Source organism: Malaclemys terrapin, chromosome 25 (genome assembly GCF_027887155.1).
Source record: "Malaclemys terrapin pileata isolate rMalTer1 chromosome 25, rMalTer1.hap1, whole genome shotgun sequence".
NCBI lineage: Eukaryota > Metazoa > Chordata > Testudines > Emydidae > Malaclemys > Malaclemys terrapin.
In genome coordinates, this window is record NC_071529.1 from 7,144,642 (window position 1) to 7,211,794 (window position 67,153).

Below are 67,153 nucleotides of genomic sequence, written 5' to 3' on the forward strand. Positions count from 1 at the left end.
GGCTGGGACCCCCTGTCCACACGGTCCCCAGGCCACCCCACACCCTTATTTCAGATGATTGAAGGATCTGCATGTTCGTGGGCTGGCTTCCCTGTCATCCCACTTCTCCCATCTCTAGCTTTTCTAATTTCCAAATGAAAAGAAACCAGTGACAGCTTCGTTAAATGGAGACCGGAGGATTTTATTAATCAGACGTCTCAATTTGTTAGGGGGTTTTATGGCTTGTTCAGGGTCTGAGTGTGTGCATGTACATGCCCCCCAATGGATTCGCTCAGCACCTTGGAACTTAGATTTGCAGCATTTAGAGGAAATGAGATGTATGGGGACAAAATGGACAGTAAATAGAAGGAACAATTGTACGGTGGCTTTTCTAGAGGGCACTTGCTGCCCTTCAAGAACTTTCCATGAAGCATATGATCTTTATACAGCAAATCTGTATTCTCTCATTTTTTTCTGTCTTTAGCTCATGTGGAGAAATGAAACTGGAACAGATATTTCTGGAACTTACCAACTTGCTCAAAATGCAGTTGGCAAGATGTGAATCACAGTTCTAATAAATTCTGCAATTCCTCCTTTTTTTTTTTTCAATTAACTCTCAAATTGTACGTTTCAGGAATTATCCCAAGTTACCCAAGGATGCGTTTTTTTAAACCTTTCATATAATGGCACCAATTTTAATCGATCACCTGGAAGTACCTAGAAGCATCCAGCTATATGGGAGGAACTTGCATGCTAGAAATATCTGGTACATTGCCCAATAAAGGGCGATGTTTAAAAAAGTGTCAATCTTTCCCTCCCATCCCTTTCCTGGAAGAACCCAGGTTTTGTGTCTGAGGTGGTTGTCACAAAAGCAAAAAGGTAGTTGTGTGGCGTTTGGGATTATCTAGTGCTTCAGGGAGTGGCAGAAATAGAGAATTGTGGGGGTTGAAGGGTGTTTTAGCCCTACAATAGTCAGAAAACTCTAAAGACTTCAGCCATTAATCCCCCTCCCCCTCCTCTGTTTCTTCTGCAACAAATTTAACAAAATACCTAATGGCAGAGGGTGGAATCATTAGCAAGAGAACTGGGGTTATTCAAATTAAGAAATTTTCAATAGCTGGTAATAGTGTCAAAAGATGGAACTCTCCAGAATAGGCCCTTATTAAAATAATAACAACTTAGCGGCAAGTCGCATTTTACTGCATGACCATTTTGAATCTATATTGCATGACAGAAATTATTTGTATACAGTCACTTGGTACTACAACTATTTTTGAGCATCATCAGTGCCACAGGAAATACGTTCTTTCCCTTTTCCTTGCATTGCGTAATATGGCATATTTTTCTCATATAGCAGCAGAAATGATGGAAGAGTTGCATAGCCTGGACCCACGACGGCAGGAACTGTTGGAGGCCAGGTTCACTGGAGTAGGTGTTGCCAAAGTGAGTAAAAGTACCTGTGATAGCAGGCACAAATCTTGACCTATCTTGCACACCACATTTAAAAAAAAAAAAAAAAAAAACATAAGTAGTGCTGTTTCACTAAGGGAAAGTTGTTCGATAGTTTTGTTTTGTCCACTAACTTATTTTAAAGCGTGTGTAAAGAGGAGTGTACGATACTGAAAATAGTATGAGGCATTTGCCTCTGTGTGCATAGACACCACAGTGTGTGTGAATTTGTTTTGTAATGAAGAGTTAGTTTTTAAGATTTGCTCAGTTTTTTTCAGTATAAAAAAGGCCATGCACCACACCATCACTTCTTTTGGCAGAGGTGGTGTAGCCCACCGCTTTCCTATCTCAAAAGGCTTGTGTGGGAACCAAATATGAGTAACTTAGGTGACCACAGTTATGATGAACTTGCATGTAACCAGGGTTAAGGCCATCAGGAACTTGTCCATTCAATTTTCCTCTGAGAACAACTGAACTTGTGTGAGCTCAGTTATATTCAACTAAAATTTGCTTATTCAGAGATAAGTTTGCATACTCTTAAGTTCACAACCTGCTAGCAAAATCCTCCCCTTCTCTTAATGTATGACTTTGTACCTGATCAGAAGTTGCATTTCTTGATTCAGGCATTCAGTAATAAGTTGTGTAACTCCCATCCTTTTGTTTGAAATACCACTATTGGGTTTGATCTCCATATGTTTGTGTGTGTGTAACGTTATAGCTCCTGTAGTAGCGTCTCTTCATTTCTTCCACCATTCTAGTTCTTAAGATGACAGTAGAACAATGATAACATTCCAGTTTGCACACTTTAAACACACTGAGTTTCAGACCATATCAAGCTAGAAAGGAAATCTAGCTAGATAACCTGTTGCTATAAAAGGTTCATCCACCTGTTGGAATCGTATTGGGAAGAGGGAACTTGGTAGCTGATTTACCTTTCTCTTATGAAGAGTACAAAATAAATACATCAAAGCTTGGAATGGTTCTGTTCCAGTTTGTTTTATTTCTGAACTAATTTGTGCAGCAGTTGTATTATGAAGCCCTGGAAGCAGATCAGTAAGTAAACAGTCTGCAACTTAAAAGAAGCTTACTAAGGCCTGGTCCAAACTTAAAAGTTTTACTGTTACAACTTTCAATTAGGTATTTGGTGTGTTTTTTTTGTTTGTTTGTTTTAACTGAAATAGTAATATAGGTAAAAACCCCAATGGGATGCAGTTTTTCTGGTATGAAGATGACTTGTGCAGGTATAATTATTCCCCTTCTTGCATGGAGCGAGCTATACTGATATAATTGTGCCCATGCTTGAACAGTGGTGGTGTTGAACCTCTTTAACTATACAAGTATAATTAAAGCTGTACAAATTTGTAGTGTAGACACCCTTAGATTGTAGGCTTCTTGAGGGCAGGACCCCAGTCTCTTTATATTATACAGTGCCTTAATACATTGAGGAGAGTTAACTTAGGAAGCCGCTTCTTATAAAGAAATAACTTTAAGCAGATCTAGGAAACTATACATACAAAACTGCATGAGGTTATACAATTGGGAGAAAAATGCCCTTCCACTGTTCAGGTTAAAATTGAAAGCTACCTTGCTAATTCTTATGCCGTTGACCATAACTTGATCTACCTAAAGAGAACAACAGTTTCTCATTATTTCTCCGGCCTTACAGCAGAGGCAGAACGTAAAGTAGTAAACGTTGTCTAGTATAAAATATGGTACAGTACCACAATCTGTGGGTGTAATGTTAATCCCAGATACTATATGCTCTACTGGGCCAATGCTTTTTCAGAATCTCGGCCCATCACACTCTGCACTGGCATCTATAGCTCAGTGTTTCAAAGTGAGCATGTTTGGAAACCCATGATATGGTTTTTAATAGACTGAAGGAAGATTTTAGCTCTCTCCAGTTGGGTGTGGAAGGAAAGCCACTTCAAATGAGTTAGTGCCATCTAGTGGGATTGGCACTGGCCTCTTGGGATGGAAGGTATTCTGTTGCTGTTTGTTGCATAAAAGGAAGAAAGTAAATATCGTCTCAGATGCTTTCCTATCGGGTAAGCAGGCCAGGCAGCTGTAACATTGAATTTCCTGCCTTTTATTTATTTGGCTTACTGCTTGGTATTTATTCATAAACAAAAAGCACAAATCAGGCCTGTGCAAAATAAACAAATGCTAGTTTGTATTCTTACTACTAATTACAGCATATATAGTTTTTTAACTTTTGTTCACTTGCAAACCTGGGAAAATAACACTGTTTTTAAGAGCGTTTCTACCTGAAAACCACTGTGGACTTGTCCTGAGTTTCCTCAGCCTCAGAAATTAAAGAACGTGCCCTTTTAGAAACTCTTGAAATAACCGAAATCACAGGTGCAAGAAAGCAGTGTTTCTAGGCAGTTGATGGAACTCCATCTACGTGAAACAACCATGTAGCTAGACATCTTCAAAGCAGTGGTGACTTGTTGGACACCTAGCATTGCCATACAGTTTAAGTGTATTCCTTTACCAAATTCATGCCTATGTTGATTCAGGAAGGTCTTGCTTTGTGAATTCCTGACATGAGCTGGTACTTGGTTACTTTTTTAATAGCTCAGGTTTCATTTAGCAAATGAACAGTAAAGTTCAATTGTGAGGCATACTTCTGTCTAAACCTCTGTTTCCCACTTTGGGTCAGTCAGTGTTGAAGACAAGCGGTAGTTTGAATTCCTGTGGATAACGTTTAGTTTTGTGTCTCTTCTCTTCTGCGTCACCTTCCTCTGTCTCACTTCTGGTAAAATAAAAAATGGGATAGTTCCAAAGGATTTGTACCATTTCAAGGTATTTGTACCAGATACGAAGAGGGCTAGCTAGTTGGGGGTGGGAAAGTGCACATACATTCCTGCCTCCATCATTCAGGCTACATCGGGATGGATCATTACGGTAAAATACCTGTCATCCCCTAGCCTGCTATTGGGAACCAATGTCCACAAGTTAAACTTGTCCTGGTTTGCTTTGCTGCAGCTGTGCTGATTCACTCAGAATATTTTTTTCTAAATTTAAAAATAAATCTGCAATACTTCAAGATGGCACTGACCTTCTTTATTTGTCTATAGTAATTATCTAGATCCAAATGTGTACACTAAAACTCAAGAAGCATTGGTCACTACTGTCTTTGAATTTGCATGTAGGATACAATAAAGAGGGACATGGAAACAAATACAGCCTGAATAGTGTTTGTGCTGCAGGATATCTAGATCCAAAAAAAAGTATATTTTTTCCATAAAAACAACAATATTTTGCAACCTGTTTTTGCTTTATGAACCCCGTGTCTATCCAGGATTGCGTATCCTTTATCACCAAAATAAGCTTAGCAATTAGACCTCTGTTTTAGCTGTAAATTTACCAAGTAGAGGACAAAGTTGAGTGACTGCATTTTTTCCTAGGGGGAAATAATGCTATCCCAAAAAGTTATCTACCATGTAATCAATGCAAACATTCATAGAGCAGTAGAGTAGGAGTTCTGAGTTATGTAAATAGATTCATCAGCTAGCAAAGGAAGTGCCCAGAGTACTTTTTTCTCCTTTTTATCCTGAAGATTTGATAATTATCTTGATGGATTTGAAATAAATAACCATATATAGCAACTAAAGCACAGAAATGGAAGTCAGATCTGGGTTCTACTTCAGCTTTGTCACTGACTCAGTGTGACCTTTAGGTAAGTCACTTGACCTCTTTCTGCCTCAATTTCCCCATGTATAAGGGAGGCAGTGATTAATTAATCAGTGCTTGTAAAGCACTCTGAAATTTGTGGATGGAAGCTGCCATAGAAGTATGCAAAGCATTAGCATATATCTGTGCTACGGAGACTATACTGAGGTTTTTCTGTCAGTGTAGGAACACCAGCTTCTCGAACAACATTAGCTCAGTTGATGGAAGCACTCTTCTGTTGACATAGCTGCATCTACATCAGTGGTTCTCAACCCGCAACCCAATCAGCACACACCTGCTGCCCATGTGACATCCTCAGAGCCATACAGGTCGTATACATATTGTTTGGATGTGGCCTGCATAACATACACAGAACTGCATATGCGGCCCACGGTGGTAAATAGGTTGAGAACCACTGGTCTAGGCTAAGGGTTATGTCAGCATAACTATGTTAGTCAGGGATGTGGTTTTATCACAGCCTCACCAATGTAGCTATGCTAATAGAACTTTCAAATGTAGACCAAACCTGAGAGATTGAAAACCAGGTAACTATTGAAAAGTGAGTCAAAGTTGTAAACTTACCTACCTCTCAAACGCAGCAGAGGTGACCTATGGAAACTTTGTTGGTAGCTTATTTGTCTGTTTAACTGGATGTTTGGAAAGGTCCAGTTTTAACCAGCATTGCAGAAGTTTCAAATATAACTTGTGTGTAAAGGATGTCTTTCTTTTGTACTTGGACTATATTATACCTCTTATATCAAGGTAAATAAAGCATGAAATAAGGAAGACTAATTGTGAAACATGTTTCATCTTAGGGCTGGCCTACTTACTAACTAGCACAAAAGTAATTCGATCGGCTGTAATTCACACCTTTTGGTTATCTTGGTTCAAATTTGTGTAAGTGACCCTAACTTGCAATGGAATTGGAAAGGATCAATTGTTTCCATTTAAAACTGTGATATCAATGTATATAGCCACTTCGCTTTCCTGTTGACTTGCAGATATGGAAGTTGCACAGGTTTGGTTCACCCGGGAAGGATCATCCTAGTTGGGTCTAATCGAGTGTCCTCCTGCAGTTGAATTGACAGGAGGGTTTAGCAGAGGTTGCTATTCAAAATTATCCTTTGTAACTCCCTGTAGAATTCATGTTACCTTTCACCATGAGGAATGCATCCACTACATTCAAGCAGATGGTAAATGTAGTACAAATAACTTTGGGCTAGTTCACTGTGGTCGAGATTGATGAGAACCGTCTAAACCAAGTTGTGAGAGGATCATGTACAGTGTGTTGCAAATTATTGTTTGATGTCCACTTGGGTTATTACACATTGGGGAATGGACAGACTTAAGCTGGAGCCAGACAAGGTGGATGCTGTTAAGCTAGTCCACTTCCACTAAACAATGTTAGATGCGGGCTTTCCTAAGGACTGCGGGTTACTTCCATCATAATGTAAGCCAATACTGCTTGACTGCAACCCTTCCCATGGTTCTTTCAAAGAAGAAAATGACTGACAAGCTTGTGTGAGTTGCCAAATGTGAGCAGGCTTTCAAAACCCCTACGGAAGATTCTTGTAGGTCAGTAGTGCTTTTGCAGCTAAATTACAATATGAAGATTGTGCTGTGCGCAGATACTTCAGACGTGGGCCTTGGAGCAGCACTCAGCCAGGTGAATCACAAGTGGGGAAGAACACCCTGCTTTATATCGGCAGGAAATTACTTCCTTGGGAAGCAATGAATGCCATTATGGAGAAATGCCTTGCTATTGGGTAGGCCCTCCAAAAACTCTTAATTTAAATGGCCTATACTTCAAGATCGTGACTGACCCCCATTTCCTTGCACTGGTTACACTAAATGAGTAGGCTTAAGGCAAAACTTCTCCAGTGGAGTATTATCTTGAAACAATACTCTTAAATTAGTCAGCTGTAACACAGCCAAAAATGCAGTGCCATTGGACTTCCTAGTAGCAAGGAAGATCTTTGGCAAACTTCTCCTGATCCAAAAGTGACAGTAAGGGAATTGGCAATACATTGTCGCCAGATTTTTATTTTGTTTTATATACTCTATGCCAAGCGTTGTCTCCCAGCTCTCTTTGATAAGATCTTCTATCTTCTTTGGATTAATTCTGTACCTAATTTTAGTATGGTTTTTAATTTTAAACAGTCCCAAGATGAGTGGAAATTAAGTATTGTACGTTTGTTCGTATGTCAGACACAGAGCTAAATAGGGAAAAAACAGGAATGAATATAGGAGTTGGAACTACATATAGTTAGAATGGGGGGGGGGGAATCTAAAATGTACAGACTCTTACTGACTGTTTATCTAAACCGTTGCCATAAGTAGTTTTGCTAAGCACTTGATTTCTCATGTCACCATGAAGATCAGTGAGTGTCTGGTTAGATGACTTGGGGAAACTCAAGTAGCATTGTGAGAAGAGATTTAGCTGAGAACTTCACTATGTTCCTTAGGCTTTCTGGGTCATCAGAAATCTTCACCACTCCTGTTTAGCATATATTCTGGTGGTCCGATAAGGCAATGTGCTGTAATAGTTAGAGGACTGGGAGTCAGGAAACCTATGTTCTATTCCAGAGTCCTTGCTGACTTGCCTTGTGATACATAAACCAGTTGTTTAACTTCAGTTCCTTGTCTATAAACTCTGGTTAAGGCTTTGCAAAGTACTTTGAGGACCTAAGATAAAAGGTGCTATATAAACCACTAGAGGAGGGGGAGCCCAGGTTTCACCGAGAAACGCTTTTGTAGAGACAGGCTTGTTCCCTGTTAATCATTGTTTATCTTCTAGGGCTGCATTTAAATGCAGTGAATCTTGCTATTCATGTAGAACTGGAGCCCGAATATACTTTGATTTCAGCCATCGTATAGGATAGAAGAATGGACTACTTGTCCATTCTCTCTTTCCCCGTATATTATTGGTGTTGGAGGCATGAGGATATTTGTCTCTTGTGCTTTTCAAGAGACGTATTGCTTTGGAGAGAAGCCTCATAAAGAAAGTAAGGTAAAACTAAACTCGGCATTGAATTCTGTCTTTCAAGAAACTGATTAGAATTGAATAATTATTTTGTTGATTTGTGAAACAGATTCAGTTCCAGCTTGCTCTTCCATAGCTGTACCTAGACCTTAATTAGGCCAGCCACGTTCAGATGCAGAATAGTTCTTTCTGGTGATGGTGTCAAAGGTCAGAAGAAGATTGCATGACTTTCAGATTCCACATTGAGCTTTCAGGGTGAGCAGTTAGGAAAACAACTTTTTAACTCAAACTGAATAGGGTTGGTCTGCGTACATCATTGAGGATACTTACACATCTGACATTTCTAGAGACTCTTTTCTGGCTTCCCATAGCCTACATCATGTTATCCCTCTGGGCTATTCTAGAATACAAGTCAGTGGGATGAAATATAGAACCTCCTTAAACAAATAGAATATCCTGAGCACAACCTGTTCTGAAAAGCTCAAATGTGGCCTTTTAGGAGCAGCTGTTTCTGTCGCTCACTCTCCATGAGTGAAATGGAGGCAGTGAGATTGTGGAAAGTGTGGGAAGAACATTGACTTTCATCTTCATCATAATATAGATCTTTAATATGTCTGAGGCAGGGCACAAATCTGAGACACTTCTGCACCTAATAAGCTTTATTAAGGTGTAGAAGCGAAGCTTTAACATTGTACCAAATGCTGACATCTCGAAGGTACTGTTGCGGTTCAGGTTCATAAAAGGAAGTGATGAATTTTAGAGGGCATCATTTGAAGTTTATAAACAAACTTTTTTACATGGGCAAAGAGATTAACCTTCTGTCACCACTTGCCATAAGTGCCATATTAAGTTTATTACAACCACATGAAGGCTGTGTCTGTATCAAAGGTTAGCATTGGCACTTCTGTTAAATCCTGTTGTCAGGGGTTTATCACTTGGTCATTTTAAAAAATGCACCCGGGTGGTAATTGGAGTACAAGATTCTGTCAAGAAACAACTCACTGTGAATAAATTTTTAAAACCAGCTAGATTTTAAATTGTCATGTGTTTTTTGGGGGGAAGGGAGGAATGCATTTTTTAGCTTTAAAACCATTTTTTGTGTTGATAAATGGTTTTGGGGAGGAAGTAAAGGGATTATAACTTGCAATATGGTCTAGAAAATAACTTTTCACAAATCTAAAGTTTATTTTTTAAATGTAGAGTCCTAAATATAGTCTTTCAAACTACTACAATTTAAAATCTAGCTGCTTTAAAAAAAAAAAAATTCCGGAACACCTTATTATGCCTCTTTACACACTCAGATAAACAAATCAGTGCTTAACATTAAAGTTGTAATCTAGATTTGCAACAGCTGAAATTAGGCCTTACTTTGAACTTTTTGGTTCTGACTGGGATGTATCACAACCTTAACTTTTATTTAAACATCGTTGTGCTAGTACTCCTGGAATGTTCTGTATATAAAGCTGAGGTGGGGAGGGAGGGGAGGGTTTCCTCACAAATCTGGCTTGGTCATGCTGTTATTTCAGCACAGTCTCCATTTCACTCATACGGAGAATTAACTTGGTATAATAATGAACTACTGTGGTGATGCCGCTTCTGTGATGGTGTATAAGAGCTCTTGTTTTTGGGTGCCTCACAAGTAGAGCAGATATAGCTCTTACACAAGGGAGGAGGTTTCTCTGGCCAGAAAGTGAGGGTTATTCTTTCAGTGAGCCATGAGGTGGTGGTAACGTTGAAATCTAGAATGCTGTCTTTACACTGTTCTGGTTGGAAAATGTGCTTCGTGTTCATTACCCTTTCTACTTGCTAATTAAAGTCATCTTGTAGCTTAAGCCTTTATATGTTGTTGCCACCCAACCCAACATCCGCCTTTGCAACGAGGAAAAATGTAAGGGGTGAAAAGGAGTAAAAACAAAATCCCCACTGGAGAGGTGGCTTTGTCCTGTCCCTCCTCAGTAAAGATTTTGGATGATTAAATATGACTTTTTAGGTCATTGGAAAGATAGCCTAACTAATTATTCTGTGTGAGGGCATTACACCTAACTGCAACAGTAAATTTGTGTGATTCACTCCAGTTTCCTTTTTGATTGGATTTACTGCAGTCTTTGGACCAGATTTACAAAGGTATTTAGATGCCTGATGATGCAGATAGACACTAATCGGCTTAGGCACTTTTGCAAATCCCACGAGGTGACCATCAGCATCTTTTGGTGCCCAAATACCTTTGTAAGTGGCTTTCGGACACTTAATTTTTGGTGTGATGGAAGCAAACATCTCTAGTTTTGGGTCAGTCAAGGATGACTGAAATTGTCTAGCAAGAGAAGTTCCCTGCAATCTCAACCAGGGCAACTAACACGTGGCAGCAGTAATAGCCGGCTTGCCAAATGGAAAATACCTTTAAATTCTTAGCCCTGGGTCAAGCAGGTGCTCGCTGGAAGAGCTGCTTTGCTTTGCTATTTAGCAATTCAAAATGTTTTCTTTCACGAGCTAATTGTTTTAGACCTTTACTAACATTACCACGGTTGTTAGAATGTGATATTTCAAATGAGCATGAGAATGTCATTGCAAAGCGTTTTAAAGGCTGAGCTGCAACTAAGATATGTCCACGGCTTTCTTGCCTTATATGAAAACTGTCTCTAAGTTGTTTTTGTTTTTCCACCTGTAGGGTCCATTAAATAGCGAGTCTTCCAATCAGAGCTTGTGCAGCGTGGGCTCTCTGAGCGATAAAGAATTGGAGGTAAGCAGCCACTGTTCCTAATAGTCATCTGTTATGGGTTAAATGTGAATGAGCTAACAAAGCCCAGAATGAATTCCATGAGCTGGAGATGAAGATTTCCTAGTTCAGGACTTTTGTGTGGAACAGGTTACTAGAAGAATCGAGACTGAGTCTAAGTCATATGGACGTTAGAGCATCCTGCAAGGCCCACCTAGTTGAGGTTTTCTCATCATAACAGATGCTTTTCTTAAAGATAAAAAAGGAGGGTGGTTTTACTGCAGTTAGGATGGTGGTTTGTGCAACTAAGCCCTCAATTGCTGTTTTCAGTACTTGGTGGCTGTGTTCAGTTGCAGTTTTGGGCAGACCAAAATAAAAGGGAGTCTGCTTAGAAAAGTCCAAGTCTTTCCCCACCCTCCTTCACACTTCATGTGTACGTGAAGTTTTAGAAATATGTACAAGAAGATAAGGATTTATAGAAACTGACATGTAGAATGAAAAGAAAATAAGGCCTGATAGTATTACATGCTTCCTCTTAGTTACTTTCATTAGATTTGGATTGAGAACTTCAAAAAAACCTGCTAAAACAACAAAGTTGAACTGCAGTTACTTTTTAATTTAAATCAAGATTGCCAGTTAGTAATGCAGTATCTAAATTCAATAGTTTGTTTAAACCCACAATAAGATAACTTCCTACTTCACTTGCCAGCCAAGTGCTGAGTTTTGGATCATATTTCCCCTTTAATACATTACAGTACAGGTATCAAGTATCTGGTGCAGTCAGTACTGTAGGAATACACAGTATCTCGAACTCTGGACTTGACAGGTAAGTAAATTAGGAAATGGTCTTCAATTATTTGAAGATCATGAGTATTAAGTATCTCCATATTTTTGTTTTGTTCTGGCTTTACAGTCTACTTCTAGTGAGTTTGACTTAGATTAACTAAGGAGATCCAGTTGTCTGCCACTCTTCGCTTTTCAATCTGTGGTGTTTTAGCAGTGGGTAGGTAATCTTATATAGCCTACCTCTTGTGCAATTGGGTGAATGCGAGAATGACTACTTAAAATTGAATTTTGTTAATTTAAGGATAATATGAAGCTAAAATACACTCGCAGTCTCCTGTTGTAATCTTATTGTCACTGTTACAGAGCCTTTGGAGTCACTATTGCATGAGGGTATCTGAGATGCTCCTGTCAATGGTGGGGTGCAGATTCCTTTGACTTTGTATTGAGTCAGCAGTTTCTTGTACCAATATTGTATCTACATAGTGGCTGGTATCAAAATGTCGTCAGTGAGGGTCTGTTCATTGTACTGATGTTATCATTCTATAAAGTAGTGCACAGGTACAGTAGCTACTCTTCGTGTGTGTGGTTTTTTTTTTTTTTAAGCTCTAAACAAACCTTTCTGCCCTCCCACCCCAAACAAAACCAAAAACCAACCCTCATCTCCATTAGGGACTGCTGGGCTGGCATGTTATGGCCTCCTACATTCCCTCGGATCTTAGGTTTAACTTCTGGCTGTGTCAGCTTCATTCTTTTATCTTTTCAAAGTAGGTAGGTTGGGTTCTCTGTTTATTGTGTGGACATCAGTTTCTAAGAACCATGAATCTTAAGTTTGCCACAAAAGTTTTGGCCAAGATTTCCCTACCCTTTGTTGTGCAACGGGCACTGTGGCTTTCCTCCTCTGTCGTTCAGTGGTGGATGACATGATGTGTAAACAAATAGCTTGGAAAATATTTTGGGCCCCTTCGGGGTAAAATGTATGTGATTAAAAATGACCAGATTTTTCTCTCTAGTAAATTTGATCATTTTTTTCTAATACATAGAACTTCAAGTTTTGTTTCCTTGTGTCTCACTTTGTTTTGAAGTCCTGCTGAAGGAATTCTTTACATCTGAAACACTTCACATAACGTGTAAATGATTTTTCATGTAACTTATGCGAGACAGCACCTAGGTACCAAGAGCACTAAAAATCAGTTATTGAATGGGCTGCAGTCAGTTGGGTGGGATTTTCAAAAGGTGCTAAAGTGACTTAGGAGCATATGTCCTATTGAAAGGCAATGTAACTTGAGCTCCTGACTCACTTTAGCACTTTTTGAAAATCCCATCCTTGGAACATAGACTGGGCCCAATTCTCAACTGCCTTGCATCTTGTGTGGCCATTTAGACTAGTGAAAAGTGGGTGTTAAACGCTGCTGTTCTGATTTGATTGAATTTTATGCTCCATCTGCAGCAGACTAAAAGACTACATGATGTACAGGGCAATGGAGAATCAGTCATACCATGTCTAAAATAGAAAATAATCTCTCCCTGTTCCTACCCCCTTCTGATTTCTAACATGTTCTCTTACTTTTGCTGTGCACAGGTGTGAAGGTTGTGTCTCTCTAAGTACTGAGTGCAAAAACGAATGCACTTGGGAACTGGAACGACCATTGGGGACCTGCAGCCTATTTATTTAGTATTTTGGTCGTTTTTTAAATTCTGGAATAACAGCAGAAATGTTAATTTTGAAGTATTTTTTAACAGACTCCTGAGAAGAAACAGAATGACCAGCGGAACAGGAAAAGAAAAGCAGAAGCATATGAGACCAGTCAAGGTAACCCATTCTCCTGACCCTTCTCAGGATTTCTGACCAGTTGATAATTGGCTTCACTTTTGAAAGAGTCATGGTGTCTATGGTTCATCTCAGGGGTGTGTCAGGCAGCTTGTTAGGAATTTATTTGAAGTACTTTCAGTGATAGTGTAGTACTCCTCTGGGAGTCTTGTTTCCATTGTAAGAAAAACATTCAGTCCTACAACAACTTACTGCAACATTCATGTTTACTTCTAAACTCTAGAATTCTTATTGGAGATGTATCATAGGGCCAGATTGCACAAGGAGAGACTGGATGTGGGTCCTCGTACGGGTTATGTGAATATCGTGCTTAGTCACATAGGTACGGTCTGCAGCTGAAATCTCTCTCATTTTTGCTGTACTTTGAAAAGCTTTTGTTCATTTTCTACATCTTGTTCCATGTAACATTGGAAACCTGCTTTAACAACCAGCTAGAGAACAAGTTGTACTCAAAAGTATAAAACAGCAAATGTCGTCTTAAAGAAAAGAGAGTGAGTCTGATTTCAGTCCAAGTTCTCACACTCCTCTTAGTGGGTGAACATTAGTCGGATGGACGGAATAGTTATTTTGACAATAGGAATCTGCTCCTACATCAAAATAACAGATTCTATTGATAGTAGACTGTACCTATAGTGTTTGAAAAGAGAGGTGGAACGACAGTTAAACTTTAATGAGTCCGTGTTAAATCACCATTCTCTCTCTAGCTCTCATAGGAAGGATTGTGGGAGGCTTAATGTGCTCACATTGAGTACAGCAAGTTACGTAAAGGCAAGAGTAGATTGTATATAGTAACCTTTATTATGCTGCTACCTTGAAGGAAGTTTTGAGAGATCCACATTGCTCACCGTGAGAGCAAATATTTCCCTTGTTTGCAGAGAAACAAATGTCATCTAATTGGGTCTGACAATTTTGGAATTAGTCAAACTGTCGACTCTCCTAATTTAAAAAAAAAAGTGTAGAGATTCTAATCCTGGGACTAACTATTGCTGTGTTGAAGCTCTTCTTCCTTACTAGGTGATGTAAGGAGCACCTAAGCGTACATCTTCATTTACATGAATAGGTTTCTCAAAATGGCATCCAATGTTTACATTCACAAATCAAGTTTGCCTTCCTTCTCTGTTTCCCTTTCAGGAAAAGGCACTCCTAGGGGACATAAAATTAGTGATTATTTTGAGGTAAGCCAATTTAAAATTGAACTTTCAGAGAAATCTGTTCTTAAATCCTTGTTTGATTTTTTTTTTTATGAAAAACTACAGTGTAACTTAAGTTACTCTCACCACTGCATTAAATCCTAGCTTCTGGTGTAGGGGATTCACTGTATCAAGCTGATAGGGTTATGAGTTTGATTAGGGCAGAATATTTGAACCTTGTTTCTAAATTAAGCTAATTTCTATTTCTTAAATTTAAACAATTGACTAAATGTTATAAATAGCAATCACCCAAAAACCGGTTTGAAGCTGACTTCTGTTGGCATCTGAACCTTGCCTCACGAGACTGAGCATCCCTTTGGCAAGCCCACTGCAGTTACATTAAAAGCTCCAGTCCTGCAAAGGAATCTGCCAATAGAGTCCCATTAACTTAAATAGGACAGATCCTGTTCAGAGTTAAGCAGGATCTTAAGTCATTGCAGGATCAAGACTAAGAAGTTAGCCCCACTGAGAGGCCAGCACCAAGCACAGAATGGAGATATCAAAACAGTGATGGGTACCTCTAAAAACTTTAAGAAAACTCATTTAATATATATTCTTGGCACTTTTTCTTTCCAAGCATGTACAAACTAGAACCTGGTACTTTTCATCCCTAACAACTTGTTCTTCACTTTATTCTGAGTAGTTAGTTGGCTTGGAGTTAGCAGTGCTTTTGCTAGCACTTCTTCCTTACTGTCTTCAGACATTGCTGAGTTAAAGCATGGCACAGTCCGTAGTACAGGAACATAGGAACTTCCATACCAGATTAGACCAGAGTGCCAGCGAATCTGATACCCTGTTCCTGACTGGCAGAGGGATAGCTCAGTGGTTTGAGCATTGGCCTGCTAAACCCAGGGTTGTGAGTTCAATCCTTGAGGGGGCCATTTAGGAATCTGGGGCAAAAATCTGCCTGGGGATTGGTCCTGCTTTGAGCAGGGGGTTGGACTAGATACCTCCTGAGGTCCCTTTCAACCCTGATATTCTATGATTCAGAGCAAGGTGCATATTTTCTTCACCCCACCCCACCCATGCACGTGTACATAGAGTGCACAATTAGACATACCTGCCATGGGAAGGTCTTCCTAAACCTGGATTGTTAGACGTTGGCTTATCCTGAACCATATCCCTTGGTTTAAAAGAAGAAATTATATCTAATGTAGCTGTGGATATTTAACCATTGAAAGCATTCACAGTCACCTCTTGGTATTATGGGCATACTAGATATAGTTTGTTTTCTTTTGTAAATAGCCAAACCTCAGTCAGTGAATTTTTTTATTTTTTGTTGTCTTCAGTGTCCACTAAAACAGGTTGCTAGGGCTTATAGGGAAGGTCTTTATGCTTTAAGATAAATATGCAGCTTCTATGCAGCTTTCCCCCAAAAAACTTGCTTAAGCATAGTATCTTTATGAAGTGATTGATCATATGTATCTTTTTGGTCAGTTTGCTGGGGGAAGTGGTCCAGGAACCAGTCCTGGCAGAAGCGTGCCACCTGTCGCCCGATCCTCACCACAGCATTCCTTATCCAATCCCTTACCAGTAAGTATTCCCTCTGAGGAAGGTGCTAAATGGTGCAGTTGATATGCCACAGACAGGAGATTTTTCTGAACAAATAGGGCAGAATGTTACCACAGTTACTGAAAGGGACTTGGATTTTGTTTAGTCTCTGAATTAGTTTCAGTGATCCTGCAGTCTATACAGAGCTAATAAACTGGATCATAGCTGTAAAACCAGCTGTCCAGGGCCTGACGTGGACATGTTTGTTTCCAAGGAGCTAGTCCAATCTTAAACAGTTTATCTTACATACTTCAAACCCAGATGCCATTTCTTGATATAGTATAGACGAGTTCTGTCTTAAAGGGTTGTGGATGGCCTATGTTCCTAGAAATAGAAAACGTAGAACTAACATTTTCCATTCTGTCATTCTGATCACTCTGCTTGTCTGTTGCATCCCTCTTCCTGCACAGTTTTGTCTTGTCTATTTCGATTGTGAGATTTTTCCAGAGAAGGGACCGGCTTTCAATGTCCGCATGGTGCCTAGCTCAGTGTTATCCTGCTCTACGCTGGGGTTCATAGAACTACTGAAATACAAATACATCGTTTGTTAGTGCTGAAAAATATTTTACTCCACACTGATTTTTCAGGTGCTTGTAGCTTTTTGGGATAATCAGTAAAAGCTTTCCAATGTGTGTGTGTGCCCATTCCCCGACTTCTTCCATTGAGAAAGTTTCATTGTGCCATTTGGTCCCTTTTGCAAGGTTCAAATGTGAAGAGAACCAATATTTTAAAAAACTTTAAAGAGATTTCAGAAGTTGCTTTTCTGTTATTGTGTAAATACCCTTAAAAACCACCCTTTGAATATGGCCCGGACCTAATCCTCAGATTTTCTTGAGCATTAGGAGAACAGTGTGGCAGTTTGGAGTCTTTTCTGGAGCATAGTATACTGACAGTAAACCAGATACAATGAAGCATATGAGCTTTCCTGGCTAGTCTATTTTGAAGTCATCTGCATACCTCCTAAACTCATATTTGTCTAAATTCCAGTGCTGAGTGCTCTGGGACTGTGCATTGTACCCTGCAGAGTGCCACAAAAGAGAGAGATTGGACCTCGGAGTCCATCATACATCACCAGATCTTAATGAAACTCTCCAGTGCTGCCTTAAAGTTAACAGGGAATTAAAACATATTGCTAGATTATTTTGTACATTTGTTGTTGTATTTAACACAACAGCACCTCCCTTCTTTAAAAAGAAAAGTTAAATTCAAAAACCTCTTAATGACACCTCATGGATGACACTTTACATGCACAACATTCAAGACCATTCTTTTCCCCAGAATCTGGGATCCTGTGGTAAGTGCATAAGGGGCAGTCATTCCTTGAGTACATATTTTTGCAGTTTAATATATTGTGTATATAGAGACCTGGAGAGAACCATGCAGTCAAACTCGTGTCACAGGCAGCATTGGCTAAGTCAGTTGTCTTTTTTACAAAGGTGCTTGTCACGAGTCTATTGGCAGAGTGCCCTCTTCAGGAGCTATGTGGAGAGCACAAGCATGCACGTCTAATTGTCCCACACCCATGCGCACTGCAAGGTGTCAGTTTAGCAGGGCTGGCTAGTACTCAGCCCTCTGACTGAGGCTGCTTGGTTGTTTCTTCCCCTCATGGTCCCAGGTGAAAGAAACAGAACAGTCTGCAGTCACCAGACAAGGTAAAATAAAAGCATAAAGGAAAAGGAGAACCTGTAGGTGGCTTCCATGAGGATATTGGCCTCTTAGTTCAGAGGGGCTGGGGCGGTGTCTCAGTTCACCCCTGAGTGCGCTGGGTCTCCAGGGGAAGTCTATCTCATTTCCCATCTTAATGCAGGGAATCCGTGTTCTCCTGTCTGCAAGGGCTGGGGCTCAGTTGACTCTCATCCTCCCTGGGGAAGCTCAACCGCCTGCTCCCTTCTGAGTGGAGTTCCCTCCTTCTAACTCCTCCTCCAATCCTGGCATGATTTGCAGGGGTGGACGGGCAGGGCCACCCTTGCCCAAAGCAGCTCCTTAACCGCTTCCATGCTGGTGCGGGTTTTGTGTACCCCGTCACAGTGCTCTTCAGGTTCCTTGTCTTCAGTCCTGGTTCTCCTTTCTCCTGCAGCCATACTTTAACTTGATGCCTGTGTTGTGCTAGTAGCATGCCTCTGTAAGTCCACTGCTTTGGCTACAAAAGGAAAAACCAACAACAGCAGGAACAGGGGAAAAGAGGAGAAAACTGAATATCATTCCCAGTTTAGGGAATTAGCGTGTGGGTAAGGAAGGGGTTAAGCACCTTTTATGAGAAGACTGTAGTGGTTATTCACACTGCACGGTAAGCTTGTCTGTGCCTAGGGCTAAGGGAGGAAAGGTTGGTCAGCTTTCTAGACTATCCCTTGCCTATTTCAGATCCCGTTATCCCTCAGTTGCAGATTTCACAGCCCTCTGCTCAGATTTCAGCTCTTACAATGTCCCCGTTCCATAAAGCTCTCTATCAGAAAGGAAAGTAGTATTTCTAATGCTGGGCAGAAAACATGTTTTGGATGAGCAGTAAAAAAGTTAGATGAGCAGTTCTCAGACTTCAAGACCTACCCCATTACACGCGAAACAGTCCAGTACTTGGCATTCTGCCATCGTAACTAATCAGTATAGCTAATATCATTTCTTGTTCCGATGGTACCAAGCCATGCACAACAGTTAGAAAACCACTGTACAAGATGTGAAAGTGGTTAGCTGCTGCATATGGGTACCTCCTGAAAAGCTTTGAAACAGGGCTAGTCTTTACCTATCTTAGACAGTTTATTTTTGCCATTAAAACGGGGCTAGGTTGCCATGACTCCTGGATCCTGATTCAGTTGCTTATCTTAAGTAAATTGAGGCCGAGTTGCTCATCTGTAAAACGAGTATACCTGCACCTCTTGTGAAGTTGGGTGGTTGTAAATGACTTTGCCTCTGTAGAATGAGGATGATGATACTGACCTAAAGTGCTTTGAGATTTATAAGAGCTAGGGCTCGTTGTTCTTAGCCTTTAAAGAGTGCAAAGGCCTAAATTAAGAGATTCTGGTTAAGGCTTTGAGTTTGCAGCTCTTTGCTTGAATGGCCCCAAAATGTGCAGATGTGGAGAGGGGCAGTATTCCCGTTAACTAGGGGAATCCTGTTCTGCACATTCCCATGCAGTGCAGCCCATTTCAAACATGTTATTCCAGTCCACTCCTATTGACCTCCGCTCTCAGAGCGATATTTCCAGGAGCCCTGCTTTTAACAGACCCTCTCTTGGCTGGCTCCCCGTTCCCGAGCTGCTGCTTTGCTGACAACAGTTTTGGCAGAACCAGAGAATCGTCTTTTTTTTTTTTAAGGTTTATTGTATTTTTTTTAAATGTATTACAGCGGCGAGTGGAGCAGCCACTATATGGGGTAGATGGCAGTTCTGCAAAGGAGCCGCAGGAAGAACACTCTCCTCTGCCAACGCTGATGTCTATGATGCTGGCAAAACAGCGGCTTGAGAGTGAGCAGCTGGTACAGAGGGGAGCTGGCCTCTGTTTTGCTTTTGTTTCGGTGAGCAGTCTTTAAAAAACCCAAGCCCGGGGCAGAGGCTGTGTTAAGGGATTGGGAATGGGGTGTGGAGTCTTTCAGCTCTAGGGCTCTGGTTCACATCCAGCCTGAGTTATTAGTGACCGTCTTTACCATCTGACGGCTGGTTCATGAACTATGTGAAAAGTTGCTGGATCTCCAACCTTGCCTTCTAGAGGAATCTGTCTGGTGTAGATGCTTTTATTTCAATTTAAGAAGCTAAACTGATAAAGCCGCAGTAGATTCCTGACTGATTTTAGGCTAAACCAACTTCTCTCAAAGCTGGAGTAACTGCCAATACAGTTGAGAGACAAGGTGGGTGAGGTAATATCTTTTATTGGACCAGCTGCTTTTGGTGAGAGAGACAAGCTTTCGAGCTTACACAGAGCTCTTCTGCAGGTCTGGGAAATGCGCTCAGTGTCGCAGCTAAATACAAGGTGATCAGATTGTTTAGCATAAGTAGTTAAACATATTTCAAAGGTGAAGTGGCCCATTACTCCCCTATGACTAGAGAGGTGTTAGTGTGTGGTGGGGGGGAGCTGGCAGAGGGGGTAAGTGGGTTATATGGCTGTAATAAGCCATAAATCCAACATGTTTCTTCAGTCCATAATTTTTTGTATCTAGTGAAGTTTTGGCTCCCAGGCCAAACAAGGACACTTTGCCAGAGAAGAAGATCACATCATGGAATGGGCCACCCAAATACCCTAAGAGAACCTGCTTCAATACAGAAATGAAACCCCCTCCAACCGCATGCCTCTAGTTGTCATTTAATTGAGGCTTAGGTTGGGCATTAGGAAAAACTTCCTAAGCTATGTCTACACTGTGCAGGGGTGCAGTGGAGACACAGTAAAACCACCCCGAATGAGGGGTCGTAGCTTCATCCACAGGAGAGCGGCTCCCGTCGAAATGCTGTCCACACGGGTGCTTTTTGTCATTAAAACTTTTGTCGTTCAGGGGGCTGTGTTTTTTCACAGCCCTGAGCGACAAAAGATTTGACAATGAAAGTGCAGTGTAGACAAAGCCTAAGTGTCAGGGTAGTTAAGCCCTGGAATAAATTACCTAGGGAGGTTGTGGAATCTCGGTAATTAGAGGTTTTTAAGAACAGGTTAGACCATCGCCTGTCAGGAATGGTCTAATTATTACTTAGTCCTGCCTTGAATGCAGGGGACTGGACTAGACGACCTATTGAGGTCCCTTCCAGTCCTACGCTTGTATGTTCGTCACCCTACACTTGAACCCATACTGTTTATCATCAAACAATTACAACCCATACTCGATGGGGATGCCACCCTGAAAGAAATCTTTTCTGAATCCCCCTCTCTGGCCTTCAAACAACCACCCCTGCCCAGCCTGACTAAGCTCATCATCAGAAGCAATCCCTGCAGACCAGGGCAGACCAACTCAAAGCAGCATCAGACTCTGCCAGCACAACCGATGCAAAACCCGTGGACATATCTCCACAGCTGTAATTATCAACACCCCCCACAAGATCCCTGGGTTCTACACATACCTATCACTTGTGGTGTACTAGTGAACTAACTGCCCCCATAACAACAGTGGGTGAAACGAGAACCACTGCACTCTCAAATGACCATTCACAGAAAAATGATAAAAGACCTGTGGGAGAACACAGCACAGAGCGATAACTCTACATCTGACCTCTTCTCATCCTCCAAGCCAAAGGAAACCTGCACAACACCTTCAAAAGATGAGCCCCTCCTAGCTGCTTTTTTTCTTTTCCCCACTATGATGGAGAGGTGTTAACGGGCCAGTTCACCTTGAATGATGCCTTGAAACGTGTTAACTACTTGTGCTAAACAATTTATTCCACCTTGTACTTAGCTGCGACACTCTTGAGTACATTTCCCAGACCTGAAGAAGAGCTCTGTGTAAACTCGGAAGCTTGTCTCTCTCACCAAAAGCAGTAGGTCCAATAAAAGATATTACCTCACCCACCTTGTGTCTCTAATTTCCTGGGACCAACATGGCTACAACAACACTGCATAAAGACAGCTGAGAACATTGATGAAATGTTGCTGAAGTTATCTTAAAGTTACAAGAAACATTGTATCTTGTACAGTATTGCCAACCCCAAATGTTCAAAAATCATGTCAGGCTCATGAAAAATCATGAGATTGGCTTTAAAATCATGAGATTATGTAAAATATAATAATTTGGTGTTCATTTGCCTTCTGCTTTTTGAGCCGTGTGTGTTTGGGGCGGTGTCACATTTTGAAGCTTTCTCCACAGCCACTGGGGCTAGAAACTTACTTTTTCTTAAAGAACAAAGGTTGAAATTATTTCACATCCACCTGACTCCAGGAGTTGGAGCTTTAAGGAAAATGATAATTATCATGAGCCTTATGACAAAATCATGAGTTGGCAACACTGCAAGTTTTAACAGATTGAGCTGGGTTTTCTGAAAAGGATTGGTTTTCCTTTTGATAGCCCAAATCTCTGGAGCACTTTTTAAATGGTTTTATCTGATCAACATGGTGTTGAGACCAGAAAGCATCTTCCATATAAAATGAGGAGTGTGTGTTTGTTTGCATGAAGAACTGCAGTCACGTTAATACCTGGTAGTATATAATTATGCTGGCTTTCTGTTGCAGGCCCAGCAAGGCAGCCCCTCTTCTACGGGATCAGGGAACACAGAGCATTCCTGCACCTCCCAAAAACAGATTTCCGTCCAGCACAAACAGACGCAGGTATAGGCCAATAAACTGTAAAGCACATTGCCCTCTTGCATCTAAGCTTTACATTTGGTACAGTTTCGGCACTGGAGGAGAGAAGCGGGACATGAGTCTTGGTAGGTGGCAACCTACTGGCTTCATCAGAGGACTGAGTTTGGACTGTTGGATCTATTTGTGGCTCTGCCACTCTGCTGTCCCCTGGAACGAGTCCCACGACCTCTTTGTGCCTCAGTTTCTCTCTGTAAAATGGATACTTACGTACCTAACTGCTGATGGTGATTACTTGCTCTTTAGAACATTTTGAGACCTGATAAAAGACATACTCAGGGCCTAACTGATTTTCATATTTGGGGTCAGGAAGGAAGTTTTCCCCAGGTCAGATTGGCAGAGACCTTGTGGGATTTTTTTTCCCCTTCCTATGAAGTGTGGGTCACTTGCTGGGTTGAAGTAGAGTGAATGGTGGATTCTCTGTAACTTGATGTCTTTAAGTCAAGATCTGAAGTCCTATTGCTGGCGTGGGTCGGTGAAGTTCTGTGGCCTGTGATGTGCCGGAGGTGAGACTAGATCAGTGGTTCTTCACCTGTGGGCTGCCTGCAGCCTAATCAGCACAGAGCAGTGCCCCATGTGACAGCCTCAGGACCATACAGGTAGTATATTGGATGCAGCCCACAATGGTAAATAGGTTGAGAACCACTGGACTAGATGATGATGGTTCCTTCTGGCCCTAAAGTCTGAGTCTAAGAAACAACTGCCAAATGGTATGGGCTGTTCTTCCCCCTGTACCCATAATTCCTGTTTGTTACAGGGAATCAAATACATAAGTTTTCAGAAACAAAGACTTGCCTGTTTCTGCTGTTAAAAAGGAATAGCTCAATTCAGAGGCGGTTATTTAAAACGAGAGCATACGAATGGGAAACAAACGTCAGATGTAGCACTCCCCCCCCCGGCCATCGTAGGGCTGTGTGAAGACTAACGTCCTGTATAATGAATAGTGTGGGTATGTGACGACCAGTCTGAGATCTTCAAGGTGCGCAGTCTTACTCTGTCTACCTACTGAAATTTTAGCTTGGAACTAAAATACATTTGAAATCATGGCTGAGAGGCTATGCATTTTAAGCCTCCCCTCATGCTAGCTGTGTTGTTACTGCCTGGGAGAACACTGAAAACCAGAGGCCTTAAGGGCACTAAAGAAAATTCAGGAATGCAATACAGGAATCCATATTTACAGCGGAAGGTGGGGCTTTTGCAGCTCTTCAAATACCACTGCGGTTTCAGTGTTTCCCATGGCCGAATTGTCTAATGCTTGTCTACTCGTATTGTCTGACCTGTATGCTGAGGGTGTGCACCTTGGTAGAAAGAGAAGAGTGAAAATTAATCCTGGCTTCACCAGAATTCTAGAATGCGCAAAGCCCTGCTTTCTAGATTAAACTATTGAGAACCATGATAAATAGCCAAGACAAATATGTAGCAAGCTTTCTGTAGCTGAAATATTACTTATGTTCTTCTGACTTTGATTTGTGATGTTTGTCTCTGCAGTCTGACCTCACAATGGAAAAAATATCTGCACTAGAAAACAGCAAAAACTCTGACCTGGAGAAGAAGGAGGGGAGGATAGATGACTTATTAAGAGTAAGTGTGAACATGGAAAGGCTCTTGTAAAACCTGCTTTTTGGAGCATCCTGGTATTGCAAGAGTAGAACACATGCACAAATCAGGATTTTCTGTACTATATTTGGGGAAACTGACACTCTTAGAGAAGGAGGTAATGTGAATAATTGGTTAGGCTGAGAAGGATGGTTCTTGAGGTAGAAGCTATGGGGAGACTTGCCAGTATATGTAGAGATACCAAGTGTAGTAGTCAGGCTGGTCTGATGGGTACAGCTATTCCATCTCCTTATTTGCAAGTAAAAGAACTTCTTCTGAATAAACGGTTTCATTCTAAATGATGAGATCTAGTAGACTTGTCACTTGACTCAAAGGAAGTGATGGAAGCTATCCTCTAAATTAGAAAGCATATAAAGCATTAGAAAATATGCTGTGGGGCAGGGACCCCTACCTAGAGGACCTGTCGGACATGTTGGCATGTTGTCTACCAGAAGAAAGCAAGAGTCAAGGAGTAGAAAGCAAAACTGAATTTTTCCTCTTATTCCAGACTCTTCTGTATTGAAAACATTTCATAAAAAAAACTTGTTTCTGACCACACTAAGGCCCTTATTTTGGAAAGACTATACTTGTGTGTCTGGCCTCCCTATCTAGGATAATGTGTATGTAAAAGAGAGATGCTTTTATGGCATGGTCAAAAACATGAAAGATTTTGTGGAACACTTTCCAATAAACCAGGATGACAAATAATTCTGTTTCCTAATGACCTCAAGAATAACTCCTTAAAAAAAAAAAAAAAAGATTTTAAGAGGCCTACACTACTTAAGGCTTAACTGGATGCCAAATGACAGATTTTTCTGTTTTTAGATGTGTTGTTTTCTAGCCTACAAAGAAAGCACCCATGCAAACGTGATGTTCTTGAAAAACATCCCAGTTTCCAGAAAGAGAGTCTCTAGCAAGGCTGACCAGCTGTGCCAGAGAGCAATCCTACAGCTGAAAGTGCAAAGGAAGTCATCTTGCTGCTTCCTGTCAGTGTTCACTAGAGAGGAAGGATGGTCCAGTGATTACTGTGCTAGCCTGGGACTTGAGACACTAGTTCAGTTCACTGCTGTGTTGTAGAATTCCCACGTGACATTCGGCAAGTTACTCAGACTATGTCTACACTACAGCTTATGTCAGCATAAATTATGTCGCTCTGGGGGGGAGGGTGAATAAATCACCCCCTGAGCGACACAAGTTACACAGATAGAAGCGCCGGTGTGGACATAATTACACCAGCCTCCACAAGTAGCAATAGCTAAGCTGACAGGAGAGCTCTCTCCCGTCGACCTAGAGTGGCTACATTAGAGACGTCGCAGTGATGCAGCTGCACCACTGTAAACTCTAGTGTAGCCATGCGCTAAGTCTCTCTCTGCCTCAATTCCCGACCTGTGAAATAGGAAAGTAGCACTTCCCTACCTCCTGGAGTGTGGTGAGGTTACATTAAAGATTGTGAGGTGCTCAGATCCTCTGGTAACGAGGACCAGATAAGTACCATAGAGAGTGGATTCACTTGGTCTTTTATCTTGGTAACCAGTTGGCTGCTAATTTGCTTTTCTCTGACCTGGAGCCAGCTGAGTAGATTAGCTTTCAAGGTGATATGTGGCTTGGCTTTTTCAGGGCAGCCTTGAAAGTGGAAAGTTCGTATCTTGTTTTTGCTGACCTTGTGTACTTTCTTTTTTAGGCCAACTGTGATTTGAGACGGCAGATTGATGAACAGCAAAAGATGCTGGAGAAATACAAGGAACGGTTGAATAGATGTGTGACAATGAGCAAGAAGCTCCTTATAGAAAAGGTTAGCTGCTAGCTTTCCAAGTCTCTGTATCCAGAGCCACCCAGCTTTGGAAAACACACTCACTCTGTCACGCCTGTCCTGAACTCTAGAAACTTGCTCTTCAGAATGGAGTGAAACTTGTAGCCATTTGAAATACAGAATTAGAGCTGTGCGTTTTGAATAACTTCTCTGAAATGGTAATGGCGATGGCTTTCAGAGTGCAGAGCCTTTTGGCTTAGTTACTTTTGTCAACCTCAAAAGGAAACCCAGCATCCACTCATCTGAGCAGAATAGCCTGAGTTGTCGCATCTTATAATTCACATGTCACATTGCTATAAATTAGCATCTGTGATCCTAGCATGCAAGAGAGTATTGGAGGAGACTGCACAAGAAGGCACCATGGCTCAGTAAATGGGGGCTAGGACGTGCCAGGTGTCAGATGTGCTTTGTGACTTAGGGAAAATCATTTAACTTCTGCCTGTTTCTAGCTGTAAAATGGAGAATGTCTTTGTAAAGTGCTTTGAGTCCTATTGATGAAAGCGCACTATAAAAATACTAGGTTATTGCTTACCAGCTTTCAGCCTGCTTCAATGTTTAAAGACTTCATTACAATTAATGTTTTTAATTTACTCTTAAAAAAAAATTTTTTTAACTGTTTAAACCATTTACATCTGATGCGTGCAGGTATCGGGAAATATGGCAGTGCTGAAAACTTGTTTGAATTGCTTTAGTTGCGGCACTAATTGGTCTTAATTGGGCATGACCTCCTGTCTGTGAAAGTGAGGGATTTGTAACCAGATGGAGCTGAATGTTGTGTAGAACAGGTGCTGTGCAAGTGTCACTAATTGAGCTTTGCCAGTTCATCGCAGTCGATGGCAATATTAAGAGTTGGCTAAGAATAGAGTATTTAAAATACTGCATAACTTTCAGCTCAGAATTGATCATTGGCGGCTGCTGATTCAACACTTCTGTCTTGTCTGTCTTCAGTCAAAACAGGAAAAGATGGCATGCAGAGATAAGAGCATGCAGGATCGACTGAGACTGGGTCACTTCACTACAGTCCGGCATGGGGCCTCTTTCACTGAGCAGTGGACAGATGGCTACGCTTTCCAGAACCTCATCAAGTAAGAGTAGAAGCTTCCTTGTCTTTCTGATGAGGCAGAAAAGAAAATCCATCTCTTGTGCCTCTTATCCCAAAGCACTTTTGACTAATATGTGAGCTATATGCAGTGCTCTCTACTACCCTTTACATTGAAACTGAGCTACTATTTGACAATGCATAAACAATACTAGACAATGTTTTTAGGCCAGAAAGCAATGAATATCCTTCCAGTAAAAACTCTATTGCAGTTTAGGGAGTCAGAATCTAATTACCAGAGTTGGTGTGGCCAAGACACTGGGCTAATGCTGCCTCTGATAAAAAAAGGCCCCAGGGAATGTAAGTAGTCACGGCCTCTGTCTTACACCCACTTGAAATACAGAAAAGATAAAGATTGAATGAGTTAAAGGGACACAACTTAAATTATATAGTGCTAATTATTACCTTACCTGCGCCTTCAGTTAGAAGCGAAACTTGATTAAAACAAATTTACTTTGAACTCTTTTTGCAAGTCTCTCCTCTTGGAACATCCGTGAAGTTAGTTTCACTTCTGGTTCTTACTTCAGCAGTGTTTTGGTTGCAATCACTACAGGGGAATTGTGTATGTGTTCTTTAACAAATAGTGGAGACCTTTCTCTTGGACTCAGGTTTTGTTTAAAAAAATCATTTTTACAAATATCTTAAGTTTTAGGCCAAAACTGAGTTGCTTCTTTGAAGCCTATTTTAACTGACGGTTTATCTTTGACAGCAGTGCACGTCTATGGTGAAAACATTTGTTTTATAAAACAAATTCTTTGAGAGCAGCTAAACCCTATAGAAGATCTTCTAATAGCAGTAGAATACACACCTCTTTCCTCTTGGGGTGAGGGACCCTCCCATATTCTCCTATCCCAGACTGACAGCTACCAGGCCATGGTGATCTTATCTCTTTCCCTTCTCTGATGCTTCAGAGGAAGGCAAAACCGTTCTCAGTGCACCTGGCCAACTGTGCAATGCTGGGGCAGGGGGAATAGGACTGAGGAGGAGGGCAGGAATCTGCTCCTGATTCTGACTTCAGTCTGCTTACACCTTGGATCTTCAGATGGATGTTCACAACTGCGTGTGTTATGGTTGGTCGCAACAGGCTATGTATATTATTTTAAAGAAGTTTTTTAAAGAGAAATCCACAATACGCAACTTTTTTTTTTCTGGCAACAGTGTTCAGAGAGATAAAGGAGCTGCATAACCCAGGAAATGGAAATGACAAAACCCTTTTACGCAAGTCATCAATAGAAGTACCCTGCAAATTCCCACCTGGCCCAGGCCATTAAGTGGGACTTCCATGCAAATAAATCTCACATGAAGTAGTGCTTTATTTACAAACATGCAAAGACAAGAGCATGCACAATCCCCTAAGATTAAGGGTAGGTCTACACTACCCGGTAGTTCGGCGGCAAGCAAATCAAACTTCTGGGTTCGACTTATCGCGTCTTGTCTGGCCGAGATAAGTCGAACCCGGAAGTGCTCGCCGTCGACTGCAGTACTCCAGTTCAGCGAGAGGAGTACCGCGAAGTCGACGGCGGAGCCTGCCTGCCATGTCTGGATCGAGGTAGGTTCGAACTAAGGTACTTCGAACTTCAGCTACGTTATTCGCGTAGCTGAAGTTGCGTACCTTAGTTTGAATTGGGGGGGTTAGTGTAGACCTGCCCTTAGTCACCTCTTTCTGGTCCAGTGTGGGAACCCATTTCATCAAGCAGTGCACAGATGGTCAGGGGCTTTAGAATCTCCTTTAAGGGACCAAGTCCTTCTTTGCTTTTGCTGCAAGACATGTGAAAATAGAGGTGCTTTTGAAAGTTTTACCCGCAATCTCTAACTCCCATTTTGTAACTTAACTGCCAGAGTGTAATTGAAAGCTGATGGAACTTCGTCTCCTAAGTCATTTTGGTGCCTTTCAAAATTTTACCCTGGATTTTGAATTAAAATGACAGGCAGTTTTAATGATAGCTTTCTTCTGCAAGAAGATGGTCCGTCATTGGTGGGATTGAAAAAGGTTTGAGTTGCCTTAAGAAGTTGCCTTTAAGAGCTAGGGATCATGTGACCATAGCCCTGCAGTAGAGGATTCACTTAGCAGTGTTAGTCTTTAACGGGGAAGACAGCAATCTAAAATAGATCCTTTTGGGGACCTGTGAAAAGTGAGTGGGGTAGCTGACAAAGCCAACCATAAATCATGGTTCATTCCTGGGTTTTCTTTAAGATGGTCTCAGCTCCTCACTAGTAAAGAGATCATCACCTGCATGAATATTATGATGATTTGGGCACAGGATTTAATCTGTTGGAGGGCTTCTCATATTTCAGCAAATGAAGACTCCCTCGCTCTATAAATTGTGACTAACCTTTAGCAAGTTGAAGGATTTGACACCTCCCTCCCACAGTTGGCATGTCTTTCCATACTTTGTGTTAAAACACTTGATTTACTCATCCTAGGAATAGAAGTGATGTGAAAATCATTTTGCTAATCTGGGGGTAGGGGGGTGTAATTAGTCATCTGTTTCCATTACTTGTATTTTTATAATCTGTTCCTTTCTCGCCCCACCCCACTCCCTCTCCCCAAGGCAACAGGAGAGGATAAATTCCCAGCGGGAGGAGATAGAAAGACAACGAAAGATGTTAGCGAAACGGAAGCCACCTGCCATGGGACAGACCCCTCCAGCAAGCAACGAGCAGAAACAGCGCAAGAACAAGACCAATGGAGCAGAAAACGAAACGTATGTAACATGGCTTTGTATTGGGACGTTCCAGAGCAGCAATGTTTTTATAGGATATAGATGTGGGGGTAGACCAGCGCTCTGGGAAATGGAATACTGCACTCACTCCTAAGCTTTACTGTTTATCTCATAGACATTCCTTGTAAAAAAATATAGAATAAATCTAGCATTCAGGAACTTGTGGCTGCAGCCCTAAATATTTTCCATTGGCGTGAAATAGGGATCAATGTTGCTCATAGCAAGTTAGGAGAGTAGAATTTTCTTTTTGCATGTGCAAGCAGTATTTTCTGAAACATTGCAGCTGCATCTGTATCTAGCCTTAGACTTGAGAGAATAAAGGGTGCCATTTTTTTGTTCTCTTTGCTGAAATTTTCCAATCAGATTTATCACACCTCCAAATAAAGAAATGGTATATGGGTTAGCAGTCTTTATCCCATTGCAATTTCCTCTGAGGATTTCCAAATAAATCATCCGATATATTGGGGAAAGAGTCTCCACATAGTATAATACTTAAAGCAGTCCTTTCTATCTCCAAAGCACTTGCTAATATCAGCTAATTCCACGGCGGGGAGGGGAAAGATCATTCTCTCTCCTCCAGTAACTGAATCTTTTCTCTTGTGCACAAGATGTTGTTTTCAGTTAATTTATTGCTCTCCAAACATGCCATCTGGACCCTTCTGGAGACCAAAGCCATTTTTCTCCAGAACAATTTAGCATGGATAGTGGTGAGTCCAGGCTTCCCTGCCTCCCCAGTGGGTGTTGGTCCTTCTTCCAAGCCAGGATTATCTCCGAAGATGCTGGGGGTGGAGTTCAGTCTCCAAGCCCATTTCCTCCTGGTCTCTTCTGCTGACACTACCAAGGCGGCCACTTACCAAGTGTGTTGGCTCTCTTGTAATAAGGAAACCTACCCACTAGGAAGTAAACTAATGGCTTATCTACACCAACCTATAGTATGCCGCAAGTTGGGGTGTGACTCCACCGTTCACTAGCCCTCCATAAACTAACCATCCGTGTGCACCCTGCTGACGTGCATTAACCGTTACTTAGTGTGCTGTGATCTTGTCCTCCTTGAAACAGAACTAGTTAAAGTGTATTAACTGTTAATGCCTGTCAGCAGGGTCCACATGGACAGTTAGTTTGCAGCCGGCTAGTGTGGGGTTGCTTGCCACAATCTAAACGTTTAGGTAGACAAGCACTCGGTTCAGTTGACTATCTGGGGCTTCCATGAAGCACTTGGCTACCATTAACCAAGGCAGCATGCGTACTACTGACCTAATGGTGAAAGGCTCCATCCCCTATAACTCAAGCTTTCGAGCCAGCTGTTCCCTCTCTCTCTGTCACTACTCTCAGACTTCTCTTCATTCCTGCCATGTTTCTATCTCCCCTCTTCCCCTTTAGAGTTCCTTTCACCTTGTGCCTTTCATTCCTTATCTCTCTTTACTCATTGAGTCCTTCTCCTTGGTTCCTAGAAAGGTCCATTCCACACTCAAGGTCCCATGTAATCTTCCCTAAATACGGTAAACCAGGATCATAATTTTGAATGGCTTTCTATATTTCATGTTGCTAAAACCGCTGTGTGGGGATTGCATGACTTAGTGGAGCTGATGAGAGCCCAGGGCCCTTCTGCCTTTTCAGTTTCTATTTCAGAGTGTGCCCATGTAACAAAAACTGCCACTGCTTTTTGGCACTCAAGATAAAGTTGTCAAAGAACTCAATGAGCCATGGAGAGAAGTCTCCTCTCTTACGAGAATGGTGCTTCCTCTTTCATGGTTGATGCGTGTTGTCCGGTTGAATTGTAGTGGAATGTGTTACCTGTGCTTTGGGCAAATAGAGGGCTTCAGTAGCAAAGATAAATCCGAAACCATTAACCGTGGCTTATGTCACACACGTCAGTTGCTATATACTCCTTTCCAGGAACACCAGTATGTATCAGCACACTCACTGCGGGCTGGAAGTGCAGACTGAACGCCTGTGTGTGATTATTTTAAAATCTTAGGAAGAATAAAGACTTTTCACAGCTTGCAACTATAAACTTGAGGGGACAAGAGAATGTTCATGGCTCTTTCCCACTTCCTCTAGAAGATTTGCCACTTAGAATGTATGACTAGTAAGACCAGGCCTGATGCTTGGGAGGGGCAAGACTTTTAATCAGGTGGTTTTTGTGCCTGATGCAGAATCTTAGGCTATGTCTACACTACTGCGGTAAATTGACCTACGCTACGACGTACCTTAGGTCGAGTTACCACAGGGTCAACACCATGGGGCGTCTCCCATCGACTTACCTTACTCTTCTCATTGGAGGTAGAGTACAGTGGTCGACTGGAGAGTGATCTGCAGTCGATTTGGCGGGTCTTTACTAGACCCGCTAAATCGACCGCCGGTGGATCGATCTCAGAGTGTTGATCCCTGCTGTAGTGTAGACCTGCCCTTAATGTAGTTAAGTTATGTATGTCCAGATAGATCTGCTGTTTGTCAGCCTCCTGAATAGCACCGATATTCTTCAAATTTAGGGTGACTTTTTAGTGGGTAGCACAGTTGCTGGAGACATCTTGTAAAGTTGGCAGGCACCAGGCACATGTGGTGAGGATGGAGCTCGTTAGCCTACGAAAACCTTGCTTTTGAAATGAGCTGAGCAATTGGTATAATCAGGATAAGCTGGATTTTTACTAATTCGTTATATTATAATCTTTGGTTCTAATGGAAACAAGCCCTGATATTAACCAACATTGAAGCTCTCGCTGCAGTGTGTGGAGTCGGAGGCAATTCAGGGCTGAAGTTGATATTCCACTAACCTTTCCCCTGGGGTCTAGGCATTGAAATCTGTAAGAGATACGCAAGCTTCCCCCAATGTTCTCATAAACTTTGCTGCAGTGGGGCAGTCAGAATTTGGAATGTTCTTGTTTTATCAGGATATGTCAACATAGTATGAATGTATGTTTGATTTTAAAAGCAGTTGCCTGGTAGCTAATTATATTATGGGTATGTCAGCAGTGGCCAAACGTACTGACCCTCCGAGCCACATGCGATAATCCTAAGACGTTTGAGAGCCGTGTGCACCTCCCAGGGCTCGGTGCTTCTGCCCTGTGGCAGAGTGGTGGGGCTAGGGGCTTCAGTCCCACGGGAGGCACCTGCCGGGGCTTGGAGCTTCAGCAAGAGCGGGGCTGAAGCCCTGAGCCCCATCAGGTGCCCCGCGCTGGGCTGAAGCTCCTAGACACTCTTTTCCCCCCACCCCTTGCTGGGCAGAAGCCCCTAGCCCCACCATCCTACTGGAGGGCAGAAGCCCCGAGCTTCCCCCCACAGTCTGATAGGTAGAGAATGGAGTGGGAGGCTATGCGAGCTGCATTTTCGGCACCCCAGTTGTATTTAGGCTGTGGCGGGGGTGAGCACTTTTGCCCTACACAATAAGTGTGTCCTATTTTGATACTTTCTAACTCAAACTGTTTACTTTTAGATGATTCTTTTAGTTTGTATTTAAATTTCTCCACCCTTGAAATAGTATTGTTTTGATAGAGTTGTGCACATTATCTCCTCTTAAAGTAGCGTTGCCAATCGTGTAAAATTCCCTTTACATGCTTTTCAACTTCAAAATACTTTACAAAAATAAATCCTCGTTTTTGCAGCAAGTTATTGACCTCATTGTATTTCCTTGGGCTGCCCCAGATATGCAATTTCTGGCTGACCGTCTAGACAGCTCTGCAGGCTGAAGGTTTGGGGTTTTACCTACAAACAAGAGTCATGGTGGATTCTCCATCACTGGCAACTTTTAAATTGTGATAGGATGTTTCTCTAAAAGATCTGCTCTAGGAATTACTTTGGAAAGGTTCTCTGGCCTGTGAGAGACAGGAGGTCAGACCAAATAGTCTCAATGATCCCTTCTGGCCTTGGAATAAATAAGGTTTTCCTTCAGTCGTCAGTAATAATCACTGAGTGTTTTCCAAATTCCTTCTCTGAAAAAATAGCCATTTTCAGTGCTTTAAAAATTGCCACCCTGGTGTATTGTAAATGCCATTCAGAATCAGCAGGAGTTGGGTGCTAAATCTTTTGGGATCCTTTAAAAATCCCACCCTAATTGTTTGGAACTCAGTCTGCGCGTTTTGAGCACAGATGTGTCATCCTGGTTAGGGTGCCTTAAAAGGGGGGAAAGGTGCTCCTGTGATAGGAGCGTTGAGCCATGTTTACCCAAGAGTAGTTATGAAATTCAGTCACCGCCTGAAAATAGGCATCTATAATGTAAACATGGCCAAGACAGTAATTTAAGGCAGGAAGCTGAATTTGTAGGGGTTTTTGTGGTCTAGTGTGTTCAGTAGCTAGCTCGGGCTGTCACAGGGCCCTCGGCTAGAATGGAAGTCATGTATTTCAAGTGTGTTTATATTAAATAGGACAGTGTTTATTTTCCAGCCTCCTTGGCTTTTTTAAAATACTAGAAGCTAGCATGTAGCTATTTCTGGAAATACTAGTCCAGTGAGAGCCATTCCAGTGCTTGTGAAAATCTATCCATTTTAGACTGGTTCACCCTGTCTGTGTGTCTCTCTCACACGCAGCCCACATTTGGTTTATTCAGTTGTTCGGGTACCCCAAATCCTGCAATAGCAACCAGTTGTCAAAGCTTGCTGAAAACAGGGTTCAGTCTGGGCAGGCTTCTTTAAAGCCAAGTAAATTTGAGATTACAGAACAATCTGGATTAACTGGATCTGATTTAAATGCAGGTCAGCTCTTTTCTTGAGAGCTTGTGTTGTAATCCGTTCTACAAGGAAGAACTACCAATGTGCCACATGACTTTTTGTTCTGTGTCCCTGTTGATGGTATTGGTTGTAGTTTTTTTAGAACAGTTAGATTGTTAATTTGGAATGTAGTGATCTTTCGCAGTAAGGGGGATTTATTAGGAGAACCTACATCCTGAATATTGGACTAAATGCTTGTTCAGACAACGGTAAAGCGGGCAAATTCCAATTATACTTATTGTTCAACTGTAGTTGAATTATAGCTACCACTAAGAGACATCCATTCGAGGAGCAGGTATATTAACTAGGAAATTGAGTAATCCTGGCTCTTATGTTTTAAGGGCTAGTCATTGTTGTAGGAAATGTTTGTAGAGGAGGGCAGGTCGGGATTTATAAGGTGGTCCTAGGCTGTGACACACCCTCCTGCAATTGCTTTGCCTGCCCCACTGCTATGTCAGGCTGTCTCCAGCATGCCAGGAGGTGTACAGGAACAGAAGAAGCTAGAGATGGGCAAGACGTGGCATAGAGCCCAGAGCTGTTCTGCACGGAGATGTCTGTTTAGCAGCATGAAGCTCAGAGAGTGGAGCTGCCTTCTAACACTCAGTGTGGTACTGAGTTGCTAGGGGAGTGAGAAGCATAACATTGTGGAGCTGAGAGGTGGCTAGAAGTTGGGAGGGAGTTGAGGCTTCTGTTTGGGAACAAGAGGAGGAGAGAATTAAAGCTATGTATATCTGCCCCCCTTGCCCCTCATATAAATCTTGTGGGTATAACATTGACAGCTGCAAGTGGTAGTGTGCTTTCTACACAACAGTCAGTGGGATCCTGAACAAATTCTGAAGAGTTTGGAAGTCATGTAATATAGCATCCCAGAGGTAGTTCTCTGTAGATTTGTAACGAGATCTGATTGAACAGGTTTTTAAAAAAATAAATAAATAAAAATGTAAAACCGAGTTAAAATTCAGAAATAACAAATCAGAACATTCAAAAAGTGAAGGTTTCTGACGCAATGTTCAATATTTACAGTATCTCCTCTTGGTTTTCTTTGTTAGGCGTAAACCTTAGTAAATTAAATATGTACCATGAAATAGACTTCAGACACACTCAGCGCTCTATTACAGCGTGTCAAGACTTGAGCACTATCTTCAGTAGGAGAGAGACTGCAGAATGTGATATACACATTTCAAACAATCTGTCAGTTGCTGAAGGATACAGCATGCGATGCTCCTTCTTATAGCTGAGCAGATTATTAAATGGGTGTGTATTTGGCATAGTCCATCTGCTGGACAGGAATTGCACTAGAGTGGAATTTTATTTACCAGTGCCATGGTAAGTTGGCTGCATTGAAACTTATTCTCTCTCTCCCCCTTGGGTAGTCCTGTTTAGACCAGCCTGGCTACTTGAAACTGTAACCGAGACTGTGCTTACAAATGTGTTGGATATGTCTGTGACACCGTTCTCTTGTGTACGCAGGTTAACGTTAGCTGAATATCATGAACAGGAGGAAATCTTCAAACTCCGACTAGGTCATCTTAAAAAGGTAAAGAAGTCGTTACAGAAATAGCTCTAAGAAGCACTTGCAAGCTACATATGAACTTTGTGTAAGAGTTATTGGCCTGAATGCAAAAAAGGAGACAGGCACATAAGTCCCAGTTTTGGCTCCACTGCGAAGCACAAAACTCTTGCTGAACCCTGTAGGCTCCTAAATTCACTACATTTTCAGGGTAAAAGTTCCCAGGTGCCTGTGTTCCTGCCTCTGGGAACACACTGCTGCCTCCCTCTAGGCCTGAGGTCCCCAAAGTGTGGGGTGTGCCCTCTATGGGGGTGTGGAGGAAAGTCCAGGAGGGCACAGTGGGCCTGGGCCAGCCCCCACAGGAGAGGGAGGGAGTGCCACCCAGCCCCTCCCCACCCCCAGCCTCGGAGCAGCTCTGCTCCTGGGCCACGCCAGCCGCTGGCCGCGACCCCATTCCGAGACCCACCACCAGCTGTGGCTCCAGCCTCAGCCCCCTTACCTCTGGCTGTGTCATCCCCGTCCCCAGAGCCACGGCCCTGCTCCTGGCCCGGGAGAGGCACAGACAGGGGTAAGTGGGTGTTCAACCCTCAAAAGTTTGGGGACCGCTGCTCTAGGCGTCTGGATGTGCATGTCCCACCTCAGCCCCAGTGTGATTCACAAACCAGGGGAAGATATGCGCTCAGCTGCCGAAGTGACATGCTGGACCCAATCCAACAGGCGGACTCAGAGTCCATCTGCCGGATCAGGTCCTATTCAGAATTCGCCAGGAGAAGGAGGTGGTGGTTCCCACCTTACAACTTTTAGCCCCGTGTTGAAAGCACTTCCTGGGACATGGAAGATGCAGGTTCAATTTCCCCATTTCTGCTGGGGGTGGGGAGAGGATTTGATCAGGGCGTCCACCTCGGAGTGCTCTTAACCAATGAGCTATGGGATGCTCTGATGTGGAGCTCCTTCGGTCTCTCCTTTTGAAGCTGTTCCACTGTGGATATGGACTTTAGTAGTCATTGGGCCAGAGAAAGAGAGAGTGACTCTGACTCTGTAGTCCAGTGGTTAGAGCACCCAGCTGGGAGGTGGGAGACCCCTGGTCCAGTCACCCTGCTCCAATTGCTCTTTCATTGTTTAGCCACAGTGGAACAGCTCCAATAGGAGAGATTGAGGGAGCCCCACATCAGAGCATCTCCTAGTTCAGTGGTTTGAGCATTCTTCGGAGAGGTGGGAAACCCCTGTTCAAATTTTTTCTCCCCCTCTGGCAGAGAGGGGGGAATTGAACATGGAGCTCCCGCATCCCAGGCAAGTGCTGCTCCTCTGGCAAAGGTGCCAGACTCCGAAGAGTGAATATCCAGCAGAAGTAGGTGCCCCTCTGCAGCCTGGATTTAGATGCCCATCTACCTGAGAGGAGCAGGGCGTAGGGTACACCCCTCTTCCTGGCATTTCCCATTGGCTAGTTTAGGCAGCTCCCTGCCTAGTGTGCTGGCTTTTGTGAATCCCGTTCAGAGGGGTCTGTCTCGCCATTCATTGCGTAGGGAACCTAGGTGCCTAACTCAGGCTTTGTGAATCACACAGATTTTTCCCGGCACCTAAAAGTTCGGCGCCATGAGGTTCAGCAGCACACCACCTAACTCCTTGTGTGTATCCAGGCCATTGTAACTTGTCTGAGAGAGAAGCGATCTTACTGTATTTCCCAGGGCAATAGTGTCAAGGAGAGAGGTGTTCATAGCTTCCTACTAAGGCTGTATGTTTGTCATAGCTATAACCTCCATGATCTGTAGGGTTTTTAAATGAGAAAACCCTATATGTCACCCCACCCAGCCCACTACGGAGCACGGCATATGTCCAGCACAGGGGGCAGGGAATATGTATGGGCTAGCGAGCTTACTAGAGCCCAGTGGAGATAAGTGAGGATTTTTGAAAGGCTCATTAAACCATTGTCTAATTTGTAATAGAAATATGACTTTTTCTCATGACAAAGCCTATGAATTAAAATATCAGGTGCTGCGACTTCTTTAACTAAAGTTATGATATTTATAACCCCTACTATTCCCCGCCCCCAAGTGTGACTCCATATTTTTGCCACATCAAGCAACCAGTCTCCTGCGTAACACTCTAGACAAATCTATTCAGCACTCTTTGATAACTCCGAATAATACTCAGTTATAAAATCATACATTTTTCCTTCTCGTTGGCATCAGCAGGAGCTCTCCCTGCAAGCAAACTTATTTTTAGGTAATTGTTTGCTTCCTTATTAGCTCATTAGTCACTATAGTCTTTTATTAGAGCAGCTCAGAAAACTTTGACCGATACAACTTCAGCAAAAACTAGCCAAGAATATTTTCTCAAGTGTCTTTCCAGTTTCCTGACCAGCTCAGATTGCCATTAACACTAAAATAGGGATGGGGTGGGGTTACTTGCTTTGGTTTGAGGAAGCTCCTTTTGTAGCATCTGGCTTCAAAGAGAGTAGCTTTTCTGTCCCTTGGTGAATAAGGCAGACAGGCCATTAGGCCTGTAGGGAGTTTGGCCTTCAGTGTTTTCACTGGCCAGTATCTGAACCCTGCTTTTACCAATCACATGCTGAATGTGAAGGCCTGGCCTGCACTACTCTGTTTTCTTTTACCCAGCATTGCTTCCACTGCTGCTAGCAAAGATGGGTATTACAGTGTATACAGGGCCAATTGCATGTCAACCGCACCATGTCCTCTCTACCTACTATGGGCAAGGCTAGACGACATGGAGCTCAAGCTATATTTATCCTGTAGCTACCTCCATTCCTACCAGTGGAGGAAATCACAGGTCCACTTATTGTCAGTGTAATGTAGCCCAGAACAGAAGAATCCATTTAGAACTTGACCTTTACAGAAAATGAAGTAATGCTCTAGGATTGTCTCATTGTCTGATGCTGTGCTTACCCTCCTCCACTTTGGGAATTAGCTCATTTTTAATCGGTGAAAATAGAATACAAGTTGAAAAGGAGGGGTGTCTAATGTGATAATCCATGTATAATTTGAAACCTGATGGAAGCTGTCAGTAAAAGCTTATGTACCCTGATTCAACAGTCTGTGTAAAAGGACAGAATCAACTACGTAGAATCTCTCTTCCTTTCAGGGGTGAAGTTAAAAACTACGTGCAGCATGGAAAGCCAAAGCTCTGGGTAGCCCACATCCTCCCACTTCCTGGAGACATTTTTGTTTTCTGTGGCTCTTCTGGAAACCACTGGGCTTTTTATAAATCTGAAAAGATATCAAGATGCTGCTTAAGATATAAAGTTACAGCTCTGTTCCAGAATCTGTGTAACTTTCAGGAGGGTCTTGGCTGTTTTTATCAGTGATACTTATTAGCTTCCACATGACACACTTCAAACTTTCAGAATTACCTGCTGTTTAATCTTCCTATACAATTCTAGGATACTTTCTTTGTTTGCACTGAAAGCGTATAATTTAATCAGTGTGTTCCTAACTGCTGGAATTGAGGAAGGCATAATTAACATATTGGCTGGGGGGAAGGGGAAGAACTTGTACCAACTCCCATCTGTAGTTTGGATGCAGAGTCACAAGCAAAACAGCCCAATAGTTTCCTCCTCCTATTTGTTATCTTGAAGTTGGCTGTAATCATAGTTTTCATTCTACCAAACCAGTCATGTACCATTAAATTCCAGTTAGTGTGTCCATAAATCAGGTGAAACTAGCTACCCAATGTCTTGAACTGTTTGTCATCTTTTTTCCTACAGGAAGAAGCAGAGATCCAGGCGGAGTTGGAACGACTAGAGAGAGTTAGAAATCTACATATCAGGGAATTGAAAAGGATACACAATGAAGATAATTCACAGTAAGCATGGGGAGGCATGTAGGGGAGAGAATAGGCATCAAATGGTAACTTCTCAAGGAAAGCTAAATTATCTTAGGATACATTTGTCTGGTAATGGGAATGCACCATGCTTAATTCTGCTTTTAATATCCTGCCACCCACTGAGAGATACAGTACTGTGCTGACTTAAAAGCATTTGTGTGTAAAATATGTAGGATTTAATACTTTACAAATGACTTTGGAAGCTTTTGCAATGTCATTGATAAATGACTATCCAATCATTTGAAAACTGGACATAACCACGTTTTTGAGACTTAATAAGAAGTGTCCTCTCTGAGCTGTATAATATCTGACTTATTATTAGTAGATGGCATTACCATTGTCAATGTTAAATTGTCCTCTCCAGATTTAAAGACCATCCAACGCTAAATGACAGATATCTTTTGCTACATCTTTTGGGTAGAGGAGGCTTCAGTGAGGTATATAAGGTAAGTTTTTGAAGAATTAGTCTGTTGTGTTGTATTTTGAGTCTGCACAGAGATACTCAGTAAGCAAAATCTGACATTTGTTCTCTCAAATGGAGAGAGTATCTGGTTGTGGGGGAAGGAATGTAGAAATACATGTCGCATCTGGCTTTGATTTAGACAGCAGACCTGATATTTAGTTTCTGTTCTCCACAAGATTTTATTGAAACATGCATTTGTTGGGAATGTCACACTGGTATGACTAGGAGAATGACATGAAATACCTCTTGAGACTTAAACAAGTGTTAGAAATCTGCTTTTAAAAGGTATATTTGAAATGGCTACATTGCAACGGCACAGTAGGGCTTTAAATCCGACACATTATTGTAAATGAAAGGAAAATAACTTCCAGGGATATATGGCACAGCCTTCATTTTTTAAGTCTAGGAAGTGTTTGTATCCCACCATTGACATACTGAACAAACAATCCTTGGTCACATGGGTAAGGATTATTTACATGACATTGTTTTGCAAGATCAAGACCTATGATACTTAGACTAGGCCATGCTGCTAATTGGAGAGATTAAGAGATTAATTTTAAATAAATTGAAAGCATCTGTTTCCCCAAGCATCCCATATGTGCTCTGTAGTTCATAGTCAATTTGATGCTAATATTAGTCTAAACTAAAATATAAACTCAGGTATTGGACACTTATATGAATAACTAGACTATCTAGAGCCATAATAGTATTAAGTTTGAAAAAGGATATTGAACCTCATGTTTCAGGATTTAGAGTAATCTCTAACGTTAGGGGTTAGAACAAGATTGGGTGGGGGGCACGATTATCCCACACCTGCATACAATGGGATGTCTTGCACTGTGCTCCAAAACGCCTGGATCAAAGACAGGATCCTGGATTAGATTAAAAGAAAATATATGGAGATATACCTATCTCATAGAACTGGAAGGGACCCTGAAAGGTCATTAAGTCCAGTGAAGCCCCTGCCTTCACTAACAGGACCAAGTATTGATTTTGCCCCAGATGGCCCCTTCAAGGATTGAACTCACAACCCTGGATTTAGTAGGCCAATGCTCAAAGCACTGAACTATCCCTCCCCCTGGAGGGAGCACTGCCATGGAACACTGCATCGATCCAGAAGCACAATTCCAAAATTTGTGTGTGCTGGGATGCTCTTTAAGATCCCAAGGGGTGAAAAATGTCAGCATGAGCTATGCAGCTGAACCATTGGCTCTCCAACCACAAATGGGTTGAAACTTCTTCTACCTGGAGATGTGACATCTAGCAATGTGCATTAAACCAATATATGTCCTATGCATTTTTATTTTTATTTTAATTAAGTACAAGTGACTTTGGTGGCTCAAGGCGTCATGGCAGGGAGCCTTCCTTGCCGGTTTTCATCAAGTATAGGTTGTTACTATCGCATGGCTGTTTGGCTTGTGTGAAATGAGTGGTGCACTCAGTCTAGATCCCAGTGGATGGACTAGTGTTCTAAAATCACCAATTGTCTTACACTAATTGGCTCCCTTATTGGCAGGCGAATTAAAGGACAGATTCTTAAATTGTATTCAGAGTAGATAGCATTAGTGACACTAACTACAGCATATTGCCATCTATTCTTTGCTTTGATTGCATTGGGACACTAGTGTGGAATCTCTTGTTCACATTTGCAGTATTAATTTGAAATTGCAACTCTACTGATACTTACTTTTTTTCTTTGTAGGCATTTGATTTAACAGAACAGAGATACGTAGCTGTGAAAATTCACCAGTTAAATAAAAACTGGAGAGATGAGAAAAAAGAGAATTATCACAAGTAAGTGGTGCTGTAAAGTCGAGATACCAGATAGTAGAACAATGCATTGCTGTTTTTTCCCCATCTTGGCCTGAGAATTGGTTCCTATCTATTGATACTGACTAGAATATGTATTTTAATGCAGCTAAATGTAAAGGTGTACATCTAGGAGCAAAGAATGTAGGCCATGCTTTCAGGATGGGGGACTCTATCCTGGGAAGCAGTGATTCTGAAAAAGATTTGGGGATACTGGTGGATAATCAACTGAACATGAGCTCCCAATGTGATGCTGGGGCCAAAAACACTAATATGATCCTGGGATGCACAAACGGGACTCTCAAGTAGGAATAGAGAGGTTATTTTACTTCTATATTTGGCACTGGTGCTGCCACTGCAGAAAACTGTGTCCAGGTCTGGTGTCCATAATTCCAGAAGGATGTTGATAAATTGGAGAGCATTCAAAGAAGAGCCACGAGAATGATTAAAAGATTAGAAAACATCCCTTATAGACTCGAGGAGCCCAATGTTTAGCTTAACAAAGAGAAGGTTAAGGGGTGACTTGATTAGTCTGTAAGTATTTTTCTGAGGAACAAATATTTAATAATGGCCTCTTCAGTCTAGCAAAGGAAAATCTAACATGATCCAATCGCTGGAAGTTGAAGCTAGACAAATTCAGGCTGGAAATAAGGTGTAAATTTTTAAAAGTGAGCATAATTAACCATTGGAAAAATTGACCAAGGGAGGTGGTGGTTTCTTAGTCGCTGACCATTTTTAAACCAATATTGGGTATTTTTCTAAACAATTTGGTCTCAGAATTATGTCGGAAGTTTTCTGACCTGTATTATACAGGAGGTCCTACTAGATGATCCCAGTGATCCCTTCTGGCCTTAGAATCTGTGAAATTATGAATTCTCCTCTCCTTCCTCACTATTTGCTGCAAAAGTGAAGCCACTTCCTCCCACCTTGTTAGTATCACCTCAGAAATGTCTGAAATGAGCAAGAAAAGTGAGTGGATGCTTGCAAAATAAGAGCATTGTTGGGGTCTGGACCAACAGTGGTGCTGAGAGTTTTGTTTCCCCTTAATAAGGGGATATTTCCTCTATATAATGACTTGGCCTCACTCATGCAGAGAACAAAAGCCTTAAGTACATTCCCAACTCCCCAGAGACACTCGTTGGGAGTGTGCTTTCAAAAAACTGTACCGCTTGGTTTCCAAGAATATTTAATACTTTCTGAATTGTATGAATAAGCTTCCATTTGAAGGTGGAACACCGAGCGCTGTGCCATGATCATTATATCTAAAGCGCTTAATGTAGAACCCAAAGTAAAATCTCTGTTGCTAATGCCCAGAGTCTTGCCTTTCAGACATGCGTGTAGAGAGTACAGAATTCACAAAGAACTGGATCATCCTCGAATAGTTAAACTCTATGACTACTTCTCGCTGGATACTGACTCGTAAGTGATGTGTTGATGTGCCTTTGCACTGCATTTGCCAAGTTCCCCACAAAGTGTTTAATCAAAAGCTTTCCAGCAAACCTTAGTGATCCTGCAGTCAGGGTAGATCAGTACTTTACACAGTGGATCTTGTCACTACTGAGTATCGTTTGGACATGAGCTTAGGAGTCAGAAAAGGATTATCCATTTATATGGATAATGAACACCCACAGTTGTATAATAGGGGATAAAAGCGTATAAGGGACCCTCATGCTTCAGGGAATAAGCCAGCCACGAAGGGCGGGTCTGTACGGCTACACAGTGCATGGCAAGCCTGGGTGCAAGGCTGCAGCACTCCAGCCTGCCGTGCTTGAGTTGTCCATGTGGACCCTGCTGCTGCACGCAAGAAGTTTCTCGGTGCACTTTGCCTACTGCTCTCTGAAACAGTCATATGCAAAAGACATCCATGAACTTTTAGTGCACTGCAGCAGGGAATGCAGTAGATCTACACCCGTTTGTCATAAGCTAACTGACCAAGTTAAGGCCTATCAGTTAGGACTTCTGTAACCCTATGGGCAGATGGTTATGTAGTTGTCAATTATGGGGTTTATTGCACCTTCTCTGAAGGTTTAGTGCTGTATTCTGTCTGGCAGTAGCCTAGACACAACATTAGTCTAATCGGTTATGGCATTTATGTTCCCGTGTTCTTATACCCATTAGTCAGCAGATCTTAGTTCTAGCACAATCCTGTCCCCAAGTGATGTGCTACAGGGGACGTCCATAATGAAAACACATGTACAAGAAGACTAGCTATTTTTAATGCATTCATTTTGCTTTGCCTGGAAAATCAGTTTTGTTCTGATAAATGTAGATTTCAGATTTGGCTGTATGTAGATCTAAGCCTGTTTCCTGTATGTCTATGATGGAGGCATCTGAATATGTACAAGTTTGACAGGGAATGACCTCGTTGAGGAGATTTACATGGAAGAGAAAATACAAAATATTAGTTGTTTCTCTTAGGGGACTTAATTTTGGTGTTTGTTCTCTTGCCTTCAGGTTTTGTACAGTGTTAGAATACTGTGAGGGAAATGATCTGGACTTCTACCTGAAACAGCACAAGTTAATGTCCGAAAAAGAGGCACGATCCATTATCATGCAGATTGTGAATGCTTTAAAATACTTAAATGAAATCAAACCGCCCATCATACACTATGACCTTAAACCAGGTACGTTACGAAGCAGAATGTCATGTGTTTACCCTCTTACCTCTTCTTAGCAACCTCTCTAGACCACCAAGGAACAGTTCCAATTGGCGAAACCCAGGGACAGGTCTATTGGTACCCATTCCAAAACCTGGGTGCTTAGCTTGCAGCATAGAAGAGACTGAAATGCTTGGTTTTGCTCTGTAAATGGGTATTGGCACCGGGAGTTGCAGCATTAAGAGGAAGTAAAATTCCAGAAAGGAGCCTTCCTGTTCTGGACAAGCCCTTGTGCCATCATGTGTCAGCACTTGGTTTCTGTGACCTGGTTGGCCTTTGCTTTCCTGTGCTGCATCTTCCTTCATATCAATGGCCAGCACATTCCTCACTCTTGTTCTCTTCCTTTGTGATGCTCAGTAAATGGCACCAAAAACTAACTTGGGAAAACTTGCTCATCTGTTGCTTTCATGGGTCCTCATAGCAATACATAGAGGTCAGATAGGAGTCTGACCTTCCAGACTCACCAGTGCCCAGAAAATCAGAAGTGTCTTCCCCAAATGTCATCAGACAGTTCCCATCTCATAGACCATGCAGCTGAGAGAGCAGAGCTTCCTTGCTTGCCTTATCTGTTAGGGGTTGGCATATGCTGGGCAACACTTATTTTATTTTATTTTATTTTATTTTTTACCCCAGTAAAATCCAAGCACTTGGTTTTCTGTACTGGCCACAGTTCGCTGGCATTGTATGTCCTAGATCTGGTGTGGTTTCTTCTACTGATTCAGTAGATGGCGCAATTGCACCAATTTATATTTTGTTGCCCTGTTTCTGTTCTTCCTCTTCCCAAACCACTGTTTACTAGTGTTTGTTTGAACGCGCTGCAGGGCTCTCCCTAAAATTTGTTGAAATCATAGCTGATCTATAGCCGTTGTATAATTCTGCTGCTTCAAAAGTTAATAGCTTTGAAGCAAATTATACACCTTAATCTGTTGGAAAGTTACGTGCTGCTGATTCTTAAATGGATCTGGCCTCAAATGGATTGGCTATTTTCCATGGGTTTGGAAACCACTAGGGGGCACTGTGTCATAGAGGAGAGAATTTCTGGTGGCTGAGAAGCCAGGGCAAATTAGGACTTCTGGATGGAATGAGTCACAGCTGTGTATACATGCATGTCTGTCATCCATTCTCCCTTCCCTGACCTGCCCTCCCAACTCGACCAGTCTCCCTTGTTGTGTTGGCATTGGAAAAGCCGTGGTGTAAAGCCAAAGATGGGGAGGCAGGTGGGAGGTCAGAGATCCATTTCAGGATGGGGAGCGTAGATGCAGGCACTTGGTGTGTTGTAGGGGCCAGGATTCCTCTCAGGAGGACTCCATTGAGTACTCAAACATCTTCTTCAGCCTAAAGGCTGAATTTAGCTGGCTGCATTTTGCAGGTCATGGTGCCTTGGTATAGTGTGTCCGTAATTTAATACCCCATGTACAACACTGCAGTCCTGGTGCTGCTATTCCCTCCCCTCTTTCCATAATAAATGTCTCTAAAAAGCTGTTTTCCCTTCTTTTAGGTAACATTCTTCTAGTCAATGGTACAGCATGTGGAGAGATAAAGATCACAGATTTTGGGCTTTCCAAGATCATGGATGACGACAGCTACAACTCCGTTGATGGCATGGAGCTGACATCACAGGGGGCCGGTACTTATTGGTAAGTATTGTATGTGGCTGATACCAACTCAGGGTTCTAGAAAACTTGCAAATAACCATTAAAATCCTGATGCTCGAAACTTGGAGTTTACTTGGAATTCACTTTCCTTGTCAGTCTGTGTGTGGTGTCCATTGTACTACAGTGTAGCTCTGTAAAGCACTTTGAAATCCTTAAGGATGCTCTCAAACTAGTTGTAGTGTTTTGTTGTTTCTAGGCTGCCAGCCTTTTCATCTTCAGTGGGTTAGTATTTCTATCTTTAGATAGCACCTCTTATTCAAAGGGCCTGACAGGACAACTATAAACTGCATGTACAACTACTGCTGAAATGCAGCCAACTCTGGGTGGAACTTGGCAGCTGTTTAATAGCACATATTACCATGTAATTTAGGGTAGGAAGTGAAGAAGAATCCCATACCCGCTTGAAAATGCAGGTAGACTTAGGAAGAATTTTCCAGTTGGAATTTAGTCACCATCCTAGTGGTAACAGACTTGCCTTTATAAAAAGTGCAATAGCGCTTTCCGTGCCATGCATGCCCAGGACTTCAGTTTCAAATTTCACATGAAAGACGAATACCTCCAGCAGTACAGTGGCCCTAGCACCACATTGTGGTACTGCATCAGTCCTGACTCGGAGGTTTGGACCTACAGTAAGAGCCGCTGAATGCAAAGACAGAAGTTGCATTTACAATGTCACTATTCACAGTGGTTAGCATAAACATTGTTCATGTCACCATCATTTTTTCAGGCATCATCTGTTACAATCTCATGTGTTCTATGGGTTTGTTCCCCTCAGCAAAGCTGAGTCTCTAACTAGGACACAGCCTCTAAGATTGCACTTTCAGAAATGTGTATTTTGGCTGGATGTTTCCATTGTGAAATTGTTATTAAAAGGTCTTGGTCAACAAATACTAGATTCTAAGTGCATGCTGAGAAAACAAAGTTTTTTCTCCCATGTGTGATTGGAGTTAAACTCTCTGCTCTGGCGAGGGGGAAGCATTCACTGCAACAGAGACTTTGCATAAAGGATGCATAATATGGTGGTGATTTGGGGTATTTATGCGTTTTCTGCATCCTTGTGCTGGGAATTTATGTGGACTGAATGTGCACAAACGCATAGCTGAGGTGTTAAATCCCACCTCATGACACAGTGCCTGCCTTCCTCTTGAAACCAAAATGGCTGTGGGGTAAAGAAGCAGGTCACAAGTGAAAAATGATTAGCTTGGTCTGTTCCTGGTCCCCAGTGGGCGCTCTTTGTGCATCAGACCGTAGGGCGTGATTGGCAGCCAGTTCTGTAGAGTTAATCAAGTGAAGAGGTGCGTTGGCAAAGCTGTGTGGGGAAGCTGCCAGTCTCCCTGTCTGTGCTGTGTCTGGGGCTAGCCCGTTCTGTTCACGTGTTTCTGTAACTGTTTCAAATCACTGAGCTCTCAGGCAGTTCAGATGGCAGCACACTATGTAGCAGGTTCAGGTGCAGCCTCAGGGTTCACTTGTCAGTGAATCGGGAATTTATTCTCAGGCCCCTTCTATACTGGGGTGTATGTTAGCTGCACTGGTGCAAACCCTGCTGCAGGTGAACCCTACTGATATACAGCAGAATTCACACTGTGTGCCTACATTAGAGGGTTGTGCTGGCATGGCTACATCAGTGTGTTTCACTGGTGCAAATTTCCCTTCTCTAGACAACTATCAGGCTGTCACTAGACTCTCTCCTGGCCAGCTACGCCAGGAGTTCATGAGGCCAGGGTGTCGTCTGTAGTGGTGGAGAAAAGCCTGAGATAAAAGGGAGGGTGTTGAAATCCAAGTACTCCACTTACAAGACCTTTGTCCGTAGGGTCCCTATTGCAGTGAAGTGAAAGCCTGTGAGTGACTCGCCCAAAGTCGCACAGGAATTCTGTGGTAGAGTGGGGCACTCTGATCTCCTGAGTCCCAGGCTAGTGCCCTAACCACTGGGCCATCCTACCTCTCCTGTTGAAACAAAGTGACTGAACAAATCTGGATGTGCTATTGATGACCCTTTCTCACTTCCTTCCAATCAGGTATTTGCCACCTGAGTGTTTTGTGGTTGGAAAAGAACCTCCAAAGATTTCAAATAAAGTTGACGTCTGGTCAGTGGGTGTCATCTTCTACCAGTGTCTTTATGGCAGAAAGGTAAGGAAGGAAGCTAAACTGCCTCCTGCAGACCATCCCTTTCCACTGCTTGCATATATCTGCCAAGCGTGACATCCAGTGTCTGAGGTCAAATCTTTGGGGGTTTGTCAATGTGCAGTGAGTGACACTTGGTGTGTTTCCACATATTACTTCTCATGTAGGTTGCCTGCTTAACAACTGTAGCAGTGTGGAAACACAGGGCAGAGAAACTTGTGCTGTACGTTTATGATGTCTTTGGAGGGGAAGAGTTGGAAGACTGCGGGTAGAAAATGATTGTCCTAATGATAAAGAGCTTGAATGTTTTAAGGTAGCCCAGGAAAGGAGATTAACCTAACCACGAGAACACTTAGAATCAGAATATCAGGGTTGGAAGGGACCTCAGGAGGTCATCTAGTCCAACCCCCTGCTCAAAGCAGGACCAACCCCAACTAAATCATCCCAGCCAGGGCTTTGTCAAGCCTGACCTTAAAAACCTCTAAGGAAGGAGATTACACCACCTCCCTAGGTAACCCATTCCAGTGCTTCACTACTCTCCTAATGAAAGTTTTTCCTAATATCCAACCTAAACCTCCCCCACTGCAACTTGAGACCATTGCTTCTTGTTCTGTCATCTGGTACCACTGAGAACAGTCTAGATCCATCTTCTTTGGAATCCTCTTTCGAAAGCAGCTATCAAATCCCCCCTCATTCTTCTCTTCTGCAGACTAAATAATCCCAGTTCCCTCAGCCTCTCTTCGCACGTCATGTGCTCCAGCCCCCTAATCGTTTTTGTTGCCCTCCGCTGGAATCTTTCCAATTTTTCCACATCCTTCTTGTAGTGGGGGGGCCCAAAACTGGACACACTATTTGGCATTGGTGAGGCCTCATCTGGAGTAGAGGGGAATGATCACGTCCCTCAATCTGCTGGCAATGCCCCATTTTATACAGCTCAAAATGCCGTTAGCCTTCTTGGCAACAAAGGCATGCTGTTGACTTCCTGTCATTCCACCGGCTTTGAGAAGCTGTTGGTAACTAAACATCCCACATGCACAGTTTGATGGACGTGCTGCTTTTGCTCAGTGTCTTAAGTCAGTGGTTCTCAGCCAGGGGTACGTGTACCCCTGGGGGTACACAGAGATCTTCCAGGAGGTTCATCAAATCATCTAGATATTTGCCTGGTTTTACAACAGGCTACATAAAAGCACTAGCGAAGTCAGTACAAACTAAAATTTCATACAATGACTTGTTTATACTGCTCTATATACTACACACTGAAATGTAAGAACAATATTTATATTCCAATGTATTTTATAATTATATGGTAAAAATGAGAATGTAAGCAGTTTTTCAGTAATAGTGTGCTGTGACACTTTTTTGTCTTTTTGTCTTTTTTTGTAAGCAAGTAGATTTTAAGTGAAGTGAAACTTGGGGGTACACAAGACAAATCAGACTCCTGAAAGGAGTACAGTAGTCTGCGAAGTTTGAGAGCCGCTGCCTTAAGTCATAGTCACAATGGGCCAAGCGCAGCACTGGCAAAGCAGGAGGGACTCCTGACAGTTTTGTCGGGAGATGGCCCTCTTCCACCAGGGCTGAAACTGCAGATCTGTGAGAACATGGCATTCCCTCCCTTTTCTGAACTGGGGGGGGGGGGGGGGCACTCTGGAGACAGTCACAACTCAGCCCCTTTGCATTTAAAACAACTGCAACTGAGCAGTCTTCTTAGCCAAACGGCTGGGGACCTGCAGCACCTTCACGGCACTCCTCAGCGGCTTCCCTAGAAAAGATACTGAATCCGATAACTTCCCACCACAAAACAGCAGCATGGTCATAGGCTTCAGAAGACACATTGTCAACTTTAATAATTGTCCCTTTTGTCTTGCAGCCGTTTGGCCACAACCAGTCACAACAAGACATTCTGCAGGAGAACACGATCCTTAAAGCTACTGAGGTGCAGTTCCCGCCAAAGCCAGTAGTCACACCAGAAGCAAAGGTAAAATCTCTCTGCAGCAGGTCTGTGTGTCACTGCCCGACACGCTGAATGGTCTGGGGGTTCTAAAAAACTCATTGTGGTTACTTAACACAGTAGTTAATCCATGAATCTCACAATGGTCTGAGCCTTTACTCTGAAATAAGTGCCTTCCCTGGAACCACAAGAGCCACTCAGCTCTCCACAATGAATTGAGCTTGCAGCTTGCTGGCCTTTTATAATCTCAGGTCTCACTCAGAGACACTGAACACCCTCAGGACATTTTCTTGGAGTGATTTGCTCAGTGTCGTTGGCCGAAATTCCCTGTATTCTCTGCACTGTGCAGCTGTTGTCTGCCTGGTAGCAGCCCTCCTACCCCAGGGATGCCTGAATTTCATTGGTGCATAACTTGTTCAGTGGTTCAGGATCCTTTGGGATAAGAGAGGCTTACAAATGGCAGACTTGTCTGTCCTTGTTAGAGCAGACTCCTGGCCTGCGAGAGATTTGCACGTGCACAGGATAGTGTGTGCCTAAATTGTCCATGGGGCACTGGTCAGCAGGTTGAAATTTAACAATAGTGGTCAGTGATCGTTGATGTCACTGTCAACACATGGAATGATCTCTAGTTTGGAATGTGGCCGCAGGGAGAGGCACCCAGCAGACAGTTTTATGCTTCCCTCATCACCACTGAGCAATGATCCTGTTTGTTTAATTCTTTAATGTGCATTCATCAAGGAGTGACTGAAACTTGGCTAATATCGAGAGGACAGAACAAGCTTGTTACACAATTAGGTCACTCCTAGCGTGTTGTACTGGGAGTTGGGAGACCTCAGTTCAAAGTGGGACTCTGGATTCTGCGTGGGGGTGTATTCTGAACTGTTCGGGTTTCGGTGGGAGGCAGGCTTGCTTCCTCCCGCTCCAGGAGCCATCCTGGTGCTGTGTGCTCAGTCACCCACCCAGGAGATGGAGTTCTCACTGTAAAGCATCATTTGAGTTTAATTTAAAGTGGCCATCTACAGCTTTGTATTAACACACACACTACAGCAAAACCCCTGCAGGACTCAAGTAATTATTCAAAACAGAACCCTGCATCCACAAAAGCTCTGCACCCGTCATCTTCCGGGGAACCCTCAGACCTTCTCCAGAATCCAACCAAACTGCTGCTGATGACATTGTGTTAATTCTGTCTCTGGTGCTTGCATAGCAAAACTAGTTCAATTGGCACCATCCACACTGAACTCCTGTTACCCCACATATGGTTCCTCCCTGCCCCAAAGCTAGGCATGAAGCACAATTTGGGGGATGGGGGGAGTCATCGCTGTCCATGTGGTCACTTAATAAAGAATTTCAGTTCCCAGAGTTACTAGTCTGGCACAATTCACCAAGAACTATTATAAATAAAACGCCCCCAACTCCTTTAGTCTCCTAACATTTGTTTGCCTTTTGGGCGTTCGCAGGCATTTATCAGACGGTGCCTGGCCTACCGAAAGGAGGACCGGATAGATGTTCAGCAGCTAGCCTGTGACCCCTACTTGCTGCCTCACATCCGCAAATCTGTATCCACGAGCAGCCCAGCCGGGGCTGCAATTGCATCAACCTCTGGATCATCCAATAACAGCTCTTCAAACTGAGAGACAGAATAATAGGCCAAAAACTGCTCGCGAAACCGACACAGACTTTCAGAAACAGCTTTGGAGTAGAGGAATCCGCAAGGGTCTCAAGAAACCTGTACCAGGTGCTTTTTTTCTCTTGCTTTTTTTTCCATCCATAGAGCATGACAACATCAATTCTCATCAAGGAAACCTTCAGCATCTTAGGCAAAGCCATGCGGATAGGAGAAGCTTGAGGTTTATTCAGTAAATGACCACAGAGGATGGCTGCTCTGAGCGAGGGGGAAAAAATATGGTTCCATGTACTGTGAACTTCTGAACACGCAGACTTGGGGAATCCATGATGCAATGTGTGCTTCAGAGGAAGAATGTGGACTTTGGAAAAAAAAGACTGGGCTAATCCAGTGTTGATATTTAAACATTGTTCTTTTCTTTTCATAAAGTTTAGGTAACATCTCCTGAAAAAGCTAGAAGCACCAAGGTTCAGCTGGGGATGGTATGACTCTTTGCCCTTTGGAGGGAAAAAAAGTTGATCCTGCCTGTTCATGGCACTAGAGTTAGTGTTTTACCCCTGATTAATTTCAATTTTTTAAAAGAAAAAGTAACTTTTTTTGGAAGAAAAGTTTTCTGGTCATAAAGTGAAACCCGTATTAGCAGGTACGTGGCAATGTTAACTCCACTGATGGTGCAACTTTCCGTTTCCTTGCCATGGCCTCTTCCTTGTGATTCCCCTTCTTTTGGGGGCGGGGAATACACAAAGGGGGCGGAGAAGAGGCCTCTGTCGATCTCTTGCCATCAGATTAGCATGCCGTTTGGAGCCTTGTTGGGTTTTCCCGCGGCTGCTTCACGGCTCACACACTTGACGGTTGTCCCTTTTTAATTTATTTGAAGTGCTGGGCTTTTAAAATAAAGATTGGTCTGTCCACATGATGCTCTCCAATCCTGCGAGTACAGTATCTGTTGACTAGTCAAGACCGGCAGCAAATGGGAGGGGAGTTCAGAAGCAAATCTCAGTCTCTCTGACGTGACTTTTCTGGGCTCACACAGTATTGTACATTTTGTTGTTAAACTTATTAAAACCTAAAGTTGAAGACTCGTAAGCTCTCCTCACTTAGGTGATTTACTATGGAAACCGCTTTCTCCCTTGCTTACCATTTTTCTTTTAAACTCACTGATTTTTTAACTCTCTGATGTGGATGCCTCAAACAGATAAAAAACCCTGGGGAAGCATGTTCTAAAAATGAACAGGCTTCCTGATTATTTTTGTAATCCGTTTGAGGTGACCTCCACATTGGGGCAGAAGTGTCCAGCTGTGCAATGGGAGTTTGTTGTCCCCACCCTGCCCCTTTTTCCCCCAAAGGAAGACTGAAAATCAAAAAAGTACAGTGCTTGGACATGTGGCAGCCAGGTTGGAATGTTCCTAACATATGTGGCAAGAGTTTTTTGCCAGAAATATTTAAAGATGCAGCATCCAATAAAAAGATCTGTATTGGGAGGGGGGAACTGAGCAGTGTGTTACCACAACTTGTAAAAAAATGTGTGTGGTGTAACCTTACTCATGCACAAAACTTCCCTTGTTTGTTGTGGATTGTTCTCTCTCTCTCTCTGCACAGCGCCTTCTGGATTCCTTCTCACACTATCATAGTGCATTTGTTCTCTTTGGCGTTCGGTACCTGAATGGAATTCTGGTGGCTATGTATGTTCTCCGTAGTGTGGATTCTGCGAGAACTGCCACTTGTTTGCCTTATTGTAAGCCATCCTCCACAAATGGCAGGGTTAGCCCATTCGGCAGCCAATGATTAGTTGGTTGAAATGTGAAGTAGCCTGTTGAAATTACACTGGTAGTCTGGGGAAATACAGAATTCTGCTGCAGCTTGAATTTTTTTTAATGATTCTTGGGCTTCAGTCTGATGCATTCATCTGCAGCTGCATTAGGGTGGTGTTGAAACTCTTGTTTTTAAATAAAACTACATCTTTAAATCCTCAGCCACAGTCTTAGCCCTTTCCATTCCTGCCGTTCTCTTAGAAACAAGCTATTTAGTAAGCAGCACCTGGACATCATGTTCAGCCTCCATCAGGGAAGTCAGATCTGACATCTCATCCTGTGTGCTGAAGTTGGTTATTTGGCCTCCATCCGTAGAGGGGAGAATTCTAAAAGGGTTCTTTGTATCCCAGTCTGGTTGTTTCTTGGACATAGAGTGTGTGCTATCTCTGTGGGTGTGATTAGTTTTGTGTCGGATGCATTTATTCCTGCTGTGACACCCGAATGGGGCAGCATTAGCCTTTTCTGGTGCTACTTGCCGTACCCAGTAAAGAACCCTGGTAGAATTCTAGCTGCCACACTTTTTGTTGTTAATATGGGTTTCACTTCAAGTAACAGGCCCTTATTGCCACATGTGTTAATTTACTTAAAAAGGAAAAAAGTGTCTGAAGAATTTGTAACTTAAACCAGGCCGGACTGTTTTGGCTCTACCCAACAGACGAGACATGGATATTAAAATAAGTTTTAAGAAACCGAATTGCTTGACTTTTTTGATCTTGCTGTTGGTCAGTGCTAGCTTGGGCTTTTTTCTGCCCTGGTCATATAGGGGTTGTACTAATATGGTCGAGGGGGTGGGGGAAGGGATTACGTTCTCAGTGCCAGTTGGGTTCCATTCACATCAGCGGGAAGTAGCCGCCCATAGTTGCCAATACCGAACTGAGGCACTTGTGAGCTTTGCCTATTTATTGGCATTCCTAGCTTACACAGTCCTGGTCCTTGGGATCTGGAACACCAGGATAAAATATCAGAGCCTGTCTTCTCCCAAACCATTTTATACCTCTAACTGCAACTGCTACATTGCTAAGCCAGTACGACAGACTGAAACCCCACCCCCACCCCCACCCCCACCACCTTATGTCCATTGATGAAAATTCTCACCAAAAATGGGGTCAGCTTGAGGGACAAGGGCGGTGGTGGCTTGACATGGAACAAGTGACGACCAGAGAGAACATAAGGACCCTGAAGAACTCTGCCTTTTGGATTAGTTAGGGCTGGGCTTGTCCACTTTTTTTTTTTTTTTTTAAGACAATGGAAAACCAAAAAATACAATACCTAGGCAACTACAGACGTCTAAGCACATTTCTGGACAAGCTGCCACAGTGTCCCAACTCACCTTCTCAGTTCTGCTTCATGAGGCCTTGGTGCCACCCACCCACCAGAAAGAAGCTGATTTCTTCTAATGAGAACGTGATAGAGGAGGATTCATTCACTCTGCAGTGAACCCAGCCTATATTCTGTCTCCTTCGCTGGAAGTTGAAGTAGGTTTCCAATTGAGCATTGCACACGGAACAGCAGCTCCTGTTACGTAAGGTCAGTCAGTTTTATGCTGTCCCCACGTCTTCAGTTAGCTTTGAAAATGCAGTTATGGGTCAGCAGATTGGGCCAGAGATGCAGTTCTGGCAGTAGGACAGTATCCATATCAGATCCATTCATATAGGACTTGTGTAGTCCATCTATCTGTACAGCAGGCTCATGCATTATGCTTAAAACTCAAAGAGGGTGTTCACTGAGTTAGGGGTCTGGGTTCTTAATTGGTTTGTCTGATAAGTTGAATAGGAACCACATGCCATGTAATAAGAGTCACTGCTACAGAAGGTTAAGTCCTAACCCTGCCCCTGTTTAGATTAAACTCCAGCGGTGTCTGGGTGCAGGGTGTGGTGCAAAAGAGCATATTCACACGCACTCTGAGATACCTCATGTTTGCTGTTGCTCATTATTTTTATGATGGCAGCACCTACAGCTGACCCATGGTCAGGATCCCATTGCACTAAACACTGGACAAGCATAGGAAGGGGGTCCCTGTCCCAAAGAGCTTACTGTAGAAAGAAACAAAACCGAGGGAAGGAGAAAGGATGTGTAATCCCCATTTTAAAGGTGGGAAATGGAGGCACAGAATGAGCCCAGACTCTACCGTGCTTTTCAGCTGTAGATCTCAAAGCACTGTACAGAGATCAGTATCATCCCCATTCATTAACTCCTTTAGGCTCCTTGGAAAAAAATCCCAGCTGAAGTGACCTGCCCAAGGGTCTTAGTCAGTGGAAGAGATAGGAGAATGAACCCAGCTCTCCTGCGTCCAAGCCAGTGCCTGACCCCCATCCTCCTCCTGGTATGTGTGCACGCCCGGGCTAGCAGTGTCACTACAATGCAGTGATGCCATTTTATTCAAAAGGGGAACGTTTGATTTGTTCCTTGAAACCAGTTTTCTGTAAGTCAAATCTGCTTCCATTCCTGCCTCCGCGGTGCCGAGAGCTCTGGTCCAGACGGGCACTTCGCGGGGTAACAAGCTGTTCATGGAATCGCGGGGCAGAGTACAGAAAGGTCAGGTTACTGCTGCAATTATGCTGAACAGAGGTGAGGGGCCAAGCAAACACCAGGAGCTATTTAGCCTTTTCTTAAAAGGATAACGCCCAGAAAAGGGGTATCTTGGAAAGGAAGCAGCTAATGTTCCCACCAGGCCTGGAGAGGACCAGTGTTTGGGATGGAGCTTTCTCACAACCACGTATCAAATGTGTGTCTGCAGGGGGGAGAAGAAACCCATCCGTTTCAGTTAATGGTCTTGGTAAGTAACACGCAGCTCAGCGGCACATCGAATCAGTGGAAGTGGACCTACGCTGCTCCAGCTACCTTAGCACTCACTTCCTTGATTGTTATTTCAGACATCCTTGCTCCTTCTCCACTACACGGTCAGTAATCTGGAAGTCTTCTCCATCTTGCTTACTGACAAACTCGTCTTCAAACCTTTCTCTTTTACCACGCCTGGCTGTACCTGTGAGGAGTTCTTAGAGTGCTTGTTCATGTCCATTCCAATCAGGTGTGTATGCGCGCCCGGCAGCCGGAAGATTTTTCCCATAGCAGCATCAGTCAGGTCAGCGTGGGCGCCCCCTGGAGTCATGCCTTCATGGTGCTCAATATAGAGCCCTGCCGACCGGCCACACTCAGTTCCTTCTTACCACCAGTGACTGTTGGCTGGAATGTCCCATAGCTCTTGCTTAGCAAGCGCCTCTGTCCGTTTCATCTGTTTATAGTTCTTCTGTAGTTAGTAGTAGTTTTATAGTTAGTGTGTTGGAGGTCCCCCCCCTTCCGACTCCCAGGAGCCATGGTATGCCGCAGTCCCCGGGGTTCAAAAAGTGAGGTCTGTGCTAAGCGCATGCCAAAAAGGGACCCACACACACATTTAAGCTACCTAGGTGAGGGTCACCAAAAGGAGTGTTGCAGAATCTGCAATATGTTTCACCCCAGAACTTTGAAAGAGAGGGAGCAGCGGCTCAAAGTTCTGCTCATGGAGGCAGCTCTGCGCCCCCACTCAGACCCGGGATCGGGGGATCCCACGCCCAGCACCACCTCCTCGGTGCAGAGCGCCCTGGCGCCATCATCCTGGGACCCGGTGCTAAGAAAGGACTCTTCCTGAGATTCTCAGCACCGTCATGGCCCCTCCCAAGTCCACTCGGCAGGAAGGCTCCAGTCTCAATCGCCGGTGCCCCCAAAAGAAAAAGAAGCCAGGGAGGGATCATTCTCCCCTGACCAAGTCTAAGGAGCCAACGACTGAGACCCCCCAGTTGGGCCACAGTACCTCGTCGCCTGTAAGGGTCGTATTGGCTCCCTGTCCCAGAGGGGCAGTTGAGTCCGGGCCACCCTGCTCGCTGGAACCTAGGAGTCAGCAATTGCAGCTCCCATGGACCCCGGAGGCATTTGAGGCAACTCAGGACTTACTACACCTCACGGTGCCGTTCTCACCTCCAATACGTCCTGCGGTACCGCCAGCGACATCTACAGCCCTGGCATGGGTGTCTTCAGTCCCGGCACTGAGGGGCACGGCACCGTCCGGGTCTTCAACAGCCCCAGGATTCACGCGACCCCTTGGGCGCTGACAGAAGGGAATGGACACCCTTTATGGGGGCTTCTTCCTCTTCCTGGCCAGATGAGGCATTGGTGGGCACCGCTATAGCCCCAGCCCTGGAGGACAACAGGGTGTTGTAGTAGTTGCTGCAGCGAGTTGCCCAGGGCCTGGGTATTCTGGCAGGGGAGGTAGTGGAGGACGCGGATTCCATGGTGTGGATATCCTCGCGCCCTCCAGACCTGCACGCATTGCCCTGCCTCTTATCAATACCACATCGGACATGACCAAAACTTCATGGCAGACCCCGTCCTCATTGCCCCCCACAGCTAAGCACAATTAAAGGCGCTATTTTGTGCCATCTAGGGGCTCTGAGCGTCTGTATTCGCACCCGCTGCCTGATTCCCTTGTTGTGCCAATCAGCGCGAGCGGCAAGGTTACCAGGGACCTTCCCCCTAAGAACGGGGAGGTGAAAAGACTCCTCCTTTTTGGGAGGAAGGTCTATTCTGCAGGCACGTTGCAGCTCTGCATTTCAAATCAGCCAGCCGTTGTCAGCAGGTACTGCTATAATACATGCGGGGAATTGGCAAAATTTGCAGAGCTGCTGCCACAAGACTCCCATGCCGAATTCTCGGCCTTGGTCGAGGCGGGTAAGCTCATCTCCTGGTCTTCTCTGCAGGCAGCGCTGGGATGCAGCTGATGCTGCCATGAGGGTGATGGCTACAGGGGTGGCCATGAGAAGGGGTGCCTGGCTCCAGGGCTCTGGTCTCCCTTATGAGGTCCAGCAGACAATACAGGACCTTCCCTTTGAGGGTGGGACTCTGTTTTCTGAAAAGACGGATAAGTCTTCACAGCCTGAAAGATTCCAGAGTCACCTTTTACACCCCCACCACACAGTGGAAACACTCCAGGCTGCAACCTTCACCATGGTTCTTCCTCAGCCATGGTTCTTCCAACAACAGAACCGACAGGACGGTTCAAGGAGGAGGAATAGGAGCAGCAGGAAAAGGCCACACCCATCCTCAGGCCAGGACTCTGGCCAATCCAAGCCACCTTTGGGCCCGAAACAGGCCTTTTGAAGGAGCAATCGAGGACGGTGTACCAGCACAAGGACTGGATCCACCCCACCTTCTTTTTGTCCCAACTATCCCCTTTTCGCCCTGCGTGGTCCTGCATCACATCGGACAGTTAGTTGCTCCCATGGTAATGAGGGGATACTCTATCCAATCCTGTGCCCTTCCACCCCCCTTCCACGTCCCTCTTCAGGGACCCCTCTCACGAGCAACTCCTTGTACAGGAGGTGCACTCACTCCTATTCCTAGGGGCAGTGGAAGAGGTCCCTCAGGAGCAGAAGGGCAAGGGCTTCTATTCCCGATATTTTCTAATACCAAAAGCCAAAGAGGGCTCAGGCCCATTCTAGACCTGCGGGAGCTCAACAGGTTCATAAAGAAACTCAAATTCCGCATGGTCTCCTTGGCCTCCGTCATCCCTTCCTTGAATCCAGGGGACTGGTATGCTGCCCTCGATTTTGAAGGATGTGTATTTTCATATTGCAGTCATTCCGTCCCACAGAAGATACCTCAGGTTTGTGGTGAACAACAACCACGATCCTTTCACGGCCCTCCCGTTCGGCCTGTCAGCAGCACCTCGAGTGTTCAAGTGCATGGCAGTCGTGGCCGCGTTCCTGCGCAGGTACAGGTGTTCCCATACCTCGACGACTGGCTCATCAAGGGCCACTCCAGGGCTCAAGTGGAGGCACAAGTCGACTTTATAAGAACAATGTTCGACGAACTGGGTCTTCTCCTCAACATGGGAAAATCGACTCTGTCCCCGGTTCAGCGGATAGAGTTCATAGGGGCGGTACAGGACTCGTCACAGGCCAGGGCATACCTCCCGGAAGCGAGGTTTCGGGCCCTGGGCAGCATCTTTCGAAGTCTCAGGCAGTTTCCCACCACAGCAAGGAATTGTCTGAAACTTCTAGGACACATGACCTCTTGTATCTATGTGGTGCAACATGCCAGGCTCAGACTCCGGCCGCTCCAGTCATGACTAGCTTCGGTGTATCAGGCCACATTTAGCTTTCCTCCCGAAGGTTATCTCCCATCAACCAGGACATCATCCTTCCAATGTTCTGTCCTAAGCTGCACACAAGCGGCAGGGAACAGAGGCTTCACTCATTGGATGTCCGCAGAGCGCTAACCTTCTACATCGAGAGAATGAAACCGTTCAGAAAGTCCATTCAACTATTTGTGGCTGTGGCAGACAGGATGAAAGGTCTTCCAGTCTCCTCCCAACGAGTTTTGTCGTGGATCACGTCCTACATCCGGGAGTGCTACACTCTGGCAGGAGTACCTGCTCCTCTGCTCACGGTGCACTCCACTAAGGTGCAAGCTTCTTCAGCAGTGTTCCTGGCGCAAGTTCCCACCCAGGAAATCTGCGGAGCGGCGACGTGGTTCTCCATACATACTTTCACTGCGCATTATGCAGTTACCCAGCAGGCCAGAGATGATGCAGCCTTGGTAGAGCATTGCTCCAATCAGTGGATAACTCCAACCCCACCTCCATAACTTCAGCTTGGGGGTCATCTGATTGGAATGGACATGAACAGCACTCAAGAAAAAGGTTACTCACTTTCTTGTAACTGTTCTTTGAGATGTGTTGTTCACGTCCATTGCAATACCCATCCTCCTGCCTCTCTGTCAGGGTAGCCGGCAAGAAGGAACGGAGGGGGTGGTGGGTCGGCAGGACCCTATATTGGGCACCATGAAATCACCTAGTGCTGTAAGCTGACCCTGTTCATCTGAGTAGGTTGACGACTGTGCAGCATAATGACCGTTTCAGACAGTCATCGGGCAGAAAGATCCCTGGCTGTAACAGAGGGTGTAAAGCGGAAAGATGGCTGTCCGACCTGGGACTAAAAAGGCAAATGCAGAAACTCTCACTGCTGTGCGATTCGGGGGGAGATAAGGAAACTTGGTGGCCTTCTGCTCTGTCCTCCACAGTCTGGAGTGAGGCTCCTATCTCGGTACCTGCCCCGCCCTGATCATGTAAACTCCCGATTCAAACAATAATGGTGAATCCAGGCCAAGGTCGCAGTGGCCCAAAGTTGTTACCCGTTTGCAAGCTCTTTGGCCTAGCGTATCCCTACAGCCGCTCCTGAGCGAGGAACAAAACCACAGCACCCTACTTAGCATTATTCTGAGTCACGGTACAGCAGTGCCTAGACCCCTGATTGAGATCAAGGGCCCCATTGTGCTGGGTGCACAGACATAGTAACTGAGATGGGGGCTCCATTGTGCTAGGTGCTGTACACACGGAGGGTGGGGTGCAATCAGCGTTGGGCTGACTGCTCCCCCTGAAGTCCAGGGTGAAGATCCCATTTGCTTCACTGGGAGCAGAATTAAGCCAACGCTGAGCACTTTGGAAAGCTCTCCCCATAGTGGGAGCCCATCCTTGCCCCCAAAGAGTTTCCTGGGAGGTGAAACTGAGGCACAGAGAGGGGACATGACTTGTCCAAGGTCACCAAGTCGGCCAGTAGCAGAGCTGGGAATAAAACCCAGATCGCCTGCCTTCTAGTCCAGAGTCTCTACCCACTGGACCATGCTGCCTTTCCAAGCACTGATTATTTAGCGTTATTGTTAGACCGGTTTGAATGGGATCTGGTGTCTAAACAGCCTCCTCAACTAGGTCAAGGTCTACGCTCTGCCCCTCCACCTCAGAGGACAGGTGCCTCAATGGAGAGGAGGTAAGGCCAGGAGGGAGAAGCAGGGCCTGCAGCCACCTATGCTGTCCCTGCTCTGTGGATACCTGGCTGACTGCTGGCTTATTTAACTAGTGCTTGAGCCATGCAGGGAAAGGGTTGTGGAGGCGGTTAAGAATATTTCTTATATTTTGTTTGAATTCCTCTCTGCCCCTCTTCCAGGCCCTTCCGTAGACCTATGTCTGAGGTCCAGGGAGGAAGATGATGGTTTACAGACTCCGAGGAAAGGGTCCCACCCCTCTGGCAGTCCCTGGCCTAGTCAGCCCCCGCACCCCTCTGAACAGGACGGAAGGGCAGGCATCTCTGCTTTGGCCCACGTTGATGGCTGGAGAGCACTGGAATTCCTCGCCGCAGCTCTGAGCGAGCCCATCTGTTTTTAATAAATTTGAAGCGTGAACTCGTCCGACTTTTAAGTGCTGCAGGAGAATGAATATCCTGTTAGAAAACAGCGGTGGGGGGGGAAAGCCCCGAGAGCCCCACTGGGGGGCCAAACTGGGGGGCCTAGTCCCATACAAAGGGGGACCCTGTCTGACTGTCCCTGCCACACTGGGCCCTCAGAACCAGCAATTCGACTGCGGGGGAGAAGGAAATGCCAGCAGCTGGAAGGGAGCCTGGAGCTCAGATCCCCCAGCTGGAAGCAGAGTTACCAGACAGCAGCAGCATTAACCCTAAACCCCTGGGAACCACAGGAGTTTCAGTCCGGCTGGCAGTGGCCACCCCCACAGGTAGGAAGCCACTGGGACCTAGGTGGAACATCCAGCCCTGCCTGGCTGAAGCCACTTGGCCGCAGGAGATGGAAGAGGTCGGCTCTGCTCTACACCCAGGCTGGTCACGGTGACAGACTATGCTATGCCCCCCCCCCCCCCCCCCCCCCCCCGGATAGCGGAGGTTCTGGGAGCTAGGACAGAACCCAGGATCCAGCCACGTGTTCTCCTGGGGGTGCAGGGTAAAATCACCCCTTTGTTGTGGGGCAGACTGCAGCCTCCCAGAGCCTGAGAAGGCCTCTGCTACCAATGGCTGGGCCAGATGTTGTGATGAGCTTCAGCTGCAGAGAATGAGGGTTAAAGCAGTTGGATGCAGAAAAACAAGCTCTCGCCCCAGCCGCAGATGGAGCCGTGGGACAGCAACGGCTCTCCTGAGCCGGGGGAGCTCTGCCTTTGTGGTTTGCTCCCCCCTGGGCAGAAAGATGATGGCTCCTGACTGTGCCCACCCCACTCATCCCCCTCTCAGGTCAGCACTACGCACAAGCCCTGCGACGGGTGAGAGCTGTGAGAGTGGAAGTTGCTCTGAGAGTCCGACCGAGGGCAGCGTGGAGAGAGATGAAGGGCCTCCGCTGAGGCGACGGCAAAGACACGTTTTTCTTCTCTTCTGCCGTCGTGCCCCGGAAGCCTTGGCTGGTGGAGCTGTTCTCAGGAGTAGATGCCGAGGGATGCCCGGCTGCCTCTGCTTGGACTCGCACACCGGTCCCCACTGCAAGGGATTTTCTGCCTGATCCTTGGCGAAGAGCTGAGGGAATCCATCTGCCACAGCAGGAACAGGGCGGTGTCGGTAGGCGTCTAATAGGAGAGCACCGGGGGAGCTGAGAGTCTCAGCCTGCTCCTTGGACCAATGCCCCTTGTGGCTGGTAAACGCAATGGGCAAGGTGGGGTCTATTGATGGGTGAGATGAATGCCTCCTCAGGGTGCTGCCTTCCCTCAAGTGAGCAGTAGTTAGGCCTTGGCTCAGGAAGTCTCAGCTGGACTCTAGCAATGTTGCTAGCTCCCGTCCCTGGCCGGTTTGGTGTCCTCTGGAGTCCTCCATGTTCCTTTCATTTCTTCTCGGCGAGGTTCGGGCCTTACCGGATGCAGGGGGCCGCGTTGCTTTCTCTGGTTGCTAACCCCACCCTGGTGGGAAACGGACAGTGCTCGGAGCTCCATTCCCCACCTGCTGCAGTGGATACCGTCGGCCGCACGGCCACGCTAACTGGCCTGCAATTGCTTTGGGGGCAAAGGGGAAAAGTCCGTTCCCATTTTGGGGTGGTCTGTTTTTATTCATGGTGGGGCTGAGCCCCCAGTTCTGTTTGACGAGGCACCAGCTGAGCAAACTTGGCCTGAAGGATCCTGTGGAGTCCCGTGGGCAGAATCAGGTGGAAACCAAAGGATTGCATGGATTTGGAGAGGGTGTTCCTACTTAGGGACAAAGTGGGGCAGCATGGGAAGCTCTCTGCTGCCTGCACTGTGGATAGCAAGGACCTCACCTCATGAATTTCAGTAGCTCTAAATCCACCACATCTGCCCTGCTGCTGTACATGCGCTTCCCCTATGCCCTGGAGGTCCTGTACCAGCTACTGGCCTCCAGCAACCCCAGATGTTTGCATTGACCCCTGAGCTCTCCCTTCAGAACAGCCTTACCCGCTGTGGCTGGGATCCTCTCCTCCAAGCTCCAAGCCTGTAGGAAGGTTGGAATAAACAAGTCCATGGAGCGGAACTTTGGCTCCGAGTCAGTGACTGTCTTGCTACGATCTGTGTCCAACGTTTCCATTCCGACGAGGAGCTGCAACCACGCACGCCACGTCCATGTGGCTCATGCAAGCCAGAGTCACACGGTTAGAAGAATAAGGACTGATGGTCCAGCTCACCCCCTGCCGTCACAGCAACACGCCCACCTGGCCTGAGCAGAGGATCCGGGCTCCAGTCCCCCCGAAGTCCCAAAGACCCCGAGGGGAAGTTTCCTTCCTTAGCACTGACTTGGGCCATCATTTTAACCCTCCAAATGTGAGCCCCTCTGGTCTGGCGTAGGGACGCGTGACAGCTCAGGCAACATCGTGGGAGCTCCGAGTACTTGGCAGCTGGGAGGCAGGGACAGCCTTCACTTAAGGGTTACAGTCGCTGCATCAAAAGGAGGGTGGGGACATAGTAACTAGTGATTACAATGGGGCTGTGACCACTTACACCAGCCGAGGCTCTGCTGCCCTCCGATTTACATTCCTGCCTCTGCCCCATGAGCACCTTTTCAGCGTGATTTGCAACAAATACACACCAGGGCCTGCCAGCCGGTAATTCACAGGTCTGTGATTTCATTGACAGACTGGTTAATATCTTGTGAGTCATGTCAATAGTGTCCAGAACCTCCCACCCCCCAGCATGTTCCAGACAGGTCTCAATTTCACTGCTGCCAGCTGTCAGTCCGGTAAAAGAACTCGGAGCAGCAACGCATGTGACTTATCTCCTTGGACTAGAATAAGGAGACTGGCCTCCGTCCTTACACAGGCACTGCTGGCATTGGCATTCTCCCCAAAGGATGCCCTGGGACTTGCCATGCGGATCAAACCAGTACTCCAGCTAGTCTGCAATCCTGTTCACCCCAGCCGATACCAGTTGTTTCAGGGAATGGGGGAAGAAACCCCATCGTAGGCTGTTAAAAGAGAACCTCCCCGCAAGGAAACTTTCCCCCGGGGCACCAATATTTAGAGAGCCGCTTAAGCCATGAAACAGGCAAGTGCTAGCCCCACCAAAAGTGTTTGATATTTTTTTTAAGTCCATATCTCTCCTAGATAGCTAATCCTTGTTTGAGTCCTGCTATGCCCTTCGCTCCCCTGATACCTTTGTAGCAGTGAGTTCCATGGGAGAATGAGGCCCAAAATCAATGTGTGACTCTGCTACCCAATTTGCCATGCAACATATTTTGAATATTGGATTCTAGCTGTTGTATATTCTCTAGAATATTGCATTCTATTCTATCATAGTTTTCAGGTGCAGGTCATACATATATATACGCTCTCTCTCCCTCTCTCAAGACCCCCTCCCCCGTATTACTATCCCTGTTCTACTGATGGGTAAAATGAGGCACAGAGTGGGGAAGGGTCTTGGCTAAGGGGGCGTGGCAGAGCGGGGAAGGAAATCCAGAACATCCTCATCCCCGTCTCTAACCATTAGACCATGCTCTCTGCTCCCTCAAGGAGTAGTTAGCACAGAGCCCTTCAAATCCAGGGCTGGACAGGCAGAGATTGTGAGCCCTCATTGTTTTCATTGACTTCAGTGTTCAGTGGCCGACCGCCTGCTCTTCTAGACTGTCATCCAGCCAGGGCACGTCAATGCCTGGTAATATCTGATGTCCCTCCCACGTCATCCCCACGAGGACATGCAGTTCTGCAGCCCCCTCCCTCCAGACACAGACGCACGCTCAAGCACCGCCCTGGGCCTGGGCGAGGTGATCTCCAGCTGCCTGTAAGACAGCCTCACTTGATTCCCCTTTTCTTTCAAAGCGATGACCTCAGTGCAGCCATTGCCTGCGGGGTGGGTGTTGATCTTGGCTTGCTCCGCTCCGGTTGGGGGCCAGAAATGAAGTCAGGTTGGTGCAAACCGAGCGCTGACCTGACGGGTGCTCCTGTTTTCTAGTAGCATGCCTTGCAGCCGGTGACTCAGCGTGAGTCTTCGCTCCGCTGGGGTTAGCGCTACGGCTCGAAACGCAAAGCAGGGCCAAGGCCCGCGCCAGGAGCTGCATCTCAGGAGCTCCCTCTTGCAATGCAGGTGCTGACGCTCTGGGCAGGGCTCAGATGCATCTCAGCTGGCGTGGCGCTTTGGAAGGAATATGCCTGCAGCACTGCCTGGTTGCCCTCTTCTCTGTCAGCGGGGGTGTCAATTGGGAAGGATTTCTGGGTGCTTATGGTATCACCCACCGCACAGACCCTGCACTGGGAATTCACGTTCGTGACAGAGTGAATGCCAGCTTCGGGTGTGGCATCGAAGGAGAGGCCTGGACAGAACTTTGCAGCTTCATGGCGGGGGGAAAAACTTTCTGCCTCTTCATATAATCCCTGCCCTGACTGTATCAAAGCACTGCACTTCATTGACTCCTGTGCCATAGCAAAATATTATCCCCCTGTTACAGCTGGGGGGGGGGGGGGGAGGTGACTGAGGCTCAGCAAGAATAAGTGACTTGCCCAAGGTCACATAAGTCTGTGGCAGAGACAGGACCTGAACCTGTGTGTCTCGAGTGCTAGGATAGTGCTTTACCCCTCCCTTCCCCTCATGGCTCAGCTGATGAGCACATCAGCTCTGCCCGGTGAAGGGCGGGACAGGAGAGGCTCAGACGGGGTAGCTGTCTCTGATGATCCTTCTGCATTCCACGCCTGAAGGAGATTCTCAAGGCAAATTATTCACCTCCCAGGCCTGAGCCAGTGCAGTATTGGAGTGGGATGAACTTTCCAATCTGCCCCCACCCTGAGTCTTATTTTTATTGGCCTCAACTCATGAGATCACACACAAGCCAAGGACCAAATCATGTAAGCGCAGTACACTGCTGATAGGAGAGAGAAGAGAAGGTAGCAGCCAAGTCTTGTGGATGTGGGAAAAAGCCAAGGAACAAACAATACTGTGGAATTGCAATCGACAGCCCTTCCACAAGGACCCGGACATGGAGCCAATGGTAACTTACTTACACTGGAAGCTCTTAGCTCTGTGTCCATCCAGCACCTTGCCCAACGGGGTCCTGGTCCAAGAGCAGGGGTGCTCAGTGCTATGGCATTACAAAAACTGCTACACAACAGCTCGCAAATCGACATCGAGGAAA

The 67,153-nt window shown here is 44.7% G+C and overlaps 1 protein-coding gene across 4 annotated transcripts; it reads left to right on the forward strand.

Annotated features, from left to right (window-relative positions):
• Nucleotides 1–1,337: 1,337 nt before the first annotated feature.
• TLK2 (tousled like kinase 2) lies at nt 1,338–54,486 on the forward strand. Of its 4 annotated transcripts, XM_054014331.1 has the most exons (21): nt 1,338–1,422; nt 10,755–10,826; nt 13,329–13,398; nt 14,548–14,591; nt 16,044–16,139; nt 19,497–19,664; nt 22,292–22,387; nt 23,909–24,001; nt 25,698–25,808; nt 26,775–26,911; nt 29,478–29,630; nt 35,822–35,888; nt 39,583–39,680; nt 40,066–40,147; nt 41,867–41,958; nt 43,303–43,392; nt 44,428–44,597; nt 46,129–46,267; nt 48,301–48,412; nt 50,274–50,381; nt 51,815–54,486. In XM_054014331.1, the coding sequence occupies exons 1-21, from the start codon at nt 1,342–1,344 to the stop codon at nt 51,986–51,988; spliced, it is 2,253 nt and encodes a 750-aa protein (XP_053870306.1). In that variant the 5' UTR covers nt 1,338–1,341; the 3' UTR covers nt 51,989–54,486. The 4 variants fall into 4 exon arrangements, with proteins under 4 accessions (XP_053870306.1, XP_053870308.1, XP_053870307.1 ...); XM_054014333.1 differs by lacking the exon at nt 19,497–19,664; XM_054014332.1 differs by lacking the exon at nt 16,044–16,139.
• Nucleotides 54,487–67,153: the final 12,667 nt, after the last annotated feature.

What these genes read in the sequence shown, in the direction of transcription:
- TLK2 (XM_054014331.1), top strand. Translation starts at nt 1,342, where the DNA reads ATGATGGAAGAGTTGCATAGCCTGGACCCACGACGGCAGGAACTGTTG. An exon ending in GGATAGATGACTTATTAAGA is followed by an intron (nt 24,002 to 25,697) that starts GTAAGTGTGAAC and finishes TTTCTTTTTTAG; the next exon opens with GCCAACTGTGATTTGAGACG. An exon ending in CAGGGGGCCGGTACTTATTG is followed by an intron (nt 46,268 to 48,300) that starts GTAAGTATTGTA and finishes CCTTCCAATCAG; the next exon opens with GTATTTGCCACCTGAGTGTT.